The sequence below is a fragment of the Mesocricetus auratus genome, unplaced genomic scaffold (genome assembly GCF_017639785.1).
Source record: "Mesocricetus auratus isolate SY011 unplaced genomic scaffold, BCM_Maur_2.0 Super-Scaffold_100007, whole genome shotgun sequence".
NCBI lineage: Eukaryota > Metazoa > Chordata > Mammalia > Rodentia > Cricetidae > Mesocricetus > Mesocricetus auratus.
In genome coordinates this window covers 76723509-76775242 of record NW_024429191.1, presented here as the reverse complement: position 1 = coordinate 76775242, position 51734 = coordinate 76723509, and the positions used below count along the sequence as shown (strand labels likewise).

Genomic DNA, 51734 nt, shown 5'->3' with positions numbered 1-51734 from the left:
AATACAGAGAAACCCTGTCTCATAAAAACAAACAAACAAAAAACAAAAACAAAAACAACATTCTTGCCCAAGTGCAGCGCAGAGCCCTCCTTGCTACATCAAAAGGAGATCCAGGCTCCATCTGTTCTGTTGGGCTATTTCAGCTGGGGAGTCTAGAGACCTTTCTAGTTTGCCAATCAAGTCCTCAATGTGAGCCAAATATGAATTTATGGCTGATTGTAAAGCCTTGCAGTTTTTGTCTTACAATATCAATGCTAAGGTCCCCTATACTGTGACTCCTGCTAACCCAAGTCCAACCAAACTGGAGATCATTATTGCAGTTGCCCCTATGGCCCTCTTATGTCTGGAGAGGGAGGAGACAGGGCTAGTTCCATCTTTGTCTCTTCACAGTATTTTATGTTGGGGAAGAGCTGGGCACCATACAGTACCTCTTTCCTGCATTCATGCCAGTGTTGCAGGCTCACCATCCCGATGGGACAATGGAATGAATAAGTATCATTGTCTATAGTCAAGGTTTTACTGCAAAGCCCTGTGGGGACTTGAGTTCTTGGGGAAGTTACACAAGTCCCTACCCCTGTCACCTGTTAGAGAGAGATAGCTTGTTTTGTTGTCCCCATGGATAAGAGTCTGGTGTGGCATTAGTCAGGTTTCCTGTTATGGCTACTCCAGTATAGAAGGGGCAATATGCATTTAAACACAGCCAACATCCTTGTGTTAGGTCTGATCTTCATGCATTAAGACTGTAAAGGTTTCGGATAACAGTTCCCAAATAAGGTGTTGGCTGTACTGGAATGCCTGGTCCAGAGTCATGGCCAATTGAGAGGCAGTGTGGAGAGCTCAGATTGGAATGAACTGGTAGGACTGATGGAGGTTGGGACAGGTACGACCATTAAGGGTTTGGCCCAGTTCCTCAAAAGCTGTCTATAGCCGTGAGGGCCCTGGTTGTGAGCATGAGGGTAAAGAGAGCTCCTGAGACTGTTCCCTCAGCATATAGCTGAAACCCCCAAGTCTTTCCTGTGTCCCAACCTATAGTTGTCCTACCCTGGTTTGTTTGTTTCTTGAGAAAATATTTCACTATGTAACAGCCTTGGCTATCCTGAAACTAGCTGTATGCACTAGGCTGGCCTTGAACTCACAGGTGTCTGCCTGCCTCTACCTACTGAATGACAGCTAAGATAAATGATTTTATTACAACATTTCCTAGGGGCCGGAGTCAAGGTTTAGCAGTTAAGAGCACTTCCAGAGGAGTGATTGTTTTTATGTCAATCACTCAGGGGACATTTGTGACTCAAGGGATTCAATTCCTAACTCACGCATAGGAACGCTAACTGTCTGTAATTCCAGTCTTGGGAATCTCATGCCCTCTACTGGTGTTCATGGGCACCTGACAAGCATGTAGTACACAGAAAAGAGTTGCAAATGAAACTCCACATGTTGGGAAAAGCACCCATACACATTAAAAAAATCATGTAACATGAATAATAAAAGACCCAGAGACTGATATTGGGGTTCAAGCTTCAAGCTGAAGATCAGAAAAGCAAAGCAGCTGGCCACTAGCTCTTACTCTACCTCAGGCCCAATGGGCTGGTCCTGTCTCCACGAGCTCTCACCAAGCCTCAGACTATAACCTCTCCTCAGTGTGCTGGAGAATGAATATCTCACACTGACTACTTGCTCCTGCCTTTTACACCCCTCTAGTGATGGGATTAAAGGTGTGTGCTACAATTCTCTTTTAGACTAATTCAATCTCACGTAACCATGGGTGTCCTTGAACTCAGAGAGATCCATCTATCTTTTAATCCTGAGTCCTAGGACTAACGGTGTGTACAACCCCCTCCTAGCTTCTGGCTGCTGGGATTAGAGGTATGTGCCACCACTGCCTGATCTCTATAGCTTGAATCCTCAGTCAAGCTTTAATAAATCATAAATAATATATCACTACAAATTCACAAGATATTATTATAGAATTTTAAAAATATAAACTGTGATATTTTCTAAGGTTTAAAACTTCATCCAGGGGCTGGGCATTGGTGGCGCACGCCTTTTATCCCAGCACTCGGGAGGCAGAGACAGGCAGATCACTGTGAGTTCGAGACCAGCCTGGTCTACCGAGTGAGTTCCAGGACAGGCTCCAAAACAATACAGAGAAACCCTGTCTCGAAAAAACAAAAAACAAAAAAACCCCACTTCATTCCAGGTTTTCATGAATTTCTTATCTTTGTTTTTATTATTGTAGTTTGTCTTTCTTGTCAGACTTTCTTTGGACCAATAGCCCCCAAAGAATGACACAAAGACTTATTATTAGTTATAAAAGTTCAACCTTATTTTAGGCTTGTTCCCAACTAGCTCTTATAACTCAAAGGAACATGTTTCTACTAACCTATGTTTTGCCAAGTGACTCTTTACCTCTCCTTCGATCTGTACATCTGACTCCTCCCACATCTTGCTGGCATCTCCTGCCACACCAGATTCATCCCAAGTTCCTCTCTCTTCTGACAAATTCTACCTATTCTCTCCTGCCAAGCTACTAGCCACTCAGCTCTTTATTAAACCAAAAATGCTTTGGCAAAGACACATCTTCACAGTACACAAAAACTTACCCTGTACCATGTTGTGTATCCTGTTGGGATTTATAAGCAGAGAATACAGAAAAATGCTATGTTATGTTATGAGAATGGTATTTTTCTTTCCAGTGTGAACTTTCTGATGTCTTCTAAGACTCGAAAGGTAAACATAGGACATATCACAGTCTTTGCATTTGTGAAGTTTCTCTCCAGTATGAGTTTTCTGATGTGCTCTGAGGTTGGAGCACCAAGTAAAAGATTTGTCACACTCCTTACAACTGTAAGATCTCTCCCCAGTATGAACTCTCTGATGTATTCTAAGATTTGATATGTGGGCAAAGGACTTGTCACATTCCAGACATTTGAAAGGTCTCTCTGCAGTATGAAGTTTCTGATGTGCTCTAAGATTTGAAATCCTATTAAAGGACATGTCATAGTCTTTGCATTTGCTAGGTCTCTCTCCAGTATGAAGTTTCTGATGTACTCTAAGATTTGAAATCCAATTAAAGGGTGTGTCACAGTCTTTGCATTTGTAGGGTTTCTCTCCTGTGAATTATCTGATGTGCTGTAAGATATGAGTACATAGTAAAAGATTTGTCACATTCCTTACAACTGCAAGGTCTCTCTCCAGTGTGGACTCTCTGGTGTGTTCTAAGATTTGAACAATGGTGAAAGGACTTGTTGCATTCTCCACATTTGTAGGGTTTCGCTCCAGTGTGAATTCTTTGATGTACCCTGAGGCTTGAGGCAATACTGAAGCACTTCCCACGCCGATGTGGTTTCTCTCCAATATAGAATTTTTGTTGCAAAGGACTGTGTGTAGAGACAAAATAGTCATCATATTCTCCCTGTCTGTGCTCTTTCTTTGCAGTGTAGAGTCTCTGATCTTGAGGAATGTTGGAAAACAAATTTGATGACTTCTCACAGTCTTTAGATTTGCAAGGTTCTTCTCCAGTGTGCATGCTTTCATGTCTACCTGGGTTTAGTGAGTCAATAAAGGCATCCCTGTGATTACTGCATGTGCAGTTATTGGAGTTGTCTGTAGTTTCACTTGTTCTATAAAGTGCACATGCAAAGGGATCATGGAGCATTTTGCCAAGCTCATTACACTGACAAGACTCTTTTTCATTATTCACATGTTGATGAACAGGATCACATTTGCAATAGTTCTCCACAAACACCAGGTTGCTATAGTTTTCCAACATCACATCAATGTACAAAGCCCTCTGAGCAGAGTCCAGGCACATCCACTCCTCCTGGGAGATGTCCACATCCCTGAATGTCAACAGTCCCTGGGACCAGTTTACTGGAGAATCAGCCATTTCTTACAGTTTCTCTCCTTTGAGTTTCTCTTTCAGGAGCAATGAATAGATGACTTGTTGATTTTCTGGTTACCTGACCTTTAACTTAATGGAGATGTTTGGGTCAGGCTCTGCAGTCCAATTCTGAAGAGGCTTAGTGCTATCCGGTGAAGGCTCTTGTGGGTCTTCTAGCTCGGGGTCTGCAGCTCAGGTATGGATATGATGAATCCAGCTAGTGAATTCGTCCACCTGAAGAGTGGTTGGGGTGGTCAGGGTTACAACATGGAGTCCTTTCCAGCAAGGTTCTAGGGTTTCATGGTAATGTCATCTTACGAAGACACAGTATCCAGGCCAGAACTTGTGGGGTATAGAAGGGGGTGCAAGTCCATAAATAGCCTTGAGGTGTTGCCAGATGTCCCTGTATACCAGAGTTACTGCCTTCAGGGAGGAAATCATATCAGCATTAGCAAATTCAGACTTAAGGTTAGACAAAATGGGAGGTGGCCTCCTGAACATTATTTCAAAAGTGACAAGTCCCAAAGTATAAGGGGAATTCCAGACCATGTAGAGGGCAAAGGAAATGAGAACCACCCAGTCACTGCCAGTCTCCACAGTTAATTTAGTAAGAGTCTCTTTTAGAGTTCTATTTATTCATTCTGAGGTCTATATGCATAATGTAATTTCCAATTTGCTCCGAATGTTTTTGCTAAGAGTTGTGTTACCTGCCAGACAACAGTTGGGCTATTGTCTGGACCCAAAAGGATTGGTCACAACCTGGGTAGTCTTTTTTTTTTATAGGATAGGCTTCCACCCATCCTGAAAAAGTGTCTTTGTCTTTGTCAAAGGTTATATGAGCAGCAGGAAGTAGGGGCAACTTGGAATGACCAAATGAATGGGATACCCAGTCCATTCCAAGATCCACCATTCTTTGGGTAGTCCAAGAGTATTGGTTCATTCTGGTAGCTCCCTGTATCCAAGATTTTTTCTGGGACAATTTTCCCTGAGCTTGGGTCAGGACAGAATGCTGAACTCCAGTGTCTATCATAAAGTCAGTAAGTTTTCCCTCCACCTTGAGGGTTACCCAGGCTTCAGGGAGAGGGCCCAAACCTCATCTTCCCTAATCATTATTGTCTCCAGGTTCTGTCCTTTCTGTAATTAGTATGCGACAAAAGTCACAATTCTGGCCGCCCTTCTTTCTGGTCTTTTTGGTGCAGTTCTTGGCCTAGTGTCCTATTTCCTTGCAGTAGGGCATGTTGATCTTTTTGGAGGTGGGGACATTCCTTACTAGGGTCAGGATCATGAGTGAGCCATCTGAGTTGTCTTCTCTTTTCCCCGGTGACACCAAGGTGACTCCTGGGAGGATCCTCGTCATATTTCTGGTCTGTTTGGCATTCTTGGACACCATAAATCTCCTTTGTGACTCCTCTGGGGTTTCTGTTATTATAAACTTTTTGGGCCACTGCTAATAAATCCTGAAGGTTCTTGTCTGCCATTCCATCTATTTTCTGAACTGTGCATCGTATTTCAGGTGCAGCCTGGCTCACAAACGCTATAGCCACTGCCGATCTGTTGGCAGGTGCCTCTGGACCCCAGGACTATAGGCCCTAAAGACCTCCACCAGCCTCTAAGAAAGCTGAGAGTGATTCAGTCTTTTCCTGTTGAACATTAGTAACTTTGGCCAAATTAGTGGGCTGTGTGGCAGCCACACTGAGACCCTCCATTAGAATCTGGAGGTAGAGCCGGGCGTTGGTGGCGCACGCCTTTAATCCCAGCACTCGGGAGGCAGAGGCAGGCGGATCTCTGTGAGTTCGAGGCCACCCTGGTCTACCGAGCAAGTTCCAGGACAGCCTCCAAAACAATGCAGAGAAACCCTGTCTCGAAAAAAAACAAAAAAACAAAAAAAAAAAACAACAACAAAAAAAAAAGAATCTGGAGGTAGACTTTAAGTCTCTCCTTACCTTCTCCAGTGTGGTAGCTCCAGTTGGGATGTGTCAATGGGAAGCCCTGGTGGATCAGAGCAGGGTTGGTAGTCAGATTGCCATCCAGGCCAGGAACCAACTTGCAAACCTCAAGAAGGAGTCTTTTTCTTCTGTAGTAAATACAATCTGAAGGAGGTGTTGGCAGTTGTCCCAGGTAGGCTAGTGAGTAAAAGTGACAGGATCTAAGATTAATTAGAGCCCTAGGTCTCTCAGAAAAGCTGGGACTCTTGTTTTTCCAGTTGTAGAGGTCACCAGTGGCAAAGAGCCAATATTGATAGATATCATCTCCCTTCCATTCTCAAGGGCAAGGTGACTGAGTCAGGGGTGTAGGGATTTTCCTGTTGTGCCCTTCCTCAGGTGAGTGGGGGTGAGAAGAGGGCTTCCCCCTCCCTCTGCCCCTGATAAAGAGGGGGAGAAAGAGGATGTCCTCCTCAGTTCCCCCTTGGAGGACTGGTGCAGATAGTTTGGGGTATGGCTTTCAGCTTCCTCTTTGAGGGCAAAGATAGTCTGGTCCATATGGACAGGAGTCCCAAAGATGACATCTTTGGTGCAAGCCACCAAGTAGGGGTTGAAACTTCCTTCTCCTGGCCAGCCTATATCAAAGGAAGGCCTTCTAGCTGACAGAATGTGGTTAATTTTTCTTTTTGAGTTTCAAACTCTCCTTTTTGTGCTCTAACCTTAAACTCCTGAAAATGGACAAGAATCAGAATCAAGGGAGTGGGAGTACTTGGCTTTTGTTCCATAATGTCAGTCTCAAGTGTCAGACACAAAACAAACAGTCCAAAAGTAACCAAAACAATGCAGATTCCTCCAGGTCAACCAGAGGAAAAACTGAAACTGAGCCCTGACTTGTCTATTCAGAGAAACCAGGGAGATACAAGATCCAATTCCATTCAGAAGGGTACCAGTTCCCCAACCTGCAGTCATCCAGTGTGTCTGCCCAGACCTTTGCAGGCAACTTAGAAATGGGCCTCATCAAAGTACAGTGCAAGACAGAGACAAAGAGAAATCAAATGAGACAAACAGAAAGACACTCACCAGCCAGTCAAAGGCTCCACAGGTTGGGGTCCTGGTGGGCCTGGGGGATCCCGGGGATCCGGGATGAGCATCCAAATATTATGTCCACATCATGAGTACCCCAGAGACCACCAGGAGTCCGAGTTCATATACAAAAGCAAAGAGTCTTTATTGCAAGCTCGAGCTTAGGCTCTCTGTCTGCTCCAACACAGAGGTTGGATTAGATAGAGCCCTGAACTCAGTTATGGCAGAGTTTTTAAGGAGTAAAGAATGGGGGTGGGTCGGGGAATCCCGGATTCAGATGTGGGTTGAACTCCTGATTGGGCAGGAGTGGGGCAACAGAAGTCTTGTCAAACAGGGATTGGTACTGGCGTTGCTGCAAGGAAATTGGCAACCTATGTACAAGTTAGGTAAGCTATCCTTAATGTTCTGGAGCATCTAGTATTTGTTTGTCTCAATTCTGATTGGTCCCCCCATGGGTAGAGTTTGTAGTTTTTCCTAGTTATTGTAAGGGTGACGCCTAGTCCCAGTATCGTTAGTCTGCAGCCTGTCATGGCTGCACTGATATTAAATTAACCCTCTTCGGTGTCACTGTGATTGCTGTAATAAAAAGCGAAATGACCAATAGCTAGGTAGGAGATATAAGCGGGACTCCTGGACAGAGAGCTCTGGGAAGAGGAAAGGCAGAGTGGTTAGCCAGACAGAGAGGAAGCAGGATGGACAAAATGGAGATGAGGTAACAATTGTGTGGAAGATTGTATATATATATATATATTCATGAGTGCTCATCTGTATGTACACCCTTACACTAGAAGAGGGCATCAGATCTCATTATAGATGCCTGTGAGCCTCCATATGGTTGCTGGGAATTGACCTTGACCTCTGGAAGAGCAGCCAGTGGTCTTAACCACTGAGCCATCTCTCCAGCCCCAAAAGAATGTATACTTAAAAATGTGGGTTAATATAAGTTATGAGAGCTACTTAGAAACAAGCCTAAGCTAAGACCAAGCTTTCATAATTAATAATAAATCTCCGTATCATTTTTTGTGATCTGGCAGTCCAAAAAGAAAAATCTGTCTACACAAAGCAATTCAGGTGACCTGTAAAAGGGCTCATCCCACAGTCTTCTTGCCACTCTGGGCATTGCTATTTTGGGACCCAGAACTAAAACAGCAGGGCGGAAGCCTTCTTTGCATCAATTCACCGTAAGGAGAATTTTCCTGTTCCTACTGCCTGTTCCCAAATAACTGACTCTGAGACTTAATATAAATTGTAAATCCTCAATCAATAGCTCAGGTTTGTTACTAGCTAGCTACCTCTTACACTCTTACATTTTAATTAACCCACATTTATTATCTACTCTCTGCCACTTGGTGGCGCCACCTTCTACTTCTCTACAACAGTTGTACTAATCTAACACAAACAGAAAGCTGTGCACCTCAGCACCACTATGGCGTTTCATTCATAATTCCTAGACATTTAATTGTTGAGTGTACATACTGCCTAAGGGAACTTCTCAGTGGAGTTGAGGATGAATGGCCCTGAGTCACCTCCCTGGAACTTCCTTTACTCTCCTCCTAGGTATGCGGTCCTCTATCTCCCTTTGCCACAGGCCACCCACAGGCTGAGCGCTGTGGGAGATCTGGGGGTTTTCCTAGTCTAGGCCAACAGAATACGTGGCTGGTATTCACAGTAAAGGGGGGAGGGGGCAGATACACAGAGAGAGTCAGAGAGAAAGCAACATCCAAAGCCCCACTCAATCAGCCTCCTACAGGGAAGAAATGCAGCCCCCTCTCCAGGAGGCTTCAGGACTCCTAACCATTTGCTGCTATTCTGGAGAGACCAGAAACACAGGATGCCCAGGAGAAAACAGCCAGATGCTTTATTAGAGAAGTACACATACATATGCAAATACACTCTAAGAGAGTCTAGCTTCCATTTTAAAAGACGGGCAGAGCAGACTCCCGAGAAACAGAAATGTTTTGGGAGAAGGGTCTTGTACAATCCACAGGGAAACCAGTCCTGAAAAGGAGGAGAGATGAGCGCTGTGAGCAATTGGTCTTTTCTTTCTTTTTTAAAAAATGTATGTATTTGTTATGTACACAGTGTTCTGTCTGCATGTATTCCTGTAGGACAGAAGAGGGCACCAGATCTCATTACAGATGGTTGTGAACCACCATGTGGCTGCTGGGAATTGAACTCAGGACCTCTGGAAGAGTATCCAGTGCTCTGAACCTCTGAGCCATCTCTCCAGCCCACAATTGGTCTTTGCTAGGCCATGCACTGAGCATTTCATCTGTGATTCTTCACGTTTTTTTTTGTTTTGTTTTGTTGGTGGTGGGTTTTTTCTTTCTTTTTTTCTTTCGTTCTTTCTTTTCTTTTCTTTTCTTTTCTTTTCTTTTTTTTTTTTTTTTTTGAGACAGAGTTTCTCTGTGTAGCCCTGGCCATCCTGGAACTCACTCTGTAGACCAGACTGGCCTTGAACTCATAGAGATCTGCCTGCCTCTGCTTCCCTAGTGTCAGGATTAAAAGTGTGTGCTGCCACCGCCTGGCTGGTGGAGCTCCTCTTATTGGCACCATTTTAGATGAATAACTAGACTTGCCCTAGTCTAGACACCTAGCAAGAGCTCATTCACATCTCTATAGATCTGGGCCTAAAGACTGGAAGTCAGTTTGGGCCCCTGCAGGGTCAGGAGGCAAGGATAAGGATGGATGCCTCCCTTCCCCCATCACCATGGTGCCCAACTCCTGGCCTCCAAGACTTAGCATCTAGCAGATCCCCTGGAATTGTTTGTGTGCACCGCCTTCAATTCTGTCATTCACAGACGCTCCCTCACCATGGATAAACAGGTTCCACCCAAGGTCAGACCAAGTCTCTCTTTCAGCTTTCTGTCTCTCTATAGCTGCCTTAAAAAAAATCTAACACTAAGGGCCAGGAGATGGTGGTGCACACCTTTAGTCCCAGCAGTAGGGAGGCAGAGACAGGCATATCCCTGTGAGTTTGATGCCAGCCTGGCTTACAGAGCAAGTAATGGACAGTGAGGGTTGCTCTTCCAGAGAACCCTGTTTCAATTCCCAGCACCCAAGTGACAGCTCACAACTGTTTGTAATTCCAGTTCCTGGGGATCCAGCATCCTCACAACCCAACAACGACAACAACAACAACAAAAACGACTAATGCACGTAAAATAAGAATAAATAAATCATTAAAAGGAAACACAAACCACTGGGAGTGTCAGAGACAGACCAAAGCTGCAGGGAGCATCAGAGAGAGAGAGAGAGGCTCAGGCTGCCAGGAGCAGCAAGTGACACCCCCACCTCCCACCCCCAACCCAGGATCCATGACAGCTTCTAGCAGTTGCTTCCAGAAGCTATCTTAAGAAGTTCCTCTGGGCAGGGGAGGGGAGCTGGAGAGATGACTCTGCGGTTAAGAGCACTGCATGCTTTTCCAAAGGTCCTGAGTACAATTCGCAGAGCACCATCTGTGATGAGATCTGGTTCCCTCTTCTAGCCTGCAGACATGCATGCAGGCAGAACTAAATAAATAAATTTTTAAAAAACTAAAAAAAAATAAAAGAAGTTCCTCTGGGAAAGAACACCTGTGTCCCAGCCAGCATCCACTGACATTTCTTGGTAAGAGATATCCTGCTTCTGCAGCAACCACCGGAACCTCAGTCCCACATTTACTTAGAGGATCACCAGCACCTCAGCCCATTTACTTAGAGGATCACCAGAACCCCTGAGCCTGCCTCCACCTGTAGGAGCAATCACCAGAGTCACAGCCCCAACTAGAGGAAGAGGGACCCCCTGTGGCAAAGGCTTCACAAAACTGGTGGTGCTATAACAGCAAGAACTGAACATCCCAACACAGATGAAGCAGAAGGAAACTACCTTAAAAGAACTTTGTGAAGATGTCTGAGACCCTTAGAGAGGAAAAGAAAAATTCCCTTAAAGAAATGGAGGAAAAGACAAACAAAAAATTGGAAGAAATCAATAAATCCAATAAAAAACAAACAAGTCCAAGACTTGAAAATTGAAATAGAAGCAATAAAGAAAACACAAAATGAGGGAATTCTGGAAATGAAAAATTTGAGTAAATGATCAGGAACCACAAATGCATAAACAACAGAATACAAGAGACAGAAGAGAGAATTTCAGGCATTGAAGATATGATAGGGGACAACAGTAAGTGCAACAAACACTTAACACAAAATATTCAGGAAATCTGGGACACCATGAAAAGACCAAACCTGAGAATAATAGGAACAGAAGAAGAAGAAGTCCAACTCAAAAGTATAGAAAATGTATTTGACAAAATCATAGAAGAAAACTTTCTGAACCTAAAGAAGGAAATGCCTATGAAGACACAAGAAGCTTACAGAACACCAAATAGATTGGACTCCCACACACACACACACACAAAAGTCTCCTTGCCACATTATAACCAAAACACAACATATATAGAATAAAGAAAAATATTAAGATCTGCAAAGGAAAAGGACCGAAAAACATACACAAGCACACCCATCAGAATAACACCCAAATTCTCAATAGAAACTATGAAAGTCAGAAAGTTCTGGACAGGTGTTATACAGACACTAAGAGATCACAGATGCCAGCCCAGACTAATATAACCAGCAAAACTATCAGTCACCATAGATGAAGAAAACAAGGTATTCCATGATAAAACCAGATTAAACAATACCTATACACAAACCCAGTCCTATAGAAAGTATGAAAGGAAAACTCCAACCCAAGGAAGTCAACTACATTCACAAAAACACAGGCAACAGATGATCTCACAGCAACAAAGCCCAAAGTAGGGAAATGCACACACAATGCCACCAACAACAAAAACAAAAATAATAGGAACTAGCAATCATTGCTCATTAATATCCCTTAATATAAATAGACTAAATTTGCCTATAAAAAGACACAGGCTAATAGATTGGATATGAAAACAGAATCCATCTTTCTGCAGCATACAAGAAACACACCTCAACCTCAAAGACAGATATTACTTCAGAATAAAAGGTTGGGAAAAATTTTTCCAACCAAATGGTCCTAAGAAACAAGCTGGTGTAGCTATCCTAATATCTAACAAAATAGACTTTAAACTAAAATCAACCAAAAGAGATAAAGAAGGTCATTTCATATTAATCACAGGAAAAATCCACCAAGAGGAAATCTGAATTCTGAACTTCTATACCTCAAATATAAGGGCTCCCACATTTGTAAAAGAAAGAATCCTAAAGCTTAAATTATATATCAAGCTCTACACACTAATTGTGGGAGACTTCAACAGCCCCCTCTTACCACTGGACAGGTCTACCAGACAGAAACCTAACAGAAAAATAAGGGAGCTAACAGATGCTATGAGTCAAATGGACTTAACAGACATTTATAGAACATTCCACCCAAACTCAAAAGAATATACCTTCTTCTTAGCACCTTGTGGAACCTTCTCAAAAATTGACCACATACTTGGTAACAAAGCAAACCTCAACAGATACAAAAAAATTGTAATAACCCCATGTATCTTATCTGATCCCTACATGATCATCTCATTAGATGCTGAAAAAGCCTTTGACAAAATCCAACATTCCTTCATGATAAAGGTCTTGGAGAGATCAGGGATACAAGGAGCATTCTTAAACATAGTAAAGGCAATATTCAGCAAGTCAGCAGTCAACATGGAGAGAAACTCAAAAACAATTCCACTAAAATCAGGAACAATACAAGGCTATCCACCCTCTCCATATCTATCCAATATAGAACTTCAAATCCTAGCTAGAAAAATAAAACAAAAGGAAATCAAGGGTATACAAATTGGAAAGGAAGAAGTTAAGCTTTTGCTATTTGTGAATGATATGATAGTGTATATAAGTGACCCGAAAAATTCTACGAGTGAACTCCTACAGCTGATAAACACCTCCAGTAATGTAGTGGAATACAAGATTAATGCAAAAAATCAGTAGTCCACCTGTACAGATGACAAAAAAGCAAGAAGTCATAGAGACATCACCCTTCACAATATCCGCAAAAAACATAAAATATATTGGGGTAACTATAACCAAACAAGTGAAATACCTGTATGACAAGAACTTTAAGTCTTTGAAGAACAAAATTGAAGAGGCTATCAGGAAATGGAAAGATCTCCCATGTTCATGGGTAGGTAGGATAAGCATAGTAAAAATGGCAATCCTACCAAAAGCAATCTACAGATTTAGTGCATTACCCATCAAAATCCCAGCACAATTCTTCACAGACCTTGAAAGAACAATATAAATTTCATATGGAAAAACAAAGCCAAAATAACCCTGTACAATAAAGGAACATCTGAAGGCATCACTGAAAGGACTCAGGCATTATGCTGGCCTGCCCCTGTTACCTGGCAGAATGCACTCAGGCAGTGCTCTAGTCATCCCAGGGTTCCATGAGTACAGTCTGCATGCAGGTACAAAGGACCCCTTTAAAAGACAGACCCCCATCCATTTATGCTCTCTTACACCCTTCCTCTAACCTTCTTGCTTCCTCTCTTGCTCTCCCCCCTCTCTCTTTCCCTCCTTCCCTCCCTCCCTCTCTCTCCCTCTCTCTCTCTCTCTATATATATATCTATGTATCTCTCTTCCCCTTTCACTCCCCTGCCCCCCCCCCCGTAATAAACTCCATGGTTAATGTATATCCTGGTTTGTGCTCCATCACGATTGTGCCGTTACTAACTTTAAGCAAAAGAACAACAGTCAACATCCCTGACTTCAAGCTCTATCTATAATAGTAATATAGTAAAAAAAAAAAAAAACAGACAAGTGGACCAAAGGAATTGAATCAAAGACCCTAATATTAACCCATATATCTATGAACACCTGATTTTTGACAAAGAAGCTAAAAATATAAAATGGAAAAAAGAAAGCGTCTTCAACAAATGGTGCTGGTATAACTGGATGTTGCATGTAGAAGAATGCAAATATATACATATCTATCACCATGCACAAAACTCAAGTCCAGATGGATCAAAGACCTCAACATAAATCCATCCACACTGATCCACATAAAAGAGAAAGTGGAAAGTACCCTTGAATGCATTGGTACAGTAAACCACTTCCTAAATAGAACACCAGTACCACAGACACTGAGAGCAACAATGAATAAATGGGACCTCCTGAAACTGAGAAGCTTCTGTAAAGCAAAGGACGTGGTCAACAAGACAAAACAGCTCTCTACAAAATGGGAAAAAAATCTTCACCAACCCCACATCTGACAGAGGGCTGATCTCTAAAATACACAAAGAACTCAATTAGACACCTAACTACCAAATAATCCAATTAAAAAATGGATACAGACCAGTGAATTCTCAACAGAAGAATCTCAAATGGCTGAAAAACACTTAAGGAAATGCTCAACATCCTTAGTCATCAGGGAAACGCAAATCAAAACCACTCTGAAATGCTATCTTTTTTTTCCTTCAGTTTTTCGAGACAGGGTTTCTCTGTACTGTTTAGGAGGCTGTTCTGGAACTCACTCTGTAGACCAGGCTGGCCTCAAACTCACAGAGATCCACCTGCTTCTGCCTCTCAAATGCTGGGATTAAAGGCGTGTGCCACCAATGCCTGGCAAGATACTATCTTATATTGATCTGAATGGCTAAAACCAAAAACACTGATGACAGCTTATTCTGGAGAGGATGTGGAGTAAGAGGAAAACTCCTCCACTACTGGTGGGAGTGCAAGCTTGTTCAACCACTGTGGAACAGCTGTACCTCAATCTACCTTAAGACCCTGCAATACCACTTTTGGTCATATACCCAAAGGAAGCACACTCACACCACAAGGACATTTGCTCAACTAATGTTCATAACAGCATTTTTTGTAATAGCCAGAACTTGGAAACAACCTAGGTGCCCCTCAACCAAAGAATAGATAAAGAATATGTAGTACATTTATTTACACAATGGAGTACTACTCAACATTAACAATGACATCTTTAAATTTTTAAGCAAATGGACAGAACTAGAAAAAACATTCTAAGTAAGGTAACCAGATCCAAAAAGACAAATATAGCATGTACTCACTCATTAGTGAATACCAGCCTACAATCCACAACCCAGAGAAGCTAGTTCCTTTTCCAGAAACAGATGAAAACAGATTTGGAGATCTATAACTAACCATTGGACTGACCTCCCAGCGTGCAATCGAAGTGAGGGAGGAGCAAAATAATATGAACAAAGGAATTAAGACCATGATGGGGACACCCACAGAATCAGCTCTCCAGAGCTAGTAAAAGATGTCTGACTCCACACTGCCAACTAGTGAACCATCATAGGACTAAACTAGGACCCCTGAATACAGATGACAATGGTGTGGCTTGTGCAGTATATGAAGTCACTGGCAGTGGGATCAAAATCTAACTGTAATGCATAGACTGATTTTGTGAAGGCCATTCTCTACACTCAGCCTAGGCATGGGTTAGGGGGTTGCCTTGGTCCTGCCTCAGTGAGGTGATAGGACATACTTAGTTGACATCCTAGAGGAGACTTAACCCTCTTTGAGAAGATGGGAGGGATTGGGGGAAGGAGGGGAGAGTAGGAGGGGAGGAGGAAGGGGGAACTGGAATTGGAATGTAAAAAATAAATTAATTAAATAAAATAAATGGAAAAAATAAATCATTAAAAATGTTTAAAAAGAGTTAGGTGGTGGTGGCACAGGCCTTAAATTCCAGTACTCAGGAGGCTGAGTCAGGCAGATCTCTGTGGGTTTGAGGCCAGCCTGGTCTACAGAGCGAATTCTAGGACAACCAGGGCTACACAAAGAAACCCTGTCTCAAAAAATCAAAAAAAAGAAATGTTTAAGAAGTAGACAAGGTGCTGGGCGGTGGTGGCGCATGCCTTTAATCCCAGCACTCGGGAGGCAGAGGCAGGCAGATCTCTGTGAGTTCGAGGCCAGGCTAGACCGATAGCCTCCAAAACAATACAGAGAAACCCTGTCTCGAAAAACCAAAAAAAAAAAAAAAAAAAAAAAAAAGAAGTAGACAAGGGGGCTGGAGAGATGGCTCAAAGGTTAAGATCACTGACTGTTCTTCCAGAGGTTCTGAGTTCAATTCCCAGCAACCACATGGTGGCTCACAAGCATCCATAATGAGATCTGGTGCCCTCTTCTGGCCTAGAGGCATACATGCAGACAGAACGCTGTATACATAATAAATAAATAAATCTTTAAAAAAAAAAGTAGACAAGACAGAGTCATGGTCAAACTGAACTTCAGAGAAGACTCTTGAGCTGAGTTTCAGAAACCAGGGCTGGAGATGCTTGGTAAATTCCGGTTGCCATATGTATCTCCAGGTGGAGCTTGTAGACTTCGAGCTGGCATGAACTCCAGGATGGAGGTCAGGCGTGGAAAAGGCTGCAACACCATCCTTGGGAACCATACCCACCCAGTTTCTGTGCTGGGGAGAAGGCAGCATGGCTGGCTTCTGACCATCCAGGAAAAACGCAGAGAATGACACCTGGCTTTGGAGGCCACAGCCTAATCCATCTTTGGACTGGGTAGAAGTCATAGCTACTGTGCCCCTACTGACCCTTAGCATTGAAGTCACCCTTCTTCATCAACACAGTGACCGGTGACCAGAATTAGGTTGAAAACACTGAGAACAAGAAAGAGAACAGTGGTTTTCCCATTGCCCCAGCCTGGGATCTATTTTCATCCTGGCTTTGTGTCACATCACAATTCTTCATCAATCCTCTCTTTCACTTTGCCATCAGGGTAGTCATCGGGTATGTAGGGCTATTTAGCAATCTCAGGCTCCCTTTGGAAGGGAAAAAATACTCAAATTTATCAATCCCTTGATGATGATAGCTTACTATTCTTTAATTTATTTATTTTCATTTATTTGTTTGTTTGTTTGTTTTGTTTTGTTTTTCTTTTTTGTTTTTGCTTTGTTTTGTTTTTTTGAGACAGGGTTTGTCTGTGTAGCTTTGGAGCCTGTCCTGGATCTTGCTTTGTAAACCAGGTTGGCCTTGAACTTACAGAGATCCATCTGCCTCTGCCTCTGCCTCTGCCTCTGCCTCCCGAGTGCTGTTATTAAAGACATGCTCCATCACTGCCCAAATATTGTTTCGTTTTTCCAGACAGGGATTCTCTGTGTGTATCCCTGGCTGCCCTGGAACTCACTCTGTAGACCAGGCTGGCCTGAAACTCAGAGATCTAACTGCCTCTGCCTCCCGAGTGCTGGGATTAAATGTGTGGACACCACAACCATTTAATACTATTATATTATTATTATTATTATTCCTGGGGGTTTTGTTGGTTTTGTGTTTGTTTGTTTGTTTGTTTTGCACAGGAAAATGAAGAAGCTTTCCCCATCAAGGTGACACAACTGACAGGCTGTGTTTAAAATTTAAAAAAAAAAAAACAAGTAGCTAATGAAAGGAACTGGTTCAGACAGAATTAGTAGTTATTCAAATTATTCTGCTTTGTTTCCTAGCATCTTGTAACAAGTGAGTGAAAAGGAAAATACATATGCAGTCAAAATTTATATGCCAAAATGGTGGTGCATTCTTGAGGTCCCTGCACTTGGCAGAGACAGGAGGATCGCCAGAATTTCAAGGGCAGCCTGGTCTGCTTAGCAAGTTTCAGGCTAGCCAGGAATACCCAGAAAGATCTTAATTCAAAAACAAAATAGTATTAATTTATACATGACTGTAATACAAAAAGTCAACCTAGCACTTCCATGTCTGTTTTTATTTTAATTCATTAACGGGGGTGGGGACGGGAGGTGGGGACAGACAGGGTCTCAACTCTGGAACTCACGGTAATCCATCTGCCTCAGCCTCCTAAGTGGTGAGGTTACGGGCAGGAGCCACGAAGTCCACCCTCCCATGTCAAATGCTCCAGACTGCAGAGGACATTGGAGGGGGCAACTATAATGGCACTTGTGGGCTCCATCACGGGCTGACTGAGAGGTTCGGCTCTCATGAGGGCCCCTCTCCTCCCTGAAGAAGGAATCTTTTATCAGTCATGATCCTACAGTCTTCCACAAGGGGCTGTGAACGCTCCAGGAGATTTTACATGGAATCTCTACACTCTTCCATGCATGGAAGCCTAAGATCACAGCGGAAGGACTTCTTTTCATTGAAAATAAATTGGGCCTGGAGGTGTGGCCCACGCCTTTAATGCCAGCGCTTGGGAAGGCAGAGGCAGGTCGATCTCAGTGAATTCGAGGCCAGCCTGGTCTACGGAGTGAGTTCCAGGACAGCCAGGCTACACCCTGTCTCGAACTCCCCTCCGCCCCCCCCCAAAAAAAAAGGAAAAAGAAAATAAAGTGGAGAGGGGAGGTGGGCTGCCACCAGAACCTTAACCCAGTGGTCCTCAACCTAATGCTGCGACCCTTCAATGTAGTTTCTTATGTGTGGTGACCTCCCAACCATAAAATTATTCCGTTGCTACTTCATAGTTGTAATTTTGCTACTGTTATGAATCGTAGTGTAAATATCTAATATGCGACCCTAACGGGGTCGCGACCCACAGATTGAGAGCTGCAGCTGAGCCAGAACTCCCGCTGTTTTCTCAAGGAAAGAAAAAAACAGAATTCCTATTCCTCTCGCTGCCTACATAAGGAATAAGGGAGAATTTCTGTAGTTTTAACGAATCTGAGATAAAGAATGAACATGCGTTTCTACATCATTTTATTCAGGCTGAGAGCTGAGGAGAGCTGAGGAAACCGCTTTGCACTTGCAAAACGCCTTCTCTCCTCAGAGTTTTCGGAGCACATGGGCCTTTCCCATTGGTCAAGTTTCCTGTAGGTCTCTGCTACAGGAACAGACTATTGGTCTATCTTGAAGATTGTCCCGCCTCCCTCACCTAATTGGTTCATTCGAACAGGCCGCCTTTTCAATGGGTATGAATAAAAGACCGTTCACGATTGGTTAGTCTAAACAGAGCTAATAAAAGCGACTCGGTGATTGGTTCCTCTGATTTGGGCGGGCTCGGCGAAGGTTCAAATGAAACTAGGGAAGCCATTCTAACCGACGGGCGTCTGTGGAGCAGCGCTCTGGTCGCGGGTCGCCTCGCGTTTCCCACTGATTTAGCCGCTCTCGGGATTCACGAGCCCCTTCAGCACCGTCACCATGGAGTTGTCGCCGCTGCAGGTACAGCTCGCGGATGGCCGGGGGGGTAGAGCCTTTAGGCGGCCTCTGCGTCCACGGCAGGCGGTGAGGTGGAGGTTCCTGGGCTGAGGGCTGGCCCGGGAACGGCCGGGATCCGGCCAACCCCATCTCCCAGGCCTTGGGGGGTCGCGGACAGGGTGAAGTTCCTTAAGACATGATGTCGTCCAAACCGACTTCTTGAGGGTCGTGCGTTTTCATTGTTTGTGGGGGCAGGGTCCTCTCGCCCTGTGATCGGTCTGTATCCTAATGGCCCTTGTGTGACTCCGAGTGGCATGTAATTGAATTCAACGCCCCTCTTCTCTTCTCTGCCCTCGGGTTGATCTGAGTGGCTCTCATCTCGAAAGGTGCAGAGTGTGACGACAGTTACCCTTGAGGAGCTGGCCGACCGAGTGGCCCCCGAACCAAACCGTCCTGTGTCAGGGTGTGGATGTGGCCAAGGGTTTGCATTGCCAGCCTCCCAGCTGCTACAGCAGAATAACACGCTTCTGTTATCCGCCCGAGACTTATGTAGGCACTCATTTGCCCATTAGATGAAAGAAGTGTAGTTTATTTGTGACATGAAATTATTGTTTAATGGCAGAAATTCCCATATTTGATATACTTGGTATACCAAGTGTACCAGACCTAGTGGGACATGCCTGTAATGGCAGCAGCTCCGGAGACTGAGGCAGGAGGATGGCATAAGATAGCTAATGAGACCCTGTGTTACAGACAGCAGCAGGAAAACATAAATAAAAACGGTGTGGGGATTTTCCTCAGCAGCAGAGCATTTGCCTGGCATGCACAAGGCCTAGGGTTCTATATCCCAAGACTACACACACACCCCTTAGAACCTGGTTACAAGGATTTTAATGGAATTTTGTTCAAAGCTATGTAGATTCTACCAGTACCTACAAACAGATGACAAATTGTGGTCTAGTGTATTGAGTTTATCACTATTGTAGATACTTAGTTGGTCATTTCTGATGAAGTTATGGTTAAAAATCAGTTTTCTTTTTCTCCTCCTAATGACTAGCCTGTAAATGAAAATATGCAATTGAACAAAAAGAAAAATGAAGATGCCAAGAAAAGACTGTCTATTGAAAGAATCTATCAGAAAAAAACACAATTGGAACATATATTGCTCCGCCCAGATACCTACATTGGCTCTGTGGAATTAGTTACCCAGGTAAAACCAAGCGATTGTTAGATGACATACTTTTTCAGGTTAATGTTTTGCACTTCACTTACTGAGTGTCACTGGAACTGACCTATTATTATTCATAAACGTACAGAAACACATGTTTCAACCTTTATCAAGAAGGCTTTACTCTTGGATGTGTTGCTGCAAGCCTCTAATCTCAGCACTCAGGGGACAGAAGCAGGTGGATTTTTGAGTTTGAGGCCAGCCTGGTCTGCATAGCTAATTTTTGACTACCCAGTGCTACATAGTAAGACATTATCTTAAAAAAAAAGAAAGAGTAGACTATTAATGACAAAACAATAAGTAAATAAAAATAACTTTCTTTGCTTTTTTTTTTTTAAAGCAAATGTGGGTTTACGATGAAGATGTTGGCATTAACTACAGGGAAGTAACTTTTGTTCCTGGTTTGTATAAAATCTTTGATGAGATTCTAGGTAAGTAAATATTTTTATATGAAGAGCTACTGGTCAAGTCCTTCAGTATCATTCATACTAAACCCTCTGTAGACATAGCTCCTCTTTAATTAGTTGTCAAAAGTGACACGTATGTCTGCTGGATGTGGCAGCTCAAGCCTCTAATCCCAGCACTTAGAGGTAGAGGTGGGCAGATCTCTGAATTTGAGGTCAGCTTGGTCTACATAATGCATTCTAGAATAACTGATCTACCTCAAAAAAAAAAAAAGAAAGAAACAGTCTTATAAAGTCCAGAAAATTCGCCGGGCGTTGGTGGCGCACGCCTTTAATCCCAGCACTCAGGAGGCAGAGGCAGGCGGATCTCTGTGAGTTCGAGGCCAGCCTGGTCTACAGAGTGAGTTCCAGGACAGCCTCCAAAACAATACAGAGAAACCCTGTCTCGAAAAACCAAAAAAAAAAAAAAAAAAAAGTCCAGAAAATTCAGTTTTATTCTGGAAATAATACTATGAACAAAAATTGCTATAATAGGGGGCTGAAGAGATGGCTTAACCCACTGACTGCTCTTCCAGAGGACCTAGGTTCAATTCCCAGCACTCACATGGCAGCTCACAACTATCTATAACTACAAGATCTGATACCCTCACACAAACATACATGCAGGCAAAACAACAATGCAGGTAAAATAAAAAAAGATTAATTTTTAAAATTGCTATAATGAAACAGTGAGGTTGTAATTCTAGCACAGGGGAGGTAGATGCAGTAAAATCAACATTCACGGCTGTTCTTAACTACCTAACAAGTTCAAAATCTGCATGAAATACATATGATTGTCTGGAAAAATTGCTATAAACTAACACCTTGTTATTCCTTTGTTACTTATGAATTACTTTTCTATATTATAGAGATAATGTGTTTTAAAGCACTTTAATGTCTTCTAATTGTGTATTTCATTTTCTTACAGTTAATGCTGCAGACAACAAACAAAGGGACCCAAAAATGTCTTGTATTAGAGTCACAATTGATCCGTAAGTGTTAGCCTTTGGTTTGCTTATATTGTTGTTTTTTTTTTTTTTAATTAGGTTCCTGCCAGGCATAGTGGCTTATCATACCTTAGTCCTAGCACTTTTGAGATTCAGAGGTAGGCAAATCTCTTGTGTTACAGGCCAACCTGGTCTACAAAGTGAGTTCCCAGGTTTTTGTTTGTAGACAGGGTCTTACTGTGTAGCTCTGGCTAAGGTGGAACTTGCTATGTAACCTCAATGTGCTAGCCAAACTCAGAGATATATCTTCTTCTGCCTCCCAAGTACTGGGATTAAAGGTGAGCAGCACCATACCTACCCACAGTCATCAACAGTTTTCCAGCTGGTTTAGGCCTGTAATCCTAGCTTTTTGGGAGGCTGAGGCATATACTGAGACCATGTTCCAAAATAAAAGTTTTAAATTAAAAAAAGGGTTGAGGGGCTGGGGAGATGGCTCAGAGGTTAAGAGCACTGACTGGCTGCTCTTCCAAAGGTCCTGAGTTAATTTCCCAGCAACCACACGATGGCTCACAACCATCTGAAATGAGATTTGGTGCCCTCTTCTGGCCTGCAGGCATACATGCAGGCAGAACACTGTACACATAATAAATAAACCTTTTTTTTTTTTTAAAGGACTGAGTAGCTTGGTGGTAGCACATGTACAGTCTATGGTTTGAACCTCAGTACTACAGAAAAACAAAACAAAAAACTTTGCCAGATGATAGCATACACCCTTCATCCTAGCATTCAGAGGAAGAGTCAGTCAGATCTGTGAGTTCTGGGCCAATTAGAATTACATGGTGGGTCCCTGTCTCAAAACAAAACAATTTTCGTATTTACTCTGAACCATTACAGAATAATTTATAAATATGATGCTTAATCCCTAAATAGTGCAGTAGTTCAGCTAGCATTTGCAATAATTGGTCAGTTTGTTTCTTTGATGATGCTATTGAAACAGCAAACCAGCAGGTGGTAGTAGAGAATAATTTGAGTTTGCATTTCTGGTTTTAATGTTCATGTTCCCTTGTGGGGTGGCCAGGATGCCGGTTTCACATATTTTTATTAGCCTGATCAGTGGTGACATTAACTATGCTTAAGGCTCTTGTGGGGTATATGTTAATGATGACTACATACTTGATTGCACTTAAGGAGTTGATAACAATTTTTTAAAGATGTTGAGCTGGATCTCTGTGGGTTCGAGGCCAGCCTGGTCTACAGAGCGAGTTCCAGGACAACCTCCAAAGCAATACAGAGAAACTCTGTCTTGAAAAACAAAACAAAATAAAAAGTTGAGCTAGTTTTAACTGATGTTTTTGTTTGTTTACAGGTCATATTAAACAAGTATTTTATTTTTTGTGTCCCATTTTAGCTCTCTCATATATATATTTTTATATGTTTCTGAGAATTAACCCAAATAACTAAGATAAAAGTCCTAGTAACTGAGCTGGAGAGATGGATCAGCAGTTTAGAGAACTTGATGCTCTTGCATAGGACCTGAGTTTGGTTGCCAATATGTGGGCACTTGCATTCATGTGCAAATAAGCATACATGCACATGTTTATTATTGGTAATGTTTTCCCTTTTTAATGTTTTTCGATGTGTTTTATTGGGTGGGAAAAACTAAAGGAAATAGGAATATATAGATGATCCTCTTGAAAGTGGTATTATTTCCTAATTTTGTCCTTTTAATTGAGTATAATTCATTTTCTTTTGTCTAATCCTAATATTTTTAAATTTCATGTTTTTTCAGCATTATCAGTGTCTACCCAGGTGTTGGAAAAGGTTTCTGTTTCCCACCCCTAGATGCTATTTCAGGAATATTAGGGACTAAGCATGGTGGAAAAGGGTATATATATATATATATATATATATATATATATATATATATGTAGAGAGTCACCATGAAATTGAAACTTGTAGATATATGTATTTTATTTTCAGATGTTCAGCATAATTTAAAATGTGTTGTATAATGAAATTTTCTATCTTTTCTTAGAGAAAATAATTTAATTAGTATATGGAATAATGGAAAAGGAATTCCTGTTGTTGAACACAAAGTTGAGAAAATGTATGTCCCAGCTCTCATATTTGGACAGCTCTTAACCTCTAGTAACTATGATGATGATGAAAAGAAAGTAACAGGTAGAGTATGGCTCTGGTTAAAAACCCTGATTCATAGAAGTGCATTCTTCCCAACCCCTCTGGCCTCGGCAGTGAGACCCAAAATAGTGACCATGACATTAGGGAGATGACATTGAACTTACTAACTAGAGCCAGAGACAGGGATCTCTGCTCTCACCCACAAAGGGCAGGGGATGGGGGGAACAGATGACGACAGGGTTTCTCTGTGGCTTTGGAGGCAGTCCTGTAGACCAGGTTGGTCTTGAACTCCCAGGAATCCTCTTGCCTCTGCCTTCTGAGTGCTGGGATTAAAGGCTTGCACCACCACTGCCCGGTGAGCACATACGTCCTGTAGCTACAGTTTCAGGGTATTTGATGCTCTCCTCTAACGTCTGTGGAACCAAGCATGCATGTGGTACACTGACATTCATGTAGGAGAGTACTCATACACATGAAGTGTAATAAAAGTTTGAGGCCAGCCTGGTCTACTGAGCGAGTTCCAGGACAGCAAGGAGTACATAGAAAAACCCTGTCTCAAAACCAAAGGAAAAAAGAGAGAGAAATAGGAGGAAGTTGGTTAGTAAATAAAATAAACCATATTTAATAGTTTTGCCAGCAATTAGGAAAGCTGAGGCATTTGGAATAATGGCTTCACAGTTAAGAGACTTACTGCTCTTCAAAGGACCCAAGGTCAATTCCCACACCTGGATGGTGGTTCACAACTGTCTGTGTCTCCAGTGCTAGGAGATCAGACACCCTCTTCTGGGCTCTGTGGGCACTGCATAAACATGCAGGCAAAACCCCATATACAAAGAAATAAAAACTCAAAAAAACTAATGAAAGCAGAGTGGTAGATTGCTGCCCTGGCATGGTCAAAGCCAGGTTCTATTCTAGTACTCATAAAGTAAACAAAAACATTAAGAAAAGAGTCTTAGTTGAATAATAAACTAGTGTCCTATATTTACTTGCTCAGGTGGTCGAAATGGCTATGGAGCCAAACTGTGTAACATATTCAGCACCAAATTTACTGTAGAAACAGCCAGTAAAGAATACAAGAAAATGTTCAAACAGGTAGGTAAATCTGTATCTTGTAACATGTCTTTAAACTGTAATTCAGTCATTTATAATGACATCAATGCTTTGACTAAATTTAACAATTTATAAGCTACATAAAATTATTTTCTAGAACTTATACACTTAAATTATTTACTTAGAGTTTGTTTGTGAAATTAATCGGCTTTTTCATCTTTTCTGTTCTTCCCTGCCATAGACATGGATGGATAACATGGGGAGAGCTGGTGACATGGAACTCAAGCCCTTTAATGGAGATGATTATACATGTATTACCTTCCAGCCTGATTTATCTAAGTTTAAGATGCAAAGCCTGGACAAAGATATTGTTGCACTGATGGTTAGAAGGGCATATGATATTGCTGGTTCCACTAAAGATGTCAAAGTTTTCCTTAATGGAAATAAGCTGCCAGTGAGTATTTTTCTGGGTAATAAAGGGGCAAAGGAATTTGTGATCATTGTCTGAAGTGCACAATTTGTTTTCCAACTACATGTTTCTTATAACTTTTCAGATAAGTTCCTTAAAAGAGACTTAACTAGCACAATTTTTTTTGTATTTTATTTATTTTTTCTTTTTAATTTTAAATTTAGATTAGAAACAAGGTTGCTTCACAAGTCAGTTCCAGGTCCCTCTCCGTTTCCCTCCCCTCCTCCCATGCCCTCCCCCAACCGCCCCCAATATCCCCTCATTTTCCCAGGGAGGGTGAGGCCCTCCTTGGGGGTGTCCTTAGTCTGTCATTTCATCCAGGGCAGGGCCTAGACCCTCCCCCAACTAGCACAATTTTTTAAAAATGTCATTTTATTTATTACTTAACAGCCTATTTTTCTTTTTTTTTCTGAGACAGAGTTTCTCTGTGTAGCCCTGGCTGTCCCAGAACTAGCTCTGTAGACCAGGTTGGCCTTGAATTCACAGAAATCCACCTGCCTCTGCCTCCCAAGTATTGGGATTAAAGGCAACCCTGCCACACCCATCCACCTGGAAATCATCTCATTTTAAACTTAGTAACAGAACCTTTTATTTATTTATTTATTTTTATGTTTTTTTTTTCGAGACAGGGTTTCTCTGCATTGTTTTGGAGGCTGTCCTGGAACTCGCTCTGTAGACCAGGCTGGCCTCGAATTCACAGAGATCCGCCTGCCTCTGCTTCCCAAGTACTGGGATTAAAGGCGTGAGTCACCGATGCCTGGCTTAAAGTTTTAAAATAATAAGTTTCAGTCCTCATATTCTTAACTTTAAATGTATTTGTTTATGTGTGAATGTTTTACATGCACACATGTATGTGCATCCATGTATGCCTAGTGCCCAAGTCAGAGGAAGTCATCAGATCCCTTGGAACTGGAGTTAAAGATAGTTGTGAGCCTCTGTTTGGGTGCTGAGATCTGAATGCGGGTCCTCTGCAGGAGCAGCAAGTACTCTTAATCACTGAACCATCTCTCTCCAGTCGTCTCAGTCTGTTATTGGTTTCTTTTTCCATTGTTTGTTTGTTTGAATTTCCCATTATTTTAATGCTACTCTCTTTATTCCTATATAGGTGAAAGGGTTCCGCAGCTACGTGGATATGTATTTGAAGGACAAGTTAGATGAGACTGGTAATGCACTGAAAGTAGTACATGAACAAGTAAACCCAAGGTGGGAGGTGTGCTTAACAATGAGTGAAAAAGGCTTTCAACAAATCAGCTTTGTCAATAGCATTGCTACTTCTAAGGTAATTCTTAAGGGTTCTTATTAATTTTTATTATATAATATAAAATGGATTTAAATGTTTGTCTAAACTATGTTTACAGTTACTATTATAATTCTGAGGCGTTTTTAAATGGTGTTTTTCATAGGGTGGCAGACATGTTGATTATGTGGCTGATCAGATTGTGAGTAAACTTGTTGATGTGGTGAAGAAGAAGAACAAGGGTGGTGTTGCAGTGAAAGCACACCAGGTACAGCATGCTGTTTGCTTCCTTCTCCTAAGATCAAGAAAGACAGAAGGGGTGGGGGTGGCCTGGTGGCAGAACACTTGCTTTATTGAACAAAGTCCTAGGCTCAGTCCCTAGCACTAAGATGGGGTGGAGCATAAAGACATTTTAGTGACTTTATCAACTTTCATTACAGGTGAAAAATCACATGTGGATTTTTGTAAATGCCTTGATTGAAAACCCAACCTTTGACTCTCAGACAAAAGAAAACATGACTTTACAGGCCAAGAGCTTTGGATCGACATGTCAATTAAGTGAAAAATTCATCAAAGCTGTGAGTGCTTGCATGGAAATGGAAATAGAAATGTCTTACATATTCTCATTGTCCTCACTCAGTTCTGCAGAAAGCATGGAAATGGAAATAGAAATGTCTTACATATTCTCATTGTCCTCACTCAGTTCTGCAGAAACAAAGAGTGCCTGCTGCACAATCCTTCAGACCTTTTCAGTCTGTGTTTTTTTGTTTTTACAACAGCTTTGTAGCCTAGGCTGGCCTCTAATTTAAGATCCTTCTGCTTTATCCAGCTAATGTTAGTTAAGCAGTATACCACCATGCCTGGCCCTGATCTGACAGGGTCTTCAGTCTTAACTACGTGCTATCTTACCATCAGCTTTCATGTATTTCCCAAAATCATACAAATTAAACTAGTTACCCATACTCATTCTAATATGAGAAACTCTACATCAAACAAAACTGTTATCTCATTTAAAAAACACCAACCAACCATATTGTGAATAAAAAGTATAAGTAGGAGTCACCTCTTTATTTCATCTCTTTTAACCAGTAAGGAGCATCTGTTAGATAATTCGTTAGCCTCACACTATTATATTATCTCCTCTTCAGACTCCTGTAACAGGTTCTTAGCCTTCCTGTTGCTTCCAGTCTTCCCCTCCATAGTGCTCCTGAATGACGTTTCTGCTTTCACTTGAAATCCTTTAATATCTTCCACTCAGGAAAAATACAAGTTCCCTTGCCTGTTGAAAGCTTTGTAGTCTTTTTTTTTTTTTTAATAGAAATAAAAAATACAGGGTTTTTCTGTGTTTCTTTTTTTTTTTTTTTTTTTTTTTTTTGAGATAGGGTTTCTCTGTGGTTTTGGAGACTGTCCTGGAACTCGATCTGTAGACCAGGTTAGTTTCAAAATCACAGAGATTCTCCTGCCTCTGCCTCCCGAGTGCTGGGATTAAAGGCGTGCGCCACCAACACCCGGGTTTCTTTCTTTATTTTAAAATTTTTTATTTATGTGCATTGGTGTTTTGCCTGCATATATATCTGTATGAGGGTGTTGGGTACCCTAGAACTGGAGTTACAGACAGTTGTGAGTTGCTGTGTGAGTGCTGGGACTTGAACCTGGTTCCTCAGGAAGAACAGCCAGTGCTTTTAACAGCTGAACCATCTCTCCAGCCGCTGCTTGTAATTTCTTATTTCTAGCTAACATGTTATGTAGATATTCTTTGTTCAGTTTCTTTTTCTTGTGTGTGTGTGTGTGTGTGTGTGTGTGTGTGTGTGTGTGTGTGTGTGTGTTTTGTACATGTTTTGTTTGTGTAGGCAGGTGGGTGAGGGATATGCGTGGATGTTGAGCCTGAAGTTGATCTTGGGAATCATCCTGGATCCCTCTTCCACCTTAATGGATGAAGCGGGGCCTTTCAGTCTAACTTAGAGCTGGGCAATACGTCTAGTCTCTGGCTCCAGTTGGCTCTGGAGATCCCCTGTCTCCTTCCCCAAGGCTGGAATTAGAAGTAGGCTGCTATACCTATCTAGTATTTACTTGGGTAATGCACAGCCGTGGCCTATAACCACTGAATCATCTCCCTAGTCCTAACTTGTTTTAACCATTCTATCGCCAACGAATAGCTCAGTACCTGGCACAGCTTAAGTCCATAATTAGTATTAAATGAATGAGACCAGAGGAACCATCTTCCTCATGTGTGAGAACCTCACATGGAAGGATCCAAGGGTTACTATTTTATACACACCCAGCCCAGTCTAGAAATGTAGTTTTTAAGTTTTGTTTTGCGTCGTGTTTTTTGGTTGCTTTTGAGATAGCATCTCACTAGGTAGTGTGGCTGGTCTTAAACTCCTAGAAATCCACCTGCCTTTGCTTCCCAAGTGTTAGGATCAAAGGTTTATGCCACAACACCCATCTCTTTTGAGTTATTTTATTTTCCTTTATATATATTCTATATTTGACTGAATCTTAATCTGAATGTTTCTATTTTGAAGGCAATTAGCTGTGGTATTGTCGAAAGCATACTAAACTGGGTGAAGTTTAAGGCGCAAGTCCAGTTAAACAAGAAGTGTTCAGCTGTAAAACATAACAGAATCAAGGGAATCCCCAAACTTGATGATGCCAACGATGCAGGTATTCATTTAACATTTACTTCAATAACAGCGGCATACCCTGGATATGTTCCTCTTAACAATGTTCAGGAAAAAAATTCTCTTTAAAAAATGAACCAGTTTCATGCCAGGCAGTAGTGACCCTCGCCTTTAATCCCAATACCTGGGAGGCAAAGACAAGCATATCTGTAATTTCAAGGCCAGTCTGGTGTAAAAAGTGAGCTCCAGGATAGCCAAAGCTGATATGCAGAGAAATCATGTCTTGAAAAAAAAATCAACCAGTTTCTTATTTGAATATTTAGGTTATTTCAAATTTGGGGCATTTTAAATATTACTGAGATGATTTTAAAGATACAGTGATCTACCTAACAAGCATTTGAAATATAATAGTAAAAGAATATTCAACAGCAGCCTAAATATTATGAGGCATTAATCTAAGAGATTAAGATTTTAGGCTGAGCATTAGTGTCACGTGCCATTAATCCCCACACTCGGAAGACAAAGGCAGATGGATCTCTGTGGGTTTGAGGTCTACAGGACAAGTTCTAAGACAGCCAGAGCTACACAATGTAACTCATCACAAAAAAACTTTAAAGAAAAAAAAGGAGGGCTGGAGAGATGGCTCAAAAGTTAAGAGCACTGACTGTTCTGGAACTTCCAGAGGTCCTGAGTTCAATTCCCAGCAACCACATGGTGGCTCACAACCATCTACAATTCAGTCTGGTGCCCTCTTCTGGCATGTAGGCATAACACTGAATATGTAATAAATAAATAAATCTTTTTAGAAAAAAAAGGATTTTTGTTGGGTTTGGGGTTTTTTGGTTTGTTTGGTTTTTTTGTTTGTTTGTTTTGTTTTGTTTTTTGAGACAAGGTTCCCCTCTATATAGCCTTGTCTGTCCTGTAACTCTAGATCAGGCTGACCTCAAACTCATAAACATATACCTGACTCTGCCTCCCAAGTTCTGGAATTAAAGGCATGTGCCACTATTACCCAGCAAAAAGGATGTTTTAATGTATTCCTAGATAGACCCTTGGTGAGTGCCAAAAACCATGGATAATACCAAACCCTACTATGCTATGTTTCTTTTATACTTATATACCTATGAGGAAAGCACAGTGACAGCAGCGCTGGTAGAGCAGTAATAACCATATCTTATTGTACCAACCTCACGCTATGAAGGTTCTAGGAAATGTTATGTCATAAAAGATAGTAATAAGGTCAGATGTGCTTTTATCTCTAGCACAGGCAGGCAAATCTCTGTGTTCAAGGCCAGCATGGCCTATATAATGTGTTCTAGACCAGCCATAGCTATATAATGAGAGAAGTGAGTGATATAAACATTATGTTACATTTGCTTACTACATAATGATTATTTGAATTTGCATTCAAGACAAATGATCTGATAACTGAGAAAGCTACTAAATGACTAACAGACAAATAATATATTAGCACTTTGAACAAGTAGGATTGTATGAAGTTTATTTAGAAACAAATTGTTCATTTCTTGAACCTTAAAAGAAAATTGTTTGTTTGTTTATTTTTATTTGTGTGTGTGGAGGTCAGAAGATGACTTACAAAAATGGTTTCTCTCTTTCTACCATGTGGGTCCCAGACAGAAGACATAATTGTGTCATATAACCAGGCTGATCTTGAACTCATGATTCTCTTATCTCATTCTCCAAAGTGCTGGGATTATAGACATGAGCTATCATAATTGGACTTGAATTTTCTACTTGGTATTTGAAAATATGGGAAGTAAAACCATGGCACCTAGAGAGTTGTTTCAGCAGTAAAGTCCCTGTACTGTTCTTATAAAGAGCCCATGTTAGGTTCCCAGTGTTCATGTTGGATGGCTCACAACTACCTGTAAATCCAACTCCAGGGCAATCCAATGCCTCTGGCTTCTGCAGGTACCTGTGCTCATATACACATAAATCTCTACAGACACATAATTCAAAATAATAGCAGTCAGTTTTTTTTTCAAGTGAAACCATAGATGAGATAGACTACTTACTAGATTAATAAACTGTAACTTGTTTTTCAGTCGAAAAGAACGACGCCCACATTCCCAAATATTGTTTATAAATGTTTGTTTTTGTATATTAAGATTGACATTAACATCCTAGTCACCGGAGATAGGTGCTAATTTATATATAAAGAAGGGGGGAGATGTTGGGCCCCAGCCCCATGGGGTCTCTGTGAGTTGCTGGTCAGCCTACAAGTGCAACTTGTTTTCCAGTCCAAGTGCTTTCTGTTTTCTAGTCCTGGCTTACCTCCCTGGCCTTGACCCTCTGACATCAACATCTAGCAGGAGGAAATCAACAATCTCTTCTACCTGGGGTTTTTTCCACTGTGCTGTAAACTTGTATAAAAAGCTCCTCCCTCCTACAAGGGAAAGACCTCTTAACACTTGCAATGAAGACACACACACACACACACACACTCTCTCTCTCTCTCTCTCTCTCTCTCTCTCTCTCCTGGCAATAAAGGCAGCACATACATTCTATAGTACAAACAAGTGGACATTTGGTCTCTCTTTTCCTGATACCCTGGACTTGGTTGTGGCGCTGGCGCCACAATAAACTATGACCATTAACTGAAAAAAAAATGTGTACGGGGGAGCAGCATTGGAGCATTTATTCATTAGTTAAGAGCACTTGTTGCTTTTGCAGAAGACCCAGGTTCAAGTTCTAGCACCCACGTGGTGACTCCTAGATAACCATAACTAGTTCCAGGGCTCCAACACCCTCTCTGTGGTGCATATACATACTTGCAGGCAAAACATTCATACATGTATACACATATATAACTGTTGGGTCCACTTTACTCCTAAGGTAATTTGTTATAGATTATTTTGCTTTATCACAGGCTGTTGACAGTATGTCTAAGTATATTTGAGATTGATTGAGTTAAATGTACTAAAATTAATTTGCATATTTTTATTTTAGGGAGTCGAAACTCCACTGAATGTACACTTATCCTAACTGAGGGAGATTCAGCCAAAACTCTGGCGGTTTCAGGCCTTGGTGTAGTTGGAAGAGATAAATATGGGGTATTTCCTCTTAGAGGAAAAATACTCAATGTGCGAGAAGCTTCTCATAAACAGGTAGGCTATAATACAATTTTTGGAATCTAGGCTTGATAGATTGTAACTCAGTAGTGTAGCACTTGTCTGGTATGCAAAAGTGCTGCAGTGGGAGGGAATGGAATCTAAATCTAGTTTGTAATACAGGACTCCATGCTGGTATTTCATACCCTCACTCACTAGTCATCTTAAAATATATCCTAGACTGTTATTCAAACAAATTGAGTATGTTTGGCTTATACACAACCCTGATCTCAGTCTCTAGCAACAGACACATATACACACAGAGAGAAGGAGAATTGGGAGTTTTTATACATTGAAATTTTATCTTAACACACCTGATTTATCAAAGTGTAAGTAATAATTCAAAATACTGAGGCTCAAAAACACTCAAGTAACATAGGTGACTCTATCTCTTTGTTCTTTTCCAATGTGTTTCAGATCATGGAAAATGCTGAAATTAACAATATCATCAAGATTGTGGGTCTTCAGTATAAGAAAAACTATGAAGATGAAGATTCATTGAAAACTCTTCGTTATGGGAAGATAATGATTATGACAGATCAGGTCATATTTTTAGATTTTTAAACTGATATCAAATGTGTAGACTCAGCTATCCACCTTCTGTAACCCATTGAGTGGTTGGAACTTAAAAGTACATAAGCGCCGGGCGGTGGTGGCACACGCCTTTAATCCCAGCACTCGGGAGGCAGAGGCAGGCGGATCTCTGTGAGTTCGAGGCCAGGCTGGACCGACAGCCTCGAAAACAATACAGAGAAACCCTGTCTCGAAAAAACCAAAAAAAAAAAAAAAGTACATAAGCAGGTCTTACTGTTATATTACTTCCCTGTCATAAAAATATCTTTACTCATTATCTCTAAACATCCAATCAGATATGCTGGCATCATAATAAATCACATGTACAAGATACGTTACTTTACTTTTTTGAATAGGCTGCTTTTAATTTGCATAGAATTTTTGAGAAATTGCCTCATCAGTCATAATTTTACTTCTAAACAGTTCTTTGTGCTTTGGTTTTTCAAATATTTATAGGATCAAGATGGTTCCCATATCAAAGGCTTGCTGATCAATTTTATCCATCACAACTGGCCCTCTCTTCTACGACATCGTTTTCTAGAGGAATTTATTACTCCCATTGTAAAGGTATATACAATCTGGGATGCAAAAAGACTAAGGCCCATGCTCAATACTGGATGTACCTGTAACTCTGGATATGTAATATTACATTGGTAGCCTACAATGTGTAAAACTATAGAGATGTGTTCTTTATTGTAGGTGTCTAAAAACAAGCAAGAAATGTCATTCTATAGTCTTCCTGAGTTTGAAGAATGGAAGAGTTCTACTCCAAATCATAAAAAATGGAAAGTCAAATATTACAAAGGTTTGTGATAAAATGCACATAGACTCAGTTTTGCCATATGTTATATATAAGGCTGTCTGGTGTAACTTACCTTTTTGTTCACTTCTATAGGTTTGGGCACCAGCACATCAAAGGAGGCTAAGGAATATTTTGCAGATATGAAAAGACATCGTATTCAGTTTAAATACTCTGGACCTGAAGATGATGCTGCCATCAGCCTGGTGAGTTTGACTCATACTGTTCATGTACATTCTGCTTTTGGGAAGTCACTACTAAGCTGGTCAGTTACAGCTGTTAAATTTCCATAGAAGGATGCTTTTTGAAAAGAAGTGTTTCTGGTAAGCATATCCCAGTGACAGAACTAGATATTTGAAAAACTAGAACTTTTGGGTTGGATAGATGTATAGGAGGTTAAGAGCACTGGCTGCTCTTCTAAAGGTCCTGAGTTCAATTCCCGTCAACCACATGATGGCTCACAACCATCTGTAATGAGATTTGGTGCCCTCTTCTGGCATACATGCAGGCAGAACACTGTATACATAATAAATTAAAAGAGTCCTGTTAACTTTTCTTTAAAAAGTTAACAGGACTCTTGATGTTTCTTTGTATAGAAAAGATATTTGAAAGCAGTAAATACCAGTGACATCTTTTCCACCTTCTAATCTGTAGGCCTTTAGTAAGAAACAGGTCGATGATCGAAAGGAATGGTTGACTCATTTCATGGAAGATAGACGGCAGCGCAAGTTACTTGGCCTTCCTGAGGTAAGACTTTTAAATCTAACCCATAAAATATGCTATTTAACTGACTTTAGAATTGATGTTTACCAAATTAAATTATTAAATAGTATTTTCAGTAAAAAGTTTGATGTACCTAAGTATAGTATACAACAGTGGTTTTGTAAGATTATGAAGGCACTGAAAAAATTCTTACCTAATAATACGGTCTTTTGGGGGATGGGTTTTGAGACAGAATTTCTCCGAGTATTCCTGGCTGTCCTGGAACTTACTCTGTAGACCACTGGCCTTGAACTCATAGCTCCTCCTTAGTGCTGGGATTAAAGGCTTGCTCCACTACCACCCAGCAATATAGTCTTAAAGTAGTTATGTGGCAAGGCATTTCTCACATGTTTATGCTGATGCTGCTATAAACAGTCATCTACAAGTATGTGCTATTGTGTGTAGTATAAAATAAGTGGCAGGTGACCAGGCTGGGCTAGACAATGAGTCTCCTCCAAAATAAAACACTTTAAGAGCTGGAGCAACAGCTGAAATCCTGTGTTTGCCTGATGTATAGAAAGCCTGAAGTTTAATTGTCAGTACTACTCTTCCCCCCCTCCAAAAAATGTTTAATATTTTACATACTGCAGTGTTGTTCAAGGAGCAATGTAATACACCTATTGTTTTTCTCCCCTCCTCCCCCCCAGATGGGGTTTCCCTACCTGTCTGGAACTCTCTCTATAGACCAGGCTGGCATTGAACTTACTGAGATCCGCCTGCCTCTGCCTCCCAAGTGCTGGGTGGATTTAAAGGCGTGTGCCACCACTTCCTGGCTTCACCTATCATTTTTTCAAGGACTGAAAAATTACCAGAGAAATGATAGCTCTGTTTTTATTTTTGTATTAAGCATTGTTAAGACCAGTACTTTGTTTTTAACCAGATCATCTAATACTGTTTTTGATTCCTTAGGATTATTTGTATGGACAAACCACTACTTACCTGACATATAATGACTTCATAAACAAGGAACTTATCTTGTTCTCAAATTCTGATAATGAAAGATCTATCCCATCTATGGTAGATGGTAAGCGCCTATGTCTTAGTCTGTTTTTATTATAAAATGTTGACTTATCCTCGGAAATTGCTAAATTGAAAATGATTGTCCTTTCATTTTAAAGGTTTGAAACCAGGTCAGAGAAAGGTTTTGTTTACTTGTTTCAAACGGAATGACAAGCGAGAAGTGAAGGTTGCCCAGTTAGCTGGGTCAGTGGCAGAAATGTCCTCTTATCACCATGGTGAGGTAAACCCACAATCTTAAACACGTCCAAAATGCCTTAAAGAAGAAATAATTGAAAGTGACTCTCCAAACACATTTTGTGCAAGTATAAGCCGTTATATTCATAGTGGAGAACAGCTTGTTAAATATTTCAGAGCTATAAAATATGATTACCATTTTGACCAATAGTTCTATTTGTAGATATAACATTCCTATTAGGATACTTGTCTATAAAGTTATATTCATAGATTTTTAAGTAAGATTTAGTACTACTGTATGATATCAAAATTTAGAAATCTAGAAGTCTTTTGTTTGGGTACCGCTTCTGCCATCTATTTTTCTTGAAAACATCACTGTGAACATATAAACTTCAAAATTTACAAGATTATTGTGGGACGTATTGTGAAATAGTGAACACACACAAGCACACATTTATTTTCACCTTTGGATCAGATTAATGATTTATCTTTTCCCTCCACAGATGTCACTGATGATGACCATTATCAATTTGGCTCAGAATTTTGTGGGTAGTAATAATTTGAACCTCTTGCAACCCATTGGTCAGTTTGGTACCAGGCTGCATGGTGGCAAGGATTCAGCTAGTCCTCGATACATCTTTACTATGCTCAGGTGAGTTCACTTTTAGTGACTTGACATTGCCAATTTTGAAGCAATGTGAAAACAAAGTATTAAATGTTCAATGTTATGAATACTCAGTTTCCCAGCCTCAACTTCACCTTTGCAACAGCACTCAACAGTTATCAGCCATTATCCTGGAAATGTTTGGACATCTATGCTGGTTCTCTGCTTGTTCACTTTCTTTGTTCTGTGTTCTTGTCCTCTTTCCCACCCTGAACACTGACCTGCCCAAAGGCTCCTTCAGCAGAGACTCTGCTACCTACACTAATTTCTCAAATAATCAAATTCTGATCTTTTATCTCTGACTGTTCTCCCTGCACTCAGAAGGAAAGATTTTGCTGCCTGTCTTAATTTACAGAGTAAACCTCTATCTCAGAAGAGCTACTCCCAACCCAAAAAAGTATATACACGCATCTTTAAGACCAAATCCTGGCCTAAGATTAGCTTCATCAGTAAAGTGCTTGCTGGACAAACATGTAGATCTGAGTTCAATCCCAGAACTCACAGTTTTAAGAAAATATCAGAACTGGGCAGTAGTGGCACACACCTTTAATCCCAGCCCTTGGGAGACATAGACAGGCTGTTCTCTGAATTCCAGGACAACCAGGGTTACACAGGGAGAGCCTGGGGGGTGGAGGTGGGGGTGGGGGGTAGTGGCTGAAGAGATTGCAGAGCAGTTAAAGCATTTGCTGCTCTTCCAAGAAGACGATCAATTTCTAGCACCCATATTGGCTCACAAATGTCTGTAACTCCAGTTCTGAGGGATACAGTGCCTTCTACTGGCCTCCCTGGGCACCAAGCCACACACATGGTGTGCTGGCTTACATGCAGATAATACACCTGTACACATAATATTATTATTTTGTATTAAAAGGGGATGTGATGGCACGTGTTTATAATCCCCGCACTGGAAAAGTGAAGACAGGCAGGTTCCTGTGGGTTTGCTAGCCAGTCAGCGTAGCCTAATTATGGAGCTTCAAATTAGTGAGAGATGCTGTTTCAAAAAACAGAAACTTGTGGGCAGCTCCTGATGAATGGCACCCAAAGTTGACCTGACCTTTACATGCATGTATACACATACATATATACCTACATACAAAAGACAATAAAGTAAAAAAAGCAATTGTTGTTGTTTTTATTCATATTTTTTGAGATCAAGTCTCACTATGTAACTCTAGCTATCCTGGAACTCACTCTGTAGGCCAGGCTAGCCTTGAACTCATAGAGCTCCACTTGCCTCTGCCTCCTGTGTGCCCACCAATTAGTTTTTAACAATAGGTCATTGGTTCAGAGCCTTCTACTTGCCCAGAGTGAATTTAGCTAACCAGACCTTGTGAGATCTCTGCCCTGGGGCTCCCTTTATCTTTTTTCATACCATCTCTCTTCGAGATAAGACTATCTTGGGCCTAGGAGGTGGGTCAGTGAGTAAAATGCTTGCTACATACGCATGAGGTCCTGAGTTTGAGTCCCAAAACCCATTTAAAGCTGGGTGCAGCAGCACATGTATATCTATAATCCTGGTTCTCTGATGGTATACTGGAAGGGGAGGCAGGAGAAACCCTGTAAACTGGGGGTGTGGGGATAACATCAAAAAGCTAGCCTGGCATACACAATATAAGCAACAAAAGAGACCCTGTCTCAAAAAGGTGGAAGGCAAAGATTGATACCCAGGGTTATCCTCGTGCATGTGTCCATATTAGCACTCTCCACACAGATACATATTACATACATACACAAAGAAGGAGAGAAAACTGAGATAGCTAACTCAGGACCTGAAGTAATCCTGTATCAGCTTTCCACAGGCACATGCCTCATGCCTCATGCTTCACATCTTAACACTCTTTCTGTTGCTGTTTTGTAACACCCTACCCACTTTAGCATTCTTTTGTGTGCATATGTGGAGAAATTTGGGTGCCATCCACCCCCCCCCCCTTTTTTTTTTTGTTTTGGTTTGGTTTGGTTCTTCCAGACAGGATTTCTCTGTGGCTTTGGAGGCTGTCCTGGAACTAACTCTTGTAGACCAGGCTGGTCTCAAACTCACAGAGATCCCCCCTGTCTCTGCCTCCTGAGTGCTGGGATTAAAGGTGTGTGCCACCAACGCCTGACCCACCCCCCTTATTTTTAAGGCAACACTTCTCACTGACCAAGTACTTACTAGGCTAGTCCACTGTCTTGACTTGCCCAGCACTAGGGTTATAAATGAATGCTACTACACTCATTGTTTTTATGTGGGTTATCCTAGGATTAAAACTCAGGTCCTTGGGCTAGCATATGGATTGAGCTGTCTACCCAGCCCAGCACTCTTTGATTTGGGTTTTTTGAACCAGTCTTAATATATATCTAAGGTAAACTTCAAACTCCCAAAATCCTCTTCTAATTGCATCTCCAGGTACCAAGGTTACAGATGTGTTACTATAGCACACATTTCTTTGTGCCCAAAGTATTCACTGTATTAATCTTCCTTTTTAGCATACAGCCCTACAGAATACATACTCATTATCTGTCTACCTGTACTAAATCATGAGCTTGACAGATTTTTGTTTGGGTTTGGAGCAAGATCTCACTATGTTCCTTGTTGGACCTGGAGCTCATAGACCCACCTGTCTCTGCCTCTGCCTTCCGAGTGCAGGCTTGTACCACCATGCCCAACTAACTGAATGTAAGAAGTGTCAAGGCCATTTTGCTAAATGATATTCTTTGCTTTCTTTAGCCCTTTGACTCGGTTGTTATTTCCACCAAAAGATGATCACACATTGAAGTTTTTATATGATGACAACCAGCGTGTTGAGCCTGAATGGTACATTCCTATTATTCCCATGGTGCTGATAAATGGCGCTGAGGGAATTGGTACCGGGTGGTCCTGCAAAATCCCCAACTTTGATATCCGTGAAGTTGTAAATAATATCAGACGACTATTGGATGGAGAAGAGCCTCTTCCCATGGTAAGTGTTGTGGGTTAGGAACTTTGTTTTTCCTCAGGCATAGTTGAGTGAATTCTACAGTAGAGAGTGCACAAATACAAGATTTATTTCATACTTTAGATTTGTTTGTTGAACATATTTGTGATTTAGGGTTTAGAAAACTTTTTTGTTGTTAATTTAGCTCCCAAGTTACAAGAATTTCAAAGGTACTATTGAAGAACTGGCTTCAAATCAGTATGTGATTAACGGAGAAGTAGCTATTCTGAATTCCACAACCATTGAAATCTCAGAGCTTCCTATCAGAACGTGGACTCAGGTAAGTAACTTAATTTCTTGGTTTTCAAGTGAAAGATGTTATAGTTGCTGTTGACTATTCAAGAGACTCCTTACAAAAGGATTTCTGTGTTTTGTTTCTCTTTTTTAGACTTACAAAGAACAGGTCCTAGAACCCATGCTTAATGGCACTGAGAAGACACCCCCTCTTATAACAGACTATAGGGAATACCACACAGACACCACTGTCAAGTTTGTCATAAAGATGACTGAAGAAAAATTAGCAGAGGCAGAAAGAGTGGGACTACACAAAGTCTTCAAACTGCAGACTAGTCTCACTTGCAACTCTATGGTATGTCTTATTTTGTAAGATATATATCTTTAAAACCTAATATTGTTGGGCATGTTGGTCCTCTCTAGTAATCCTAGCCATCTGAAGACAGAGACAGGAGGATCACTATGAGTTCCAAAGCTATCCTGTGCTGTATAGTGAGACCCGTCTCAAAAGGAAAGGCTGGAGAGATGGCTCAGTAGTTAAGAGCACTTAGTGCTTGTTCATTGGACCTGGGTTCAGTTCTCAGCACCCACGTGGCAGGCAGTTCACGACTGTGTAACTCAGTTCTAGCGCCTCCATGGGATAGTGCTCTAAGCACATGTTGCAAAACGAACATGCAGGCAAATATCCATTGATATTAAAAATTTTTTTAATAATTGATATTTAAAGGGCATATCTGATAACTTTTATAAAGGTTACACAATTTATTGATTCATAGCTTGAGTCTTCCTTTTCTTTTCCAGGTGCTTTTTGACCATGTAGGTTGCTTAAAGAAATATGACACTGTGTTGGATATTCTAAAAGACTTCTTTGAGCTCAGGCTTAAATATTATGGATTAAGAAAAGAATGGCTTCTAGGAATGCTTGGTGCAGAATCTGCCAAACTGAATAATCAAGCCCGTTTTATATTAGAGAAGATAGATGGCAAAATAATCATTGGTATGTAAAGTGTGGGATAGCTTTTCCTAGATTGTTTGTTGCTGTTTGTAAGGTTTTAAAGGTACTAAGGCTCAAATCCAGGGCCTTGTACTTGCTAAACATGTACTCTGTATTAGCCTCTCCCCCCTTAGATTGAACATCTAAAGAAATCAAGACTGAAAGTTTAAACAGAAAGAGACTAGAGAACTAAAAGACCTGTATGGGGCTGGGATGTAGCTCAGAGTGGTAAAATGATTACTGATATCCACAGGGTCCTAGGTCCGACCCCAACACCTGCATCAACTTCCTGTGATGGTGCGCATCTGTTATCCCAGTGCTACGAACGGGAAGCAGGAGGATCAAGGCCATCATGGGCTACATAGTGGGTTTTTAAACCAGCCCTGAGAACATGGGATCTTGTCTGAGAAAAAGACCTTGTATAACTAATTGATCACAAGAAGAGACAGTAATCTGGTCTTAAAGAAAAGAAAACTGAAAAAGGGGCAAATCTTAGGGATGTTTGCTTTGTTGAAAAGTCCATAAGCAATTAGCAGGGTTAAAAGAAAGAAAATAATCTTGACTAACGCTGGGTATAAGAATGAAGCTAAAACATAGAACCCAACTTTAGCCTAACCAACTAAGAAAGCCAGAATATTTTTGTTGTTGTTTAGTTTTTCAAGACAGGGTTGTCTGTGTAACAGCATACACATTACCACTTGGTGAAAGCCAACACTGTTAATAAATTATAGGAAGTCCCAAAATATAATAGCACCAGTTACTGGTGATAAGACAAATTTTATTTAATGTTTATGTTCATACCTACTTAAAAGCACTAGCATAAGCCAGGCGTTGGTGGCGCACACCTTTAATCCCAGCCCTTGGGAGGTAGAGGCAGGCCTGGTCTACAGAGTGAGTCCCAGGACAGCCTCCAAAACAATACAGAGAAACCCTGTCTCGAAAAACAAAAAAAAAGCACTAGCATATCAGCCAACGGATTTCATGGATGCTATTGTTTAAGGCAAGGCTAAAATGAATGATATTGGACGTGACTTGAATTAAAAAAGAGGGTTATATTTGGCTGACTGTAATTTGGGAATACTAGGATAGCTCAGTCTTCTTTTAGAATAAATATCAAGGGCTGAATGTGTAATCTAAGGAGAAATGTCTAAGTTGTTACAGCATTTGTTGTTCTTACAAAGAACCCAGGTTCAGTTCCCAGCATCCACATGATAGTTCACTACCATCCATATGTCCAGGCACATACATGGTGCACATACCGTAAGACCTAGGTTGGGAGATGACTGCACTTCCAGAGATCCTCAGTTTAATTCCCAGCAATTACATGGTGACTTACAACCATCTATAATGAGATCTGATGCCCTCCTCTGGTGAGCAGACATGCACAGAAAGCAAAATGCTATATACATAATAAATAAGTTAATCTTTAAAATAAAGAAATAAATAAAGCATAGGCCAGACAGTGGTGTCACACACCTTTAATACCAGCACTTGGGAAACAGAGGCAGGAGGAGCTCTGTGAATTTGAGGCCAGCCGGGTTTACAGAGCGAGTTCCAGGGCAGCCAGGGCTACATGAAGAAACCATGACAAAAAAATAAAACATGTAGCTCACATCAAGTTTGGTGATAATGAGTGGTACTCAGAAACTAGTGACTTTGACAATTCCTCAAACCATAATTGGCTGCAGCAGACACTGAGAGTTACATCCTGTGGTGCTGTGATTCAGAACACCAAGCTTTGAGCAGACTGCTAGAGGCTAGACCAATGAAATGTTGAAATAAAAGCCAGAAAACGTAGTTGAGTCAGTCATAGGCTCTTCAGAAATGGAGGCTTTGACTCTTCTGTATTCTTTTGAGAGTTAATAGATTTCAGCCTCACCTATGGTTTAAATGTAATGGTAATTCAATTGTCCTGTTTCACAGAAATTTGTCTGTGCTCTGGACAGAAATAGAGACAAAACATAGACAGTTGAATTTCCAGCTTTGTGGGTTTGTGTTTGTTTGTTTTGGTTTTTGGTTTTTCAAGACAGGGTTTCCCTGTGTGGCCCTGGCTGTCCTGGAACTCATGTAGACCAGGCCTAGAACTCATAACTCCACTTACCTTTGCCTCTTGAGTGTGAGATTAAAGGTGTGCACCTTCGCCTGGCTTGAATTTTCCAGTTTAATCTTTCAACGTAATGTAGAACCACCTTATCATTTCTCTAAAATTTTGCTCAAAGTTTCTCTTTCTCTTTTTTTTCAATAGAAAATAAACCTAAAAAAGAGCTAATTAAAGTCCTAATTCAGAGAGGCTATGACTCCGATCCTGTGAAAGCCTGGAAAGAAGCTCAGCAAAAGGTAATTTCTTTGTTAGCCACTTGCTAAGCTCCCATTATGTTCATTCTATTTATCTATTGACTATGGCACACATGCAGGCAGAGCATCCATACACATAGAATAAAAATGGGGAAAAAATTTAATTAAAAGATATAAAATCTGTTTTCTTGTATTTCTAGAGTTCACAAGTTAAAAAAACTCAAGGACCCTCTGTTTATACTTCTTATTCTACATTTTAATTCATCCTTTAGGTTCCAGATGAAGAAGAAAATGAAGAAAGTGACAATGAAAACAGTGACTCTGTAGCAGAATCTGGGCCGACTTTCAACTACCTTCTTGATATGCCCCTTTGGTATCTAACCAAGGAAAAGAAAGATGAACTATGCAAACAAAGAAATGAAAAGGTAACTTTTAGATAGAATGGGATGGCCAATGTTAAATATTCTTCTGATGGGGGAAAAAATAAGCTGTTCTGTTTAAAAGCACTGTTTGTACATGTTTAAACTCTTAATTTTTGGTAAAGGAACAAGAGCTCAACACATTAAAGAAGAAGAGTCCATCAGATTTGTGGAAGGAAGATTTGGCAGTTTTTATTGAAGAACTGGAGGTATGTATTTACAAAACCTATATTAATACTTACAGACTAGCAGCATGCCCTTTCTTAAATATGTGTATTTCTTATGTATATATGTGTTTGTATGTGGGGAGGGATGGGTAAGTGCAGGTGCTGACAAAGGCCAAAGGTGCCAATCGCTGGACCTGTAGTCAGTTACAGGCAGTTACCTAGTGTGGTCCTGAGAACTGAGCTCGACCTTGGCAAGAGCAGTGAGGTCACTTAACCACTGAGCACCTGTCCAGCTCAAGCAGCATCACTTTTTATCAAGAGACTTCATATTTGATAAAAGAAGAAATATAGAAGGAGAAAGAATGTATCCCAAAATAATGAAAAGACAGGGTATAGTAAGTAGCCACAGACAGTAAACCTATAATCTCAGACTAAGGCAGGAACACCACAAGTTTGAGGCCAGCCTGGGATACCCAATGAGTTCCAGGCCAGCCTGAACTACATATGAAATAAGACCCTGTCAAAATCCAAGTACTACGAATATAATATAATTGTAGAGCACTTGCCATACAGGTGCAAACTTTTGCTCTCTATGCTTAGCACTTCAAAACATAACAACATAAAAGAACACATTAGGCAGAGCATGGTGGTGCACATATCTGTAATTCTAGCATTTGAAAGGAAGATGAGGAGAAGGAGTTGATGGCCATCTCAGACACAGGGACTAGGAGGCCATGCTACACAACATGAAAACAAAAACAGGAGGGCAATCAAGATGGCTCAGCAGGTGGAGCACTTGCTGTACAAGCCTGGTGACCTGAGTTCGATCCCCAGAGCTCAGGTAAGGAGAAAAGAGAGAGCTGACTTCAACAAAGTGGTCCTCTGGTTTCTATGTGCTTGCTGTGGCGTGCACATGCACACACATACAGTAATGATAATATATTTTAAAGGAACTTTATTATTAAATATTATTAAATACTAGTTAGCATAAAGTAAGTGATGGCAAGAAATATACTAAATCAATACTTTACACATTAAAGAAAGTTAAGTCACTTTTAGAGGTGGCCCTTCAGTTTCAGAATGTCCTTTGTCACTTAAATTTCCTTAGCAATACTTAGTTTCTTGATATTACAAATATATATACATAGTTTATCCTATAGAACAGTTTCTTTTTTTTTTTTTTTTTTTTTTTTTTTTTGGTTTTCCGAGACAGGGTTTCTCTGTGGCTTTGGAGGCTGTCCTGGAACTAGCTCTTGTAGACCAGGCTGGCCTCGAACTCACAGAGATCCACCTGCCTCTGCCTCCCGAGTGCTGGGATTAAAGGCGTGCGCCACCAACGCCCGGCTAGAACAGTTTCTTCTTTGTCTTCAGAAAGATTAAGTGATGGCATTAGACATCAGTTAGACATAGGCACCCAGCTCTCCTGTCTCTGCCTTCCCAAAGTCAGCCACATCATACCTTCACTAGCCGGCATTGTACCTTCACAATGACTGATCATGGATTTACCTTCAGTTATAAAAATGGGAAGTTCACTTAACTATGTTTTTCAGGTGTGATGTTTTCTTCACCTATAAATTTATTTTCATAATTCCCTTTCATAGGTTGTTGAAGCCAAGGAAAAGCAAGACGAACAAGCAGGACTGCCTGGAAAAGGGGGGAAAGCAAAAGGGAAGAAGATACAAATGTCTGAAGTCTTGCCTTCTCCTCAGGGAAAAAGAGTTATTCCCCAAGTGACTGTGGAGATGAAAGCAGAAGCAGAGAAAAAAATTAGGAAGAAAATTAAGGTAATACTTTAAGCAAAGTTCTCCTTAGAAATTGAACAAATGAGGACCAGTGAAATGGCTTAGCTGTTTGCCACCAAGTCTGAACAACCCAAGTTCAGTCTACATGGTGGAGGAAGAGAACCGACCTCTGCAAGTTGTCCTCTGACCGTACATAAATAAGTGTAATACATTTTATTCAATGCAGCAAATTACATCTAAATTTCTAAACCTAGTGTTTGGAATTTGTCCTGTATCTTGTGCGTTTTCCTTTCTCGAGCACCCAATGCTTTTAAATACTTAGTATTGCCGGGCGTTGGTGGCGCACGCCTTTAATCCCAGCACTCGGGAGGCAGAGGCAGGCGGATCTCTGTGAGTTCGAGGCCAGCCTGGTCTACAGAGCTAGTTCCAGGACAGCCTCCAAAGCCACAGAGAAACCCTGTCTCGAAAAACCAAAAAAAAAAAAAAAAATACTTAGTATTAAAGATCATAACTATACCTTTTACCTTTATTTGGATCTCCTTTAATAGTTTGCCAGTGGGTGTTTTGCCTGCGTATATGTCTGCCACGTGCATGCAGTACCCACAGAAACCAGAAGAGGGTACTGGATCCCCTTGAACTGGAGTTATAGACAGTTGTGATCCTCTATGTGGGTGCTGGGGATTGAACCCTGATCCTCTGAAAGAGCAGCCAGTGCTCTTAACCACTGAGTCATCTCTCCACCTCTTTGTCTTGTTTTGGTTTTTGTCCAGCTACAGTCTTACTATATAGTTCTAGCTATCCTGGAGCTCACTATGTAGACCAGGCTGGCCTTGGTGTACACCACCACTGCCCTGCTTATTTTAGATCTCTTAACCAAAACCCAAAGAAAATATATTTTTTCACCATATTTGTGTCTGTGTCTGTCTATATATGTGAATATTTGGCTTTTATTATTCCAAATAATTAGACAGAAGTTGAGTGTTTTTGTCTTGCTGAGATTTGTTGTTTCTTACATGTTGCTGTCTTTCAGAGTGAAAACGTTGAGGGCACGCCTACTGAGAATGGTCTGGAATTAGGAAGCCTGAAACAAAGAATAGAGAAGAAGCAGAAGAAAGAGACAGGTATTGGGCAAGATGGTATAAACTCTAAATTTTTGTTCTCCATAGATATTCAGTGTTTTTGTACAGCTGAATTAAGTATTGTAAAGGAAGGATGTATGTGACTTGTATTTGAACCATATATTGTCTTTGATGTTTGATTTATTTTAGAAAAGACTGGTAATATAGTTAGTGTCTTGAATTCCTTAGTTAGAATCTAAAGTAGCTCCCCTTCTCCAGGAAGACCTGCCTGTTCATCTTGTTTTTCCTTGGCCTCCGAAAGGGATATAGGAGTAAATTCATAAGATTAAAGGCATTATAATACCTGAGACTGCCCTTACAATCTGTATGAACAAACATGGGTGACATAAAGAACAGGAGGTGACTGTAATGCCCAGCAGTGGTGGTGCACACCTGTCCCAGCACTCAGGAGGCAGAGGCAGGCGGATCACTGTTATTTGAGACCAGCCTGGTCTACAGAGTGATTTCCAGGATGGTCTCCAAAGCTACACAGAAACCCTGTCTTGGGGAAGGAAAAAAAAAGTAAATTAATTAATTAATAATTAACTCCTAGTGACCCTCCAGATCTGAAATCCTCACCTCAGGCATCTATTGCTTAAGGAATTTTGGTGTTTAGACACTTGTATCACATTATTAATATAAAAACAGCACTTATAGAATTAAATGACCAAACTCTGTACTCTATAGGAACATAAAATGCATCTATTTCTACTCATGATTGTACCCTCAGCACCACTATAGTATGTAGGTTATGATGAAGAAACCAGAGTATTATTAATATGGTTAATTTCTGGGCCAGTGAGATGGCTTAGTATGTGCAGGAGCTTAACCCCAAGGGTGACAACCTGAGTTTGATCCCAAGGACCCATATGGAAGAAGGAGAGCACTCAAGTGTGTGTGTGCGCGCGCACTCATATGCACACACACAGAAATGTAATTTTTAAAAAACTAAGTGTAAATTCCCTATCTCCTTTGTAGGTACCATGGCAAAGAAGCAGACTACATTGTCATTTAAGCCAGTCAAAAAAGGGAAAAAGAGAAACCCCTGGTCTGATTCTGAATCGGATATGAGCAGCAATGAAAGTAATTTTGATGTCCCTCCACGAGAAAAGGATCCACGAAGAGCTGCAAGTAAGAAAAAAACACAGAACATGCTAGCTGTTTTGTATTTGATTATAAGATTTGAATGGCCAATTAACATCAGGGTACTTAATTCCAAAAACTGCTGCTTGTTAGAACAGCAAATCAAATTTTGAAAATTAAAGCATCTTTTAGGATATTAAACTGAAGCTTAGGTGAGTGGTGGTGATGATGTACAGCTTTAGAACCAGCACTTTAGAGGCAGGGGCTGGTGGATCTCTTTGAGTTTGAGGCCAGCCTGGTCTACAGATTGAGTTCCTGGACAACCAGGGCTACACAGAAACCCTCTCAAAAAAAAGGAAAAAAAATGTAGTCAAACTGAAGCATATATATCTTCATAAAATGTTAAGTCAGAGCTGGCTCAGTGGTTAGGCACACTGGCTGCTCTTCAGGTTCCCATCACCCAGATGGCAGCTCACAGCTGTCTGTGATTCTAGTTCTGTCTTCTGGCCTCCATGGGAATCAGGCATACATATAGTATATAAACATAAATCAGGCAAAACACTTATGCACATAAAATAAAATGGGTGCTATGATGACACACATTAAAAAATAAAATGTTAAGTCAGCCTGTGTTTAAATGTCTGTATCCTCTTTGGTTTCTAACAGCAAAAACCAAATTCACAATGGATTTGGATTCAGATGAAGATTTCTCAGGTTCTGATGGAAAGGATGAAGATGAAGATTTTTTCCCATTAGATACTATTCCACCTAAGACCAAAACTTCCCAAAGGTAAGAATTCTATCAATACAGAGTTTAGTTTTGACTATTTTAATAGTCATTGGTGTATTTATTGATCTTTGTTGACACGTGTAGAAATGGTTATCAGAATGTCTTCTCTATGTGTATTATTTTTGTTTTGTTTGTTTTGTTTTTAGAAATACTAAAAAAGCACTGAAGCCACAGAAGAGTACCATGTCTGGTATGTATTTGAGGAAAATGATTGGGTGCTTAGCAAGTATGAGGACCTGAGTTCAATCGACAGCACACACCTGTAATCCTAGCACTCAGCGTAGAGGCAGGAGGATTGCAAGTTTAAGGCCAACCTGTGCTGTATATAGCAAAGCTCTGTCCCCAAAAAACTAAGAATTTAAAATTCAGCTGAATTCTAAGGGTATTTAAAGTCTTCCAAGAAAGTTGGTTAAAGTGGGAATACATTTCAGCAGACCAAATATTTTTAATGTTGTGACCATCTCCCTTCCTGTCTGGAATAGCTGACCTTGAAAGTGATGTGCAGGACAGTGTGCCAGCTTCCCCAGGCCCTTCTGCTGCTGACTCGCCAGCTGACACTGAACAGTTAGCGCCAGGTTCCAAACAGACTGTGGCAGTGAAGAAGACAGCCACCAAAAGTAAGCCTGCATCTCTTAGAAGGTTAATTACTGGGATTAACTGACTTTTCCAAATCAGTTTTAGGTTTTTATTTTGAAAATGTCTACTGATGATGAAATTAAGCAGTATCCTAGTGGAAGTAGTATCTTTTACGTCTTCATTATCAAATAAAAAATAAAAGGTTGTGGGGGCTGGAGAGATGGCTCAATGGTTAAGAATACTGACTGCTCTTCCAAAGGACCTGGGTTCAATCCCCAGCACCCACATGGGAGCTCACAACTGTTTGTAACTCAAGTTGCAGGGGATCCAGCACCCTCATATAGGCAAGACACAAATAGATGGATGGATAGATAGAATGATAGATAGATAGACAGACAGATGGATATGAATAATAAAAATAATAAATAGTAGCCAGCACTTGGGAGGCAGAGGCAGGCAGATCTCTGTGAGTTCGAGAGCAAGTTTCAGGGCAGCCAGAGCTACACAGAGAAACCCTGACTCAGAAAGAACAAACAATAAATAAAAATTAAAAGTATTTTGAGCCTTTAATCCCAGCACTCGGGAGGCAGAGGCAGGCGGATCTCTGTGAGTTTGAGGCCAGCCTGGTCTACAGAGTGAGTTCCAGGACAGCCTCCAAAGCCACAGAGAAACCTTGTCTCGAAAAACCAAAAAAAAAAAAAAAAAGTATTTTGAAATCAGTGCACTATTACTCAGATTCCAGACATTATCTAGCTCATTTCTATGACATAAGGAAAGAATTTATAAGCAATTGGAAGTAATCCAATGTAAGATAACTTAGAAATCAAAGCTGGGGGTGTGGCTCAGGTAGATCGCTGGCCTAGAATGTATGAAGCCTTGGAATCAATCCCCAGCACAGCATAAACCAGGTGCAGTGGTAAATATCCCTAGAGCCTTTCTTGCTGGCCAGTCCAGCTTAATTAGGAACTCCAGGCCATTGTGAGACCTTGTCTCAAGAAAGAAGGTGATGTTCAAGATAGTTCACAATGAAAAACCTCACCAGAGAGTAATTATGACCACTACTCATGTTGACTTACAGGCCAGTCTTCAACATCCACTGCTGTTACCAAAAAGAGAGCTGTACCAAAGGGAACCAAATCAGATTCAGCCTTGAATGCTCATGGCCCTGAAAAGCCTGAGCCTGCCAAAGCCAAGAAGAGCAGCCGCAAAAGGAAGCAGTCCTCTTCTGATGATTCCGACTCTGATTTTGAGAAAGCAGTTTCCAAAGCTGCCTTGAGCAAGGTATTTATTGGTGCTTAATCCTTTTGCTCTAGAGACTTTGAAACATCCGACTTAGGTTTTGCTCCTAATTTTGCATATTTTTAAGGAATTAAATTTAAACCTCAGAATTCATTACTTTGTACCATGTGTAATTTAGCTGTAGGAAAGTTAAATCTGTCAGTCAGTGGAGCAGTTGCTTTGAATCTTTTTCTTAATACTTAGTAGGAGGTAGTGGTGAAGTTTGGAGCAATGTGGAATGACCTTATTGCATTAATAATATACAAATTGTTTCCATTTTTTTCTCTCTTTAGAAACCCAAGGAAGAGAATCAGGATTTCCAAGTGGACTTAGATGAAACTATAGCTCCTCGAACAAAATCTGGACGAGCAAGGAAGCCTATTAAATACCTGGAGGAATCCGATGAAGATGACCTTTTCTGATGGGGAGGGGATTGTTTTAGCAATGGTTTTACTGAGCCCGGTTCATTTTAAAGTTACTTGAAGTTCTTCCCTAACCTTACCCTCTGAATTTAGTGTGGGGAAGACTTTTATAAGACTATCCTAGTGAGAAGGGCCCACGTGGCCATCAGCTTTGTACTGTATATATATATACTGTCTCATGACATTGTTTTCTTCTTTGATTTATCTATGTTTTGTGTCTATTTCTTTGATCTCTAAAATCTTGCTTGAGATTCTTTTGGATTCCACATAATTATATGCTCACTTTGGCATAACAAAATTTATTGATCATATGTTAAGCTAAAATGGGTATGTTTTCAAAAGTGTGCCTCTGCCTCCTTTCCTGTGTCTACTAGATATGAGGTAGCATGGTGTTTCTTTTTCAGTTGTGTAGGTAGAATTCCATCACATAGAACTGGACAGTTCTAGTATGGATACGGTGTTCAACCTATGATTTGATGGCATTTTTGTTTCGACCATGAGAAATTACTCATACTCTTAAATATCATCAGAGGGTGGAGAAAGTCACCTTGACTCTGTCTCCATGATTTCAGCACAAGTAGCAGGAAGAAGAGTTAGTCCAGTTACGTGGAATCCTAACTTTTCCAATGATGCCTTTCGAACATGAGATCACAGGGAGGAGGCAGAACTGCTCAGACTTAAATCTGCATGCTCAATTGTCAAATGTGGTCCAGAGTTCCAACTTGTGAATGCCAAAGGCATTCTGTGCTGTTGTATGTTACTTAAGTACTGTTATCAATGTTTTTTGTAAATATTTAATATGTCTTTCTATTCAGCTTAATTCCAACAATTTTGTACATTAATAAATATTCTAAACATTGTAAGCCATTCATTCCTCTTATCTTAACCCACATTACATCCTCTCCACAGTCCAAAATATAGCCTCTTCACTTCTCTTTCAGGACTCTTACAGCCATATTGTAAGCAAATATTTCCTGTCCAGATTGCACTGTCCCAAATAACTGACTCAAAGACTGAAGATGAATTATAAATGCTAAACCAATAGCTCAGGCTTATTACTAACTAGCTCTTACATTTTAAGTTAACCCATGCTCTGCAACATGCTGGTACCTTTATTAGCCTGGCATGTTCATCTCCTGTTTCCCCTGTGTCTGGCTGGCATTTCCTGACTCCAGCCTTCTCCTCCCCATCATCCTTAGTTTGGTTGCCTCAACTATACTTCCTGCCTGGCTACTGACCAATCTGCATTTTATTAAACTAATTTGAGTGACAAATCTTTACATTGTACAAGAGGATTATTCCATAGCACCATATTCTGGCAAGATTGACAGACTTTGGCTGGGTGAAGTATCCAAAAGAGTGGCAGTGTGACTTAGTTGGGCTTAGTTTTTTGTTGGGGTTGGTTTTTAGGTTTTTGGATTATTTG

The 51734-nt window shown here is 40.8% G+C and overlaps 1 protein-coding gene across 1 annotated transcript; it reads left to right on the top strand.

The window, feature by feature from the left end:
• The first annotated feature begins 18851 nt into the window (after positions 1–18851).
• Top2a (DNA topoisomerase II alpha) lies at positions 18852–51171 on the top strand. The gene is made up of 35 exons (XM_040749659.1): positions 18852–19003; positions 20037–20189; positions 20548–20638; positions 21579–21642; positions 23633–23778; positions 24731–24828; positions 25028–25240; positions 26361–26534; positions 26659–26760; positions 26933–27070; positions 29018–29156; positions 32084–32241; positions 32662–32787; positions 33274–33384; positions 33517–33622; positions 33713–33822; positions 34271–34363; positions 35288–35402; positions 35497–35618; positions 36076–36224; positions 38944–39175; positions 39336–39470; positions 39579–39779; positions 40226–40421; positions 42664–42755; positions 42986–43138; positions 43258–43341; positions 44901–45083; positions 46072–46162; positions 47138–47290; positions 47909–48032; positions 48179–48222; positions 48515–48649; positions 49687–49889; positions 50180–51171. The coding sequence occupies exons 1-35, from the start codon at positions 18983–18985 to the stop codon at positions 50306–50308; spliced, it is 4584 nt and encodes a 1527-aa protein (XP_040605593.1). The 5' UTR covers positions 18852–18982; the 3' UTR covers positions 50309–51171.
• The last annotated feature ends 563 nt before the right edge of the window (positions 51172–51734 follow it).

Coding starts and splice junctions, on each gene's coding strand:
- Top2a (XM_040749659.1), top strand. CDS start 18,983: ATGGAGTTGTCGCCGCTGCAG. Junction 45,084..46,071: donor AAATTAGGAAGAAAATTAAG/GTAATACTTTAA, acceptor GCTGTCTTTCAG/AGTGAAAACGTTGAGGGCAC. Junction 48,650..49,686: donor GAAGAAGACAGCCACCAAAA/GTAAGCCTGCAT, acceptor GTTGACTTACAG/GCCAGTCTTCAACATCCACT.